This window comes from Pipra filicauda, unplaced genomic scaffold (genome assembly GCF_003945595.2).
Source record: "Pipra filicauda isolate LSUMZ 115617 unplaced genomic scaffold, ASM394559v2 scaffold129_size2064235_pilon, whole genome shotgun sequence".
NCBI classification, from domain to species: Eukaryota; Metazoa; Chordata; class Aves; order Passeriformes; family Pipridae; genus Pipra; species Pipra filicauda.
In genome coordinates, this window is record NW_024103762.1 from 162,299 (window position 1) to 233,794 (window position 71,496).

General features: G+C 47.6%; 2 long non-coding RNA genes across 2 annotated transcripts; both read left to right on the forward strand.

Moving 5' to 3' along the window:
- Window positions 1-5,803: 5,803 nt before the first annotated feature.
- On the forward strand, window positions 5,804-32,167 carry LOC120325315. Its single transcript, XR_005567249.1, has 8 exons — window positions 5,804-6,102; window positions 9,265-9,437; window positions 16,880-16,914; window positions 17,964-18,167; window positions 18,593-18,676; window positions 19,181-19,355; window positions 23,047-23,118; window positions 32,100-32,167. It is a non-coding gene; the product is annotated as an uncharacterized LOC120325315 (long non-coding RNA).
- Window positions 32,168-36,249: 4,082 nt separating this feature from the next.
- LOC120325317 lies at window positions 36,250-40,658 on the forward strand. The gene is made up of 3 exons (XR_005567251.1): window positions 36,250-36,519; window positions 36,916-37,143; window positions 40,620-40,658. It is a non-coding gene; the product is annotated as an uncharacterized LOC120325317 (long non-coding RNA).
- The last annotated feature ends 30,838 nt before the right edge of the window (window positions 40,659-71,496 follow it).

Genomic DNA, 71,496 nt, shown 5'->3' on the forward strand with positions numbered 1-71,496 from the left:
GGGCATCTCCTAGATATGAGGAGTATAACGAGCAGGCCACAGTGGCAGGGTGGTGGTGACAGGGAGTTGGGGGGCTTGGAAGGAAAGATCAGAGGATCTAGTTTAGCAATGGAAAGTGCATAGATGCAGCAAATCCTGAAAGGCAGGATCAGATGGTGAGCTGTGACTGGTGTCGCTGGCATTAAGACGTTAGCTAATCCGGTTTAAGGGGATAAGCCCAAGAAAAACTGTGGAGACCTAAATTGGAGCTTGTCACTCTCCCGTGGAAAGCAGAACTGTGGAGGAGGAGGACGATTTGCTGAGAGAGGCCCTGGATGGTTGGTCAGAAACGGAGGGTGAATGGAGGATGGCTGTGAAGATGAAAGGTCAGGAGGTATCAGGTGGGAAGGAATGACAGGAGTCACTGAAAGCTGCATGGAGCAGAGAAACCCAGGAGCCTTCTGGGATGCATTGTCTCTCCATTAATAACTGACCTGTAGCCCACCCTGTGGGTGTAACTGGTAAGGTAGCAGTGAATCTGCAGAAACCCAGTGATTGTGGTCTGGGAAGCTTATACGATGCATATCAAAGCCAGGATGTGAATTGCGTAAGTGTGATGTAGGTCTGGCACTAAAGTGATAAGAGTCATATCAAGGGAATAACTTAATTAACTGGTCTTGATCAAAGAACTGTATGAATTCAATAGCCCAGTTTTCAGCGCTAAATGATGAAGTTTAGAAAAACTGTACTTGACGCAATTATCAATTTTCCTGTCCGAGGAGCTTTGAAGTGGCATTAAGAAGGGACACCCTATTGTTCTGTTTAGGACAACTTTCTCCCTCCCTTCAGTGATCAGGAGGAAGAGGGGCTCCTTCTCCTTTTCAAGTGCTCATTTGAAATGGTCTGAAGCATAATAAACACTGGATGCCAAGGGGAATGGGATCGTGGCTTTCACAAGTTAATTGTTTCAGATGATGTAAATCAGGAAAAAAGCACTTTCCCTACCAGCCAGAAAAAAAATTCTTTATTTCCCTATAGCTTTCATTTTGCTTAGGATTTTGGAGGGGAAGTGGTCCCATTGAACTTCTAGCAGTCCTGGACCATTTGGTCCCCCTGGCAGATCGTGCTGTTCAAACAAATGCTGGCTATGAACAAGGAAGGAGTCAAGCTGTAGAAAGGCTTCTGAAAGTCTTCAAAATACCAATTCCATGTGTGTTTATCCAATTTGGATGTGTCTATATGTAACACAGCCTTGTTATCTATCCCACAAGTTGGGTTTCTGTGCTGAACAACTCTTTGGGCCAAAGGGGGAGGGAAGTGTGTGGCCAGCATGAACCACAGTGGTCCAGACTTGGATGTCTTGTCCAGCTGAACATCTCCTTTGGGATGAGCTCCTCAGCTGCTGACTCACACAGGTACTGGAGTTGGGTTTGCACCTTGATTAACCAGTGCCTATAAAGCATTGTTGTGACATCTGGGGGATATACACAGAGGGGTTCTGCCACAACTCACTCAAGGAGGCGGATTTGCAGAGGACTGATGAACCCAAGTCTGGCTGCAGGGAAGGCACAAGAGCACAAGTGCTCTGCAGAGTCCCTTACACTGAATTCTGTCATAACCAGTAATGAAGTCCATGCTGAAATGTTGAGTCAAAGAGTGGATGTCCTCTGCTAAAGGCTCATCAACCCATGTCACACAGATCAAGGGAAAAATGATCCCCGAGCATAGAGTTATATTAAGTTCAGTGTTTCTTTTTTTTGTCAATGTTTGTAAAAAAAATAAAAATTGAAAACCAAGAAGTTAAATGCTGAACCATCATGAGGAAGGAGAGTGAAATGCCTGTTCTGCAGAGAGGTAGGATTCAAATGAGCAAAATCTGGCCTGTGTGTTTGGTCCAGGACTAAAACTGATGTCAGGGGTAGTTAATGAGAGATTGGGCTGATAAAATCCTCCCCATTATGGAATCTGAGGTTTAACCTGCACAACTTCACAGCTATTTTGAGGGAGATAGGGTGCAGGCAGCCTTCACTGCCCCCCAGCATTGCATGTTTGCTGATGGCTTCTCTCCACTCTCTCAGGTCCATCTGTTGTCCTGGAGACTCCCCCTTCTGCTTAGGTGTAGTGAAGGAGTTGGGTCTTTTCTCTGCTGTTATCCTGGCAGACCTTAACCAGAGATTCCAGAGAGGCATCCATGCATTTGGACATGCCTCCTGGAAAAGGATGCCTAAACCTCGTTATCCATCAGTGGCAGTGATGGAAGCAAAGCCCTACTACTTCCAGATACTGCTACCTATGGACAGACTTCCCTGCTCTCCTCCATCCTCTGGGCACATGTCCTTCCCACTGGTGAGTACCTCATTCCCAAGGCAGAGAGGACTGGGAATGTATCTTGCCTGTCCAGTACGGTGTGAGGCTGCTGTGAAAAGCTGAGAAGCCTCAGAAAGTCCCTTGGGAAATCGAGGATTAATTCAATTTCTTTACGGCTCCAGGACTTCCCACTGCAGAACACAGATGGACTTCAGTTTCGCTCTCTGAAATGAAGTGATTCCTCCTCCTGGGCAGAAAGAGGGAATGATTTCCAGAGGCAGCAAGCCCAAGGTCCTCTTGCTTGGGTCTTCCCCAGAATAAGGCGAGCAATGGAGGTGGGATGATTCACACTCCGAGCCACACCGCTGGTTTTTCTCCAGGAGGTGGAAGGAAGCTGGGTGCTGGTAGCCGGGAGGCAAAGCTGCAGCTGGCCATGCCGGCTCTGAGCAGCCAGGGCAATTAGAGATCAGAAGAGCTGGGGTGGCTTCGTCACATTTCCCTGCTGCTGTTCTGGAGGTGATAATATAATTCATATCAGAAGAGTTAGTGGGCTGAAAATGAATTGGAGAAATCAATCCAGAGGGTATAAATGAATTAGCATGTAAATGAGGACACTTGCTCTACATAGTTTAATATTGCCTGCAGCTGTAAATAATTCCAGGGATGGAATCAAAAGCCGCAAACAACTTCATTTTTGTGCTCCTCCCCCGTCCGGGAGCACCTGCAGCTACGACCAACCCACCCTTGCAGAATCATCGCATTGCAAGGGAATTAAAGGAGATGAGATGTATATACTTTTTTTTTTCCCCCCTGATTGGCCATTATTTACAAGGCTGCTGCTCCTGGTTCTGTGCACCAAGTCCCTGTTTGTGCATGCACATGGCAGTCCAACGTCGGGGAGGGGGAGGCCGGGAACCGGCCAGCAGAGAGATCTCGTGCAGCGTTATCTCAAGCCATCCCAGTCACTCTGTGGTGGGCTGATGTGTGTGTGAAATAGCAATTTCTCACCAAGAGCTGCAGTATGAAAGGTCTGTATTAGGGTGGAGGACTTACCCCTCATGGGATGCCTAAGGGTGGGAGAGGTGAGTGCTTGGAGAGCAGGAGCTGGCTGGAGTAGCACCTTGGTTCTTGGAGCTATCTGGCGAGATGGCATTTCCTGGAGAGGTGGGAAGCCATTTGCACTAGAAGTACAGTGGGACTTTGGATGGTGTGTGCAGTCTGGAAAACAGAAAGAGGTGCAGAGCCAGGTCATTAGAGTGGGGAAAGTGTCAGGAAGCCCCTTTATGAGAGGTGACTAAACGAGCACAGCTTATTTAGCCTAACGAAAGGAAGGTTGAGAGATGTGATTGCACAGGTAGATAAGCACAAGGGAGGGGGAGGAGCTGGTTAAACTAAAGGCCAATGTTGATACCAGAACATGCAGATACAAACTAGTCATGAATAAATTTCAGAGAGAAATGGTATGGAAGTGTCTAAGCACCAGAGCAGAGACTGTGGTCGAGCACTGGAGAGTCCACACAACCAGGCTGCTCTTACACTGGCGTTTGACTGTAAAATAGGATTATAGGAGCAGGTCTCTCGAGATCAGGCAACTACATTTTGTGATCTGGGAAGTTCTGCTTGTTGCCAAAAGCCCCTTTATTATTCTGGTAGGGGAAGGATGCAGATCTACGGAGGGCATATGTCTCGTTGAGTGACTCCAAGAGCAGTTGTTGAGAGCTTTTGGAGTGGTGCTGATGACAGGAGGTTAAAGATGATCCTCAACAGTCTTTTATCAGTGCTTCCCTCTTGTTTTTGACACTGACGGATCACTGAGTTCCCTCTTTCATCAGGTTGGAGTTTCAGGTTCTGCTCTAACTAGATCTCCCAGGTGGACTGGAAACACTGATTAAGATGGATAGAGTGAAAGCAAGTCCATTAAATTGTTAATAAAGAATATTACACACATACCTTAATCTGCAGCTAGCCTGACACTTTATAAAAGTACATTAGGATATAATCCAATTGAAGCCACAATATCGAGAACATCTTATCTCATCACAAATTGAAATTATATCATATTCCTCATTTCTTAAATTAAAAAGCTAAAACCTTTTAGTTTGCTCTCATATGCTTGTGTAAAACTTAATCAGTGGTTTTAACAACATTATTTTTCAATATGGGCCATTTCTGCTCTCATTTATTTACAAGAGAGAACTTCCTGCTAGGAGAAGTGATTCAATTTGCGGGAGGATACATCAAGCACTTAAGGATTTTGTAGGGATTGATTGATTATTTATCGTGTTATCTTGCCTGGAGACGTCTGATATGCCTGTGCTTTTGCTATCTCTCATTCCACCTAATGCTCTTCCTCGGCGTCTCGCTCCCGTCCACTGCTAAGGGCGCTTCTTCCTGCGTGCGTGTGTCTGCAGGAGCACGTTGGAGGGAAAGGGGGTCAGGGAAGGCAAGGCTGAGGCTGCCTCTGCTGGGACTATGGTGCTGGAGTGGGCAGATAGGAGAGGTTCATTTCACTAGAAGATAGCACAGAGGTAAGCGAGGTTAAAGGGTAGTTTGAAGTTCTGCTGGATTTTAACCGCAGGCTGCAGCACTGCTCAGCTGTACATCTCCGAGTGCATCAAACATGTCCTTCCTCACAAGAGGAAGGAGATGGGCCACAAAGAGGCTGTATCATTTGCTGGAAATGCCCCCAGGAGCAGAAAACAGCCCTGAAGGGCTATCAGCCCTGGCTGGTATCTGGTCAGGCCACACTTCCCAGGGTAGCCATAAACACCTTCACGTTGCCCAGCAAAGCGCTGGATGATGTCCCAGCACCTCTGTGGGTGAATGCTTCCTGCTCAGATGAGCTGCCCCAGTGATGCACTGCCAATGGTTTCTCCAGGGATCTTTGCAAAAACATCATTGTCCCTACACTAATCTGGTGACCCAATAAAGCCAGGATTGGGGTGCAGAGAGGAAGGGGCCGCCCCTTCATGCTTAAAGGAAACTGCTCTCATAGCAATAGCTGATCATCTCCCACAGCTTCACTTTGGCAGCTTCACTAGTGATGGGTTGTGGGGTCATCCTCCATGGAGGTGCCAAGCCCAAGGCCAAAAAGGTGATATGAAAGGTTTCCATTTGAGGGGGGATGATCCTCAGGAGCCCTGAGGGCTGTAGCTCAAACTTTGTCATGAATGTTGGCCACTCTTTGGCACTGGAGCATGAGTGGGAGAAGGAAGGACTCTGCCCATGGGGGCTCTTGGCCTCCCAAACCTGGTGGGGCTTTGGTGCATTGATATAGCAAGAAAGAAAACTTTTTTTGATTTTATTTAAGAAAATAATGACAGTAGAAACTCCAACTAAATGTTCAACTATTTGGACTGTGTTTGTCTGTCTGGCAGAGGAGGCACTGGGAACAAGGACAATTGAGGTTTATTCTTTTCACTGCTGCAGATTTTGGCAAATTGCTCTCTCTGCCATAGTTTTCCCTGAGCAGTTTGAGATCAGCTGGGTTTATTCTTTTATGAGTATTGTAGTGCAGGAATTGCTGTCTTCTGGTGAAAATAAATACAGAAATCCTGAAGCACGACTCCAAAGAGAGATGAGCCTGCAAAACAGCACCACGCTGGAAAGGGAGTATGTTTGGTTTGTCTTATTTTTCTTTTGCTTTCTGGGATTTTAGGATTCCTGTTGTAGGGATTGCACCAAGATGACAAACTAGAGAGGTTTGAAAAATGGAAACACAATCCCTTGACTCCAGGAGCTCAGACTTAAATATCAACAAATACCTCAGGATGCAGTGTGAGTGCTGATGGAGCAGCTGACTCGGCGAGCGTGGAGGTGAGCAACTCCAGAGCCCCACAGAGCCCCACAGTCCTGATTTGCTGAACCCAGTGAAATGAATTCCTGTATTGGATGATCCATGTGTATGGGCCTCCACGGGATCAGGGCCAACGTTTGCGAAGTGCTGTGAGATGCTTGGATGAAAGGGACTACAGAAGCGCAAAGTATTACTTTTTCATGATTGCTGCAATTGCTATCCTTGGGGCTGTCCAAATGTTGTTGTTCCAAGTGAAAATATAAAATCCTTTTGGCACGTTTCTTTTTTTGTGTTGTGATAAATAGAAATGCAAGAGGGGAAAAAAAAATCTCTTCCTAACAGTGAGAGAAGGAAAGCAGTCCCTGTGCAATTTGTTAGACATCTCATATGTCTCTGACTGTGAGCTGTTGAGATATTTAGAGGGAGTATTTAGCCAACCCAGTGCACAGCCTCTGGAGTACTGGATTCTGCTTTGGTCCATGCTTGGTTGAACCTTTACAGCAGCTTTATGTGTTTTTGACACAGCATTTCAGGAAAAGCTTTGATTCTGGAGGATGCCAACTGCGCCGAGTGGGGCTAAGATGATTAATCAAATTATTTGAAGGGTGTTCGCCAGAACTGGGTAGTGACCAGTCTCCATCCTAATCTCTGGATTGAGATGTCAAGCCGGCCTCCAGCTTGGAGCACTGAGCTAGCCAGGAGGCAGAGGGTGGAAAGAAATCTCCGGCAGCAAACAGCCTGGCAGTGCTGCCCGTGGTGGGGAGGGATGTTCCCAGGATGGGGACGGATGATGTCCATCAGAGGCCATGGGATGGTGCTGCTCAGTGGGCTGGGAGAGGCTGGAGGTGCTTTGCACATCAGGAAGGCCAGACAAAGCTTCTCTAGCTGTCATAGAGCAGGAATAAGCTGATAGTTGTGCCTCAAGCTGCCTTCCTCCCACCGGGGTGCAGAGAGGAAGGGGGAATGGTTGGGACATGCTGCACTCCTGTAGCTTCTGACTGGCCACAGGGTGAGGGCTCCTCTGCTCCCACATGATTCTAGGTTGTTATTGAATAGGATGGAGGAACAAGTAGCCTGAGACAGAAGAGACAGAGGCACCAACTGAGTAATTTTGAACTTGGTGGCAGTGTCAGTTGCTTAGAGGAGCTGGGGCTTTGGTTGGAGTCTTATTTAGGTGGTTTAGGGTGGTTGGTATGGGACAGTGCTGACAACGATGGCAGAGGGTTCCAGGAGATGAGAAACACAGTGGGGAGCAGGGACTTGGCTCCTATGATGAGCTTTTCTCTTCAGGGATCAGCTGGGTTTGTCACTCATCTGCTTTTGCCCTCAGTAAGTGTTTGGATGTATCCATAGCTAAAGATAAAGCCAGAGCACCTGAGAAGGAGAAGGCATGTGCTGTGGCAGCACAGCACAGGGCAGCCAGGGATGGGTTGAATGCTGTGGGATTAAGGGGGAAGTCACTCTCATGGGGATGAGGGACCCCCTGCTGCCCTCCTTACTCTCCTGCCCTGGGGATTGCAGGCAGATGGGCTTTCCCCTGTGCCAGGGCAAGCACTTGGCACTGCTGCATCGGGAATTGCAGGACTCGACTCTGCTCTCCAGCTCTCTGGGTGGCCGGTGTTTCTGCTTCTACGTGAGCCCCAAAGCATGCTGAGATCCCTTTTGCTGCACGAGGTGACACCACCTGGAGCATTTCACGGACCGATGCCCCGAGCATCCTCGCTCTCTGTCCTCCCCAGCACCCCGGCTGCTGCTCTCCTGTCCACCACCCAGTTCTTCTTCGGAAAACGCCTCTTGCCATCTCTCCACACCTCTTCCAGCCCCAATCTGGGGGGCTCTCACCCTCGGCCAGAGCAGCGCCGGGGCCGTGCATTCGCGGAGCCCCGCTCGCCATCTGCGCCGGCGGACTCTGGCTCCCGGCCAGGCCGCGGCGGGTCGAGCCGCCGGCAGCTCTCGGCAGCTCTCGGCCGCTCCACCGGGCACACGGAGCCCACGGCACCGCCGTCACGTGCGGCCATCAGCTGATGGGGAGGATGACTCAGCCGGCAGCTGTCGGGCCCCTAAAATAATGACAAAAACAATTAGCAGTCCAAGCAGTAGCCTCTCCTTAATTATCTCCTCCGAGTTTAATTAACTAGCTAAATTATCAGCAGTAATGTAGGCATTAATTATGTCAAATTACAGTGTAAAAATCACAAAGTGTGGAAAATGTCAATTCAGCTGTGCTCACCTGCCGGGCTGAGACAGTGCCGGTGACAGAGGCTCAGCCTGGCACAGGGGAAGGGATGCTCCCCCTCCCCGGGGGATCGGGATCCTGCCACGGCAGCCTCGACGGGACCACAGGGAACACCGACAGCGATGCCGACAGGAGCTGGTGGCATGGTTTTGGTTGGGAGCTGGTGGGGGCTGCCCGGATGGGTGCAGGAGCAGGGAGGCAGGAGCATTTTGGCTCTGGCAGAGGGAGGGGAAGGAGCGTGGCTCCCCAAACCAGATGGCTTGGATGCTGAATTATTAAATTATGAATATTAATACAAATCAGACACGGAAGAGGTAATAATTTTGCTGCCCTACAGAAATAATTAACATAATTTTGATAAATTACATGATAAGAGAATCTCAAAATTGAGGTAGATTTATCTTAATTAATATCTTGGACTTGCTCCGAAAGGTAAATTGTTCCACTGGGAACTGGGAAAGGGTAAAGAAGGGGCCCCTGACTCGGTGAGCCGGACATTTCCCAGGGTTAGTGGGTGTGGGGGAATGGGTCAGTCCCTCCAGGCTGCACCCTGGCCCTGACTCAGCTGCACTGTGGGGGTGATGTCGGGGTTATTCCCACCCCCACGGGAACACCAAGTGACTTATTTCAGGTTGCGTGGGGTGGTCTGAGAGCAGAGGTTTGAGCTGGTGTCTCTAAACTCCTGTGGACACAGTGCCACCCTCCACTGGGCTCTGACGGGCATTTTGGTGTGTCTCTCTGGCACAGTGCTGGGTGAACACTGATGTCTGAGCCTCTGGGATAAATGCCTTCAGCAGAAACTGCTGCCCAAGTGCCCCATGACTTTGTTTCGGGTGCCCCTTCTTGGGCATATGTCCATTGTGACACATGTGCCTGTTATATTCATCTGTGCTCACGGAGACACATCAGGCAGGTACAGCAGGTACAGGGTGTTTGTTTTTTGCAGGTGAACTACCAAGGGCTGTGTGGCTGAACCACTGCCGGTGGTGACATCCCAGACTGGAAGTTATGCTGGAAGGCATTCAGCTATTGAGTGATTTGCTTCACCATCCCTCACTGTGGTGTTGGACTGCCTTGCCACGGTTCCACATGGTTTTCCTTTGGCTTGCAAGACTCCAGGTAAGTCCATGTCCCTCTCCAAGTGTGTGTGTGATGACAGGCAGTGCTCTTCCCTTTACCGAGCCATAGTTATTGCCCAGGTCTTTGTCTTGGTGCTGCTGCTGCTCATCAGCTCAGCCTGCAAAGGTGCAAATCTGCCCAAAGAGGATGTACAGATGAGGTGTGCAGATTGCTTTATGTTGTGTAAAATTTTATACTTAAATCCCAGAGTCATCCAGGAGAGCATAACTTCCCAGAGTTAACTCCCAAAGCAGAGGACATCCCCCAGGCACAGGTAATGCTGGTACAGATGTATGTATGGAGATCATCCATAGCTTGTGGCATCAAACCTGCAACTCAAATTACAGGGCTAATTGCAAAATTAAAGTAAATTATGCTTTACTATGACATTTTTGCAATACCAGACCAGGCAATCTAGGAAAAGACATTATCTGCACATCCGTAGTGTCCATTTAAATGTCCGGAGTGGTGGCTCCGCTGCAGTTCTGTGCGTAGCCTGGTTATGTTTCAAGTATGTGTCTGCTGAAAGGGCTTAGAGCTTGGTTACTTGATACTTTTCTGACATGGGTGAGTAGGAGAAGAGCAAGGAGCAGCCAGGAGAGGCTGTTCTCAGGAGTCTTCAGTCTTGGTCTCGAGCTCAAGAGGTTTTTAGATTCACATCCATGCGTTTGCCAGCTTAATTGGCAAAAGCTTTAATTTTTCAGAAGGGTTAGAAATCTTGTTGATCTGTTCCCACTGGCAGGATTTAAAGCCTGAAACACTTCACTTTTTCAAAGAGCTGTACAAATGTTAACTAATACAGCCCCAGTTAAGCATAATCTCTATATGGGGGAAACAGAGTCATGCTACATGAGTCCCTTAGCCTGGACAGGGCAGTTGCTGGGTCCCCATCCAGAAGGTACTGTTGTCTCTTCCAAGCCTTCCCCACTCTATCTGATCCCCTGGCCTTGCCACTGTAGAACCAAGCTGTATTTCATAGTTTTTGGCTGTGCAGAAAATAACAAGAAGGAAAAACCCAAAGCCACTGATTGTCATGATGCCAAGGCACAGGCTGGAAGCAGAGACTTGTCACCATGTGGCAGCATTGGTGCATCCAGGTGAGACCAGGGATGGTACCCAGAATAATAAGGGATATTCCTGGAGCACAAGGAGCAGTAGGAACTAGTATTGGGAATATCATTCATGGAAAATGCACTACAGGACAGCCTTTGCCTTACTGGGAGCTCTTTGTGTGAATCAAGTGCTGCAGCCATAAATTAAGCTTTTTTAAGGAAAGTCACTGCTGTTACAGAGCACATGGACCAGCACCCCCCACGGTCACCCTGACACCCCTGCTGCTGCCCACCCAGCTTTTGTGGTGGCAGAAGAGGGAAGTTTACTTCAGGGTTCCCTCTTCTGTGGACCCCATCCAACAGTCCCCGTGGCTGGAGCTGTCGGCAGCCCCAGCAGCAAAGAGGGATGTGAAGCCACGTGTCTGGACAGTGCTGGAAATCCTGTTAAAACAAGGGCACCCTGCTGAGGGATGCTGAACGTGGCTCTGTGCCACCCATCACCTTGGCTGGGTCTTGCTGGGGCTCGTCCAGGTTCAGTGACTGGCTGGGCAGCCCTTCCTTGCACCAATGTTGATGGACACCCAGCTCCAGTACGGGACAGGGGCACTTTTGGGCTCCTACAGTCACCTATCTATGTATTTTCCTTGTAACAGCAGGTAGAGCCCAGGCTCTGGTGTTGCAGGAATACCCCGTGTGCCTCACTCCGCACAGCCCCGGGGGAGTTTTTCGGCCGGTGAGCCTCATGCTGTGTGTAAATATATTCATGCACACACACACACAGAGGGATGGACTGGCACAAACACCCGCTGCATCCAAGGATTCAATCTGAGTCCAGCCTTAACCCCTTCACCACTGCAGGAGGCATGTCCTGAGGCTCAGTCCTGTCAGGAGTGGGGGACATGCTGCTGGTGGCACTTCAGCGGAGCCATTGAGATGGGAAGGATGTGGCTGGCCCTGAGGGGACCAGATTGTTCAGTTGTGTCTGAGATAGGGGGTGGAGAAAGGAAACTGAACCTCAGTGTAATGTAGGACACAAAGGAGGGAATTTAGGAGGTCTGGGTGGAAGGAGGGTTGAATGGAGAATGGGGCTGGAAGGACCCCCCCTTTCAGACACCAACCCTGAACTTTAGGAGGAGGGTGTGGAAGGTGGGGGAAACTGGGGCAGCAGGAGAGCACAGGAGCCACCCCTACACATGCACACACATGGGTGCAAGCAAGGCGTTCCCACCTGGGAGAACACATCTGTGTTGTGGAGCTGGTGGAAACCTCATCCTTCCCCTCCTCTCACAACCTCCCCACTGCTGGGGCTGAATGTGGGGAGACTGGCGCTGCTTCTGCCTTTTGTGGTTGCTGTTTCCACTTTGTTTCAGGCTTCTCCTCTGTTGGGACTTTGGGCCTTCCCGTTCCCCAGTAATTATATAATTACTTCACAACATGCTGCAGGAATAGTCAGGGAGACGGCTACAGCTACCACAACAATGGTGACAAGTAAAACATTAATTTCTGGAGTTCTTTTAATTAATTCATCAGGAATCGTGCTGTGCGGGATGATTACGTTAAAGTGTTTAATTACAAATTTATATGTAATGATGCACTTTAATTACTTTGGACTGGTACAATATTATTGGGCCCTTTTCCCAAGATTCCTGGCACTGGGTTTGGGCTGCACATAAGCAGTGCCATGGATGCTTGTGCCTCTAAATTATTTACATGGCATGGGAGAAATCCGGTCCTGATTGATGAGAGCAAATTCTCCCCTTAGCTGAACGGGAGCAAGGGCCTTGGGGAATCCAGAGAAGGAAGGTCAGTGTGGCGTGTGTGTGTCAGGCAGAACACCAGGGCATTTTTTGTTGGAAGAATCGAGGTTAATCTGGTGGAAACTGAAGTGATAGAGAGCCAGGCACGATAAATATTTATCAAAGGGAACTGGTGTCAGGACTCTGGTTCATTGATGCAGATATGTCCCGGATGGATCTCACGAAGCAGCATGAGATGCTGCTGCAAACAGCCTTTGCCAAGCACTCCAGCTCCCCTCCTTTTGCTTGTCCCCTCTTTCCTTTGTCTTGCCTGTCGTTGTATGCACGTGTGTGTGCATGCACACTCATTTTCTTTCCCTTTAGGCTCCCATTCTCCCCTCATCCCATCTTTATTTGCCTCCGTGCACAGGGAGCATCTGTCATTCTTCTTTCTCCTTTGTCAGCATCCTCCCAGGCTAGATGGACCCCAGAGAGGTGGCCACGCTGTTACAGAGGCCTGCGAGCTAAAGGGCTTCAAGTAAGTTTGAGGTCAGCCTGTCTTTAAGCTGCACTACATGCAAAATAACCCCTTATGTAGTACATATATAGATAGATAGATTATATAAATACATAGAGACATATCTGCACTACACAAAGTAGTCTGCAGGACAGGCAGTGCCTTGCTGTTGTGGGTTCCCAACCTCTGGCACACAAGGGTCTGGCAAAATTTGATTTTTGTTTGAGTTTGGAGAGCAGGATCTGGCATGGAAGAAAACAAACGATTTCCTCTTCAAGAATAAGGGAAAGAGAGATCAGCTTTGGGTTTGTTACACTGACAGATCCCGGCAGATGCACTGGTGAGGTTTGGTGTAGTGTCGCTGACACTTGTCTTGCAGTGGGTTTGTGTCAGTACAACTGCAATCGGAATTTGCTGGCAAATAGCAGCAAATGGACCCTGTGAGATGCTCTCTCCCTTGTAGCCAGGACTTTGTGTGCTTGTTTCTTGTGCAGCTGCACAAATGGTGCATGGCTTAGCCCAGGACCGAGAGTCCTGAGGTCTGAGTGACTTAGCTGTGTTACCTGGCTTTGAACACACACAAAAAAAGTCACTTGCAGGTGCTGATGTAACACTGTCTCTCTCTGTGGGTGCAAGTTGCTTTTATGGGTGAGCTGGTTTCTGGTGGACCTGCCTAGGAAGAAATGGGAGTTTTTTTGTGAGTTGGGAGAAGTGCCAGGGCAGAGGTAGGTGAGGATTGCCTTTATGGCCAGCACCTGTTGCCTGCTCTCCAGAGCACCAGAGTTCAGTGACTGCTTTGCTACAGTTGAATTGAGCTTCAGACTCCCGTGGCGAGCACTGCAGCCCAGAAGATGTAACACAGGGCACATGAGATAAAGTCTTGCAGTGCAGGATGCCCACCCTGGACAAGCAGACTGGCAGCTGCCAAGCCAGAGAGGTCCTGGTGAAGCGAGGCCATTCACGTGGGTAAGTTGGAAACAGTCCCACTGGGAGCCAAAATACACATTGCCCTGCTGACTCAACTGCTGCTGCTCCTGGTGATGCTATAGCTGAGGTGATGGAGGAAAACCCTTTTTGCCATAGGAAGACAGGATATTTGCAAGCACAGAAAGTTTTGTCTCCCCCCCCCATGATGGTCAGGCTTTGCAGAGGCTGTCCCAGCATGTGGGAATGGCCCCTCACCGCACATGGAAGGGAGTGAAGCACTTTTGCCTGCAGGCTTCCCATGCCCCTTTCCTTTGCAAACATGTTCATAAGATGTAACCACATTTTGGCAAAGAGTGGGAGCTCCGGACAGCTCAGCAAGAGCAGAAGCACTTCTTGTCACAGCTCAGGGATTTCCAGGCCAAAAGCTGGTCCCAGCGTTTGGCATTGCGCAGGTGAGGTCATGCCAGCCTTTTCCTGGCAATATCTTCCTCAGTGGGAAGGGTTTTGGGAGCAATGGCAGGAGCAGGGCTTTCCTGGGGGGGGGGTGGGGGTGGGAGATGGGGGTCTGCGGGAGATGGGGATCTGCAATCAAGGTTTAGGCAAAATGTGTGAGCATCATAAAGAGCAAACCAAATGGGTTCATGTTCATCCTGAAGTCCAGAGTGGGACATATTCTGCCCAGGTTTGTTGTAGCCATAGACTGAGTGAGGGAGTTTGTCAGGCTGCCATGCAGGCTTCAGGTGCCCTTTTTTATTTATTTTTATTTTTTTTATTCACTTTGACCTTACTCCAGACATCCAGAAATGGTTTTAGCACCGGTACTTACTGTGAGAAGAGGTGATGGGGTGCTGCACACATCTCCACCTCTCCCAGGTGCGCCGTGCCAGTCAGAGGCACAGGGCAGCTTTCCAGGAAGGTCTCACCAGGCAGAGAGATTCATTTTGCCGTAAATAATTCCCATTCGTGGCTTTTCTCCTGCCTGCACTGAGCAGGTTCAGGTGCTGGAAGCAGAGGCTGCTGCCTCGCCAGGATGTGTTGGAGCCCCAGGGAGGGCTCCCAGCCATGCCGAGGAGCCTCATGGTGCCACCTCCCCATCGCCTGATGCTGGAGGGGCTTGGGGGCTATGGAGATGATGCCTGAGCTGCTTTAATGCAGCTGAGGGTTGCCAAGGGCTCCTCTTCGCATGGGGTCAGGCTCCTGGCGGGAAACCCCCCCCTTATCCCGCAGTCCCTTCTCCGAGCGCTGTCCCCAGCGGCGCGGTGGCACCTTGGCCGTGCCGAGCGCGGCTGGCACCGCGCGTCCGCCCGGGCTGGCGGCTCGGGGAAAGGCTCCTCGGGCTCGGGCCTGCCAAGGCCAGATGGTGTTTGCGAGCGGCGCCAGGTCCCAGCTGAGCGCGGCCCGGAGAGACGCGCAGAAGCTGCCGCCGCAGCCGGCGCTGCCAAACCCGCGGCATATGCTGCGCTCTGCCCTACACCTGCCGATGGGCAGGCTCCGCGCGTGGCACCGGCGCGGAGGAGGCAGGAGAAGAGGCAGCCCCATCTGGAAGGAATTTAGCGGATAAATAAGGGCCGGCGAAACTCAAAAATGGGAAAAAAAAAAAAAAAGAATGAAGAGATGGTGGTGCATGGGGGAGAGGCAGCCGCGCCGGTGAGGTCGCGGGGAGCACCGGGCGAGGGCTGAGCAGCTCCCAGGGGCGGTGGTGTGTGGTCATGTTCCCTTTCACGCAGACCTCCATTTCCACCAGGATCCTTGTTTCCCTGTGCAGAGCCCAGGGCCAGCTGCCCTGCCACGTCCCCACCAAACCCAGCAAAAGGTTCCAGGAAACTGCTGGAGAATGTTTAACTTCTTCTCAGGAGCAAAACCCAAACGATCGTGAGCAAAATTGATGGGAGAATATACTTTCTGCCTATTTTGAATTTACTTTGGTAAACTGTATGCACTCAGGGCTCAGTCTATAATTTATTGAAAAGAACCAGACTGGAAACCAGCTTCATACTGTGAGTAATTTCTAGCATCGTGTAATCTATCACCGGGAGACAGGGCACTTTGTTTCTCTGAAAAATTATTTTTTATAGTTGGCTTAGTAACAACAACAATTATTATTATTAATATTAATAACTACTTGTGTAAGGCCTTTCATGCGTGGTTTAGAAAGCGTTTTGCACATGGGTCAGAAGGTGTTAGCTGCACCTCACAGGAAGGGAAACTGAGGCACAGATTTGGCCTCACTCAGGCTCACCCTGGTGTGCAGCATCCTACTCCCAAAATGCAGCTTGGACCACTGGATGCCCTTTGTGTATTTCAAAAACGTTTGAGGGTTAAATGATGAAGGAGATCAGGGAATTATTTTCTTTAAAATTTGTGTCTACTTAGGCTCAAAAAATTATTAAGAAAAGTCCAGAAAGAAATAGCCCTTGCCATGCCCTAGTGGCTAGAGCTCATTCCCTGGGAGAGTGCAGAAACAAGCACAGCATCTCAGCTTGGAAATAGCGACTCAAACGTTCCCTTCACTTAGTTTTAATGTAGAAAATGTTAGAAGCCTTTGATTTCCCCCAAGCTGGCTCCCTGGTGACTGGCCTGTGGCCAGTGAAGCCCCAACACTGTCGTCTCGAGCACGGGGACATCTGCCTGGATGTGAAACGCAGGACCCATCCTCACCACAGCAGTGCCAGGGCTGAGATCTGTGGGATGCCCATCCTTCACTCCGTGCTGCCAAGCTCACCAGCCTGGCTTATTAAATAATGTGGTGACACTTCACAGGGATCTCCTCAATCTCACTTTCCAGAGTGGAAAAATGCCATTTCTGGGTAGAGAGCAGCAAAGAGCTGCTCCTGCAAACACACCAGGCACTGAGGACATGGGGAGAACCCCCAGCTCAGCTCCTGGGGCGAACAGATGTGGATGGAGACACTTCAACATCACCCTCTATTGTCCTCTCTGCTGCTTAGGCCACCTGCAAACTAAACATGGTTGGTCTGGACACAAGACTTAATTTAGAGAGCGAAACTACTCCAGGTGATAATTGCACTCTTGTGTGGAAATGGTGTAACTTTTTCTCCATACGTCACTAAAGACACTATTTTATCAGTAACGAGAGAGCTTCTTTAGCTGAACTCTATCCCTGTATCTTTCCGCTTCTTGCTTTGTAACAAGAATAATAATATTTAGCATTTATTATTAACACCTTACATCTTCAAATTCCATTTACAGGATGAAGGCCTGGGTTTCTCCCACGAGGCTGAGAGGTATGGCAAGTGTTATCTTCTGCATTTGCAGGTGGAAAATTCAAGGCAGGAGAGGAGGTAGGGCAAGATCAGGAATGGATATTGGGCTTCCTGCCTGGCCCCAGGCAACAGCCCTCAGTGTCTCACTGTGGACCACCATCTCTGGATTTGCTTACAAAATATTCTTATCTAGTAAGAAAAGTGGTTAAAAAAAAAAGCGAAAAGTCCTTTTCCCTCTGCTCACTCATTAGGAATTTTAGCTTTCTTTTGGTGTTTTTTCCTTTATTCCTTTAATGCAATGAAAAATGTTCAGAGCAGAGACATGTTCCTTAATCCTGTACAGTGGTAATATAATCTGCATTTGTTCAGACTCATTCAACCTGAATCATCCCTGAGCACTGAAGCTGATGTGCCAGCAATTCATGGCCATAAATCTACCCACCACCTCAGTGTAAGTGCTTCCAGTTGAAACACAGCAAGGCAGCCCAGGTACAGGATGAGGACACTCATTCCTACACCCAGGAACATGTTGGACAGAAGCCTTTCCAGGAAATGTCCAATTCTGCTTGGTTTGCTGTGCCAAAGTCAGATGTGTAGGGTTTACTGTGTAGGTACCTGAGCCCCACACACATGTTGCCTGTTCTGTCCGTTTGTCCAGGCTTTCTGGACATCAGCTGTTCCAGCAGGGTCATGCCACATCTGTACATCTCTGATAAATTCCCCTTTTCCTCCTGGAAAAAGACTCCAGGAAGGTGTGGTGGAGGAGACACGGCCCATGGTGGTGGTGGTAGTTAATTATCCAGTATACCAGAGGGACTGAGCTGTCACCATCACTGTTAAGGCTGGAGGAGCAGAGCCACAAGGAGAGCAGCAGCACAGCCCTGCTCACACACAATGCCAGGTATCAGATGGAAAAGCAAAGTGTTTCCACTGCCAGACCCATCATTTCTGCCTGCAGAAGTTAGCAAGCAGGGCAGGCAGCAGTCTGGGGAAAGCCGGGGTGCACATGACATTTTTTCCCTGGTTTTCTCCCGTTTCTCAGAACTTTCCAGGATTCTGCTCCTTTGCAGGGTGAGGAAGCCAACAGATGGCACTGTGCTGTTTCTGGAGGAGCCCAGCCTTGCTGGAGGCCAGAGACGGGATGCCTGAATGCTGGGGAAAGCCTTGCACTTCAGGGAAGTTTCTCCTCATGCAGAGGCACAAGCAAAGTCTCACCATGGGGAAGGATCCTTGGCACTTCGTCCACCCTTGGCCCAAAGCACCGTGCAAAGCAGGTAAGTTTGCACACAGCCTTGGGACATCATCTGTTAACAGGAAGAAGGATGCAAAACAGGTCAGTGTTATAAAGGTTCAGATTCCCATCAAGAACATTTTTCTCCCTGCACCCTCTGTGGCAGGTGCAGGCAGACCAGACCCCTCGGTGACGTGCCAGTGCCCAGCTGAGGAAATCAGTTGTGGGGAGCTGATGATTTTGGCAGGAGGCACAGGGCTCCCCAGGAGTGCAGCTGGGTCAGCTGATGGCCTTCATCTGCAGCTTGACTTTAGTCCCAGGGGCTCCTGCTGTTCGGCACCAGCAGAGCAGAGCTGAGGGATGGGGTGAGGCTGGGGTTGGTTCCTGGCAGTAAAACCCTACCAGGGTTTACTTTCTTTTTAGAAAGCTTCCCCTGTGCAAGAGTGCCCTCTATTTCACTTCCCGCAGGTCTGTGCCTGCTGCTCCAGGAGCAGAGACACGTTCCTGGCTCCAGCCATCGGTTTGTGCCTCGTAGCAGCACTGTGATTTAGGGTGAGTTATACCCACCACTCACTCTGCCTGTTTCCCAAGCTGAATCTCTAACTTGTTTTCAGGCCAATATTGTGGGGTCCTGTGGAGCCATTCTCCAGTGTTCCCAGTCCTACCTGCTAGGTATCACCATCATCATTGATATGCTGGTCTCTCTTGTTTCCAGCTCCCTATTGAGCTCTAAGCCCTGAGATATGTTCCCTGTATTGATATTGTATCCCCCATTGAACAGTACCTGGGATGGGGATGGGGAAAGCTGGGCCCCAAACCCAGAATCGGGAGTTGCTCTTACCCAGCAGATACATCTGAACAGGTGTCAAGATGGGATAAGCTCAGAAACACGACCCAATTTTCTTGCCTTAAGCCACAAGACCTTTCCTAGCGAGCAGGGGCAGCAGTGAGTGCCCACCACAGCTCCACATGCCGCCGTGCCGTCTCTCTGCCTCTCGCTCCTACAATTTGCCGTTCTCTTTTTCCCTCCCTCCCACTTCTGAAACACCTCTCAAGGTCCAATCCAGCAGAGGTTTGCAGCGTTTGCCGCCAGGATCCTGAGCATCCCTGCGGAGCCACTGCACACCCTCCCAGGACGTGCTCGGCATCGCCGCTGCCCCCACCCACCCCCCGCATGCTTGACCCCACTGCCATCCAGTGCCACCTTTCAAATCACTGAAGCCAAATTAGGGTAAGTAGTTATATTAGGCTGACCTCTGCCTTGTCAATCTTTACATCATTCAAAGGCAATTTAGCCTGTTCATTCATAAGGAGAGGCTATTGATTGAATAATCTCTGTTATTAGTGTATGGGTAGAACTTGCTCTTTGTTTTATTTTATTATTGTGTGTGCTGGTTGCTTAAACCTGCTTCTGTTGTGCCCTGCTGTAACTGCCTCTGCAGTTACAGTAAAGAGTACGAGCAGATACTTGATTAAGCCTTGCAGAGATTATTACAAAGCAAGGCCTCGTTCTGAATGCACATATTTCAGAAGAAATATCATAAAGAAGCATGCGTGTGTGAATTCCTAGAATCTGCAAGCACAATTTATCCTTGCAGGTCAATAGCTCATATTGTCTGCTCTGCCAAATTGTTCAAACATATACAATGCTCTCAAAACATTGCTTAATTAGATTCTAGAGAACATTGACACACAGACAAAAGATATTAATATCAAGGATTTCAGCATCAAATGTAGTTTACACAGATCAAAGAACATTTTTGGTGCAAAGAGGTTATGAATGTGACAGGTTGTTACTCCACAAGTGAAGAATATGACAAGAGGGGGAAGCAGTGATCAGAGAGTGGAGCACAAAGAGGAATAAGTACAGACTCGTGAGGGACGTGGGAAGATAAGGCTGCAGAAACAGAGGTAAAAGGAAGATTACTGGAGAGGCAGGGAAAACAGAAAACAGTGACAATATGCCCTAAAATGGACACAGAGCTTTGGGAAAGTATAGGGTTGTGAATAGCTGAGGTGGGGTAGGATGAGACTTGTCCTCTTTCATCTTAAGAGCAAGATTCAAAACTTGAAAATGTCTATAGGCAAAACCTTCCTTGAAATTAATGGCTCAGGTCTGAGCAGAGACTTGGTCCTTAGCTGGGAGCTTTTTGTGACTCAGTTGTTTGATGTGGTCTGTGTTGCTCGAAATTACAATGAGGCAGTGAAGGGATAAAGAAAGGGGATGTAGAGATGAGCTAAGAGAGCAGGGACAGGTTGGAGTCAGAGGTGAGTTGCCAAATGTGCAGCCCTAGCCAGGCCTTGGATCTTGGGAGCAATCAGATAGGGAGGGGGACAAATATAGTTAAGAATTGTCTGTCCTGAGTTTCACAAATGCTACTGAGAACAAGTGACATATCTGCCTATACCCAGCATGGGGAAAATTGATGGTTTGCTTGGGATGTGGATGGCCTGTCCCCATCACCTTGGAATAGCTACAGTGTCTGGGAGCACCTTGATGCAGCCTTGGTGACCCTGGGACCAGCAGAACTGCCCCAAATCTGCAGCCTGGGCTGGAAAAATGTTCAGTCTGGTCAACAGATCCTAATTCAGCTCATCCACAGCGCCTGGAACAGGAAATTACTCTCTGGTGGCTACCTGGAACAGAAGCAAGGAGATGGAAAGAAAACATGGGGATGTACGGGTAGGCACAAAGTAGCAGGCCAGGAAAACAAGCAAACAGCTAAAAGAGCAAGCCAAGGGGAAGTCAATAAAATTGACTTAAAATACATATGAATGAAAAAAATTAATAAGCCAAAGCTGTATTTAATGTCAATATTGTTGTAGTAGTCTGAGAAATCATGAATAAATAAAAGCAGATGGGGGATTGATCATCCAACACCAAGAAAGGCACTTGCAAAGAATATTTTCTTCTCAAGGCACACAGACTCATATGCGTGTGTCTCATTTGCTTTAATGGAAGTCATGTTTGTAAACTCCTGTGTATTAAGAAACAGGTAAACCTCAGTGGTTAAGGCTTGTTTTGACACAATTATTTCCTTTTTCTCCTAGAAAGTATTAACTTCTGCTTCAAAAGTGTTCCACCTGCATATTACATTATATATCACAGCAACCTGCCAAATACACTGTAAATTATTCAAAAATAGGCTGACAAATCAAGGACTAGCATTTTAAAGCATGGGTAATTTGCAGCATTATTAAAGAGCACCTTCTCCCTTCAACTTTTCCCAACAAGCACTAAAAGCAAACTGTCCCTGTTGCTTCTGACAAGGGAAGGATTGCCCTTATTCAAATTCTGGCCAAGACTCTGGGACCTGCACCTTGTTCCTGAGAGACACTGGGGGCTCTCAGAGCCAATCACATCGAGGAAGCTCAGCTCCTTGCCCAGCTTTGCATCTATTGATTTCTCCTTGTGGATAGTGCATTGTAATATCCTATTTAAAAAATTGGGAAGAAGGGAAACTGCATCACAATGAGCTACATATTCCTGGCACAGAGCGCTTGCTATTAGGCCCTGTTCCAGAAGATTGTTTAAGCATGCACTTTCTGAAAAATCTTATTTTTATTAGGCTCTTTCATTAGGTAGGTCCTTAGTTACACTGCAGGTGCAGAGACCAAGCAATTTGTCTGTCTGTCTATCACTAGTTCTCATTGCCATGGCATATAGCCCTCAGAGACTGAAACAGCATCCTTAATGTCCCCGTGAAAATGCATTATTTGTCTTAAAAATGACAATTACTCTCCTACATGAGAGTAATAAAGAAGTGGCCAGGTACAAAATAGTCAGAGCATGCTCAATGATGTACCATTTTTATCCCAACTTTAGCTCTCCCCATCAACAGGAAAAACAACTTTTTAATTGGGATCTGAATGGACAGTTGTGCCCGAGCATGGCATGGATGGTGCGTCCCACTGTTGCTTTGGAAGGGAGGAGGATGTGGAGGCAGAGACATGAGAAGAGCAGAGAGGTGTCTCTGTTTTCTGGTGACTCAGTTTATGGTCACTTTGGGCCACTGAGCAGGCATGGTGTGAGCTGGAGGGGGCTGGTGCCCAGCTCAGGAGCAGGGCTGCTTCAAGCACACACTTGCTGTCTGCTTGTAGCATGTTGTACCATGTACTGAGCATGTTTCTCTGTGCCTTAAGCAATTCATGTTTAGGAAACCTCTGCTGTAGCCTTCAAGATGGGTTGTTTAGCCTTTTGATCCCTTTCTGAAGCCATGGAGCTGCCAGAAACATTTTGTCTGCTTAAAGTGAGTTGTTTTAGAGCCTCTGTATATGGGATGGCCATCACGTACTTTGAGAGATGTTGAACTGCCTGATGAATATGATCTGATCCTGTAGCCTTGCTCCTTGGTCCCCAAGACAGTGCAGAGAAAGCCAAGAGCTTCTTTGTTTATCACTGTCACAATCTGCATCTTCTTTCAAACCTGTTTTTTTAGCCTGGGTGTTCTTCTGTTTGTACTGTGCCTATTACTGCAAGATGCAATTTATGACTTGTGCTGTTCAAGTGTTTGACAGTTCTGGTTTATCTGACCCAGGAGTTTTGTTTTTTCCCTGGAAATTATTAGATGGTTGTGATTTGACTTGAGGAGCTATCAGGAGGAATAGGCAAGAGGAACATTAATGGTCTGTAGGAAACTCAGGAGACCTATATCAACAGGTATTTCAGAAAGGCATTAGGGGAGTTATTGTTACAGAAAACAACTTGTAGAGCTATCAACTTGATTGCCACAGGACTCTAACCCAGCTGATAAAGTTATGTATGACCCAGGTGTGTGCTCATGCCCACAGGAACTGCATGGCTGGGCAGCCCATGGCCTCTCAGTCTGTGCAAAATGCTGCTAAGCGTTGGCTACTCATGGCTGTGAGCACCCTGAACACCAGCAGCATAGGGATGGGAGACCCTTGTGTTCAATCAACAGGTATGGAGATCCAGTCTTCCAGTGGAAAAGATGGACCGGTCCCTCACGACAAGATGCAAACCCACAACACGGGTAAGGAATGGTGCTGCCTGCCAGGCAGAGGTGGAAAAGGCTGAGGGGAGATTTGGCTTATGGTTAGGAAATCTTGAAGGCAGTGGATAATCTGAATGCAGAATGGTCATTCACCAAATCCTGTAATACAAGAACAAGGGGCACTCAATTGAAAACAGTAAGAGATTAGGTTTGAGAAAGAAAAAAGAAAGCTCTTCTGGACACGGCAGGTAGTGAACTTTGGGAACTTGCTGCCACGGGAGGAAAAGGGGATTAGACAAACTCATGGAACCAGCTTGATAAGTAGCAGCTAAAATCCCTGGTCAGGGACGCGCTTTCCAGCATCTCTGCCAAGGCAGCTCAGCGAGCCGGGCAGCCCGAGGGATGTGGAAAGCAGCTGGGGTAGCACCCTTTCCTGAAACACCATCTCCTGCTGTGTCCATCAGAGACAGCGTGCCAGGCTGGACATCCCACTGGATGGAGCAAGCCAGGGCATCCTGTTCACTGAGCCCTCTGGCACAAGCATTCCTGCTGCAGTGTGCACGTGCCGGCTTGCACGGGGGGCTGCCACGCGTCCCACGCCAGGCGTGCAAAGGCCATCGCCCTGCAGCTTCTTCTGCACCACAGGGCAAGCAGCACAGCTGCTGGGGTGGTGTTGGCACCCCATCCTCGGGGCAGGAGCTCTGCTGTCCCCCTGCCCTCCATCCTTCCCATGCTGTTCCAAGCCCCAGTGATGGCAGCTGCCCGGAGAGTACCTCGCCGCTACAGCATAAGACGCATGGATCAATTAACTCAGTTGCTGGGTTTCACTTTTGAATCAATTAAGTGGAACTGAAATTAACTAAAAATATCCTTTGCTTATTAACAGACTGAACTAATTGCAATAAAAGGTGGGAAAAAAAAAAAAAAGGAGAAACACAGAGATGCTATTTGTCACAGTGCATCTCTGCCCTCATCTTCATTGCAAATATTCCTCATTTACTGGGCGGCCTAATGACTCCACAGCCTCCAAATTGGTAGTGTCATCCCATGATGAGGCAGCTGTGTTTTCCACCATCACCAGCACATCCCAGATCTGCAGGGCTGGGATGGGGCCTGTCCAAGACCCACTCTTGTATCCACCAAGCCTCCTGCCCCGGCTGCTCCACAGGGCCTGGCAGCATGCTGCACTCTTTGTCTCGCCTTCCTTCCCTTTGTTTCTGCCTTCAGTTCTTTGTTTGCCTGGTTTTCCCCTTTTTTTTGTTGTTTGCATCCATAATTTCTCTGTTGGTCTCTTCATTTTCTTTCCTGCATGCATGCCCCCACTGTCTCCCAGGGATTTCCACCCATCCTCCCCAGCCCTTTCTTTCTCCCCATTTTCACCATCCTCTACCCCTTCCCTCTGTCCACAGCACTATCCCGCTCCTTCCCTCTGTCTTCCCAGCTGCAATTAGAGCTAATCAGATACCTGAGCAGCTCTGCAAAGCTATTAGTGGATTCCCGCTCATCCCGGGGGAGGTGAGCAAAGCTGGACAATTAGGCTTTTCCATGCAGCCCCCAGTCTGATAAACACAATAACCAACGTGGGGCAATGGGCACATCTCTGTCACCAGCGGGACTGCGCTGGCCATGGCCTGGCAAACATCCCTGGCCACGCTGGGGCTCCCATGGTGGCATCCAGCACGTAGGGTGCTCCTGGGGAGCACACCTGGCCACCCTCCTCCTTCCCCTGTGCCTGCCCTTGCTCTGGATCACCCCATTTTGGGAGCCTGGGGGTTGCTTTAGGTGGGGGCACAGCCTCTCTGGCAGGGCCAATGCGCAGGGTTTGTTGCAGAGAATTTCCCCGCTCGCTCTGCAGCCCAGCGCACCCCTCCTGCTGCTGGATCTATGAGCTGTGTGTGTGTTTTGTAATTAAGCAGTTAATTGCACTGGAGTTCTTGATTAGCTTTGGGGGATGGTAATGTTCTAGCAGGATGAGATGTTGTGTACAGTTCAGAATCATTTACAGAAATTGGAGCTAATTTTGCTGTCTGTGCTTATTACTGCATTAATTTAATTTGGGTTGCTTTTAGCTCATTAACACATCTAATTAATTCGTTGACATCACTATTAAGATGTCTCTTTGAAATTGGCGTCTCCAGATAATCAGGATGGAAGAGGCTGACAGATCAGGCGCGAAGCTGACTGGGAAAATGGGGAAGAAAAAAAAAAAGGGACGACTAATGAATTTTCCATCAGAATCGCATGGTTTGTCAGAGTTGGTATCAGAGAGGCAGAGACAGAGCTGGTGAGACAGAGAAAGGGCACGAGAGAGACAGCAGTGGTAAAGGGAGACCAGTTCCTTCAAAAATATGATATTTGTTAGGAGAGCAAGCAAGACGCGTGAGAGGACAATAAATATTCTTTAGTGAATCGACATCAAGGCTGCATATTTCTTAGTTAATTTTCCTCTCTCCCTGGTTTTCCATTGTGGCCTTTTGGCTTTTTTCATTTTTTTTTTTCCACACTGCAAATGATTTTGTTCTCCCAGTGCTGGGGGCTTTGATGGCCCGACTGGGCTGAGGATTGTGCATTGCCCCTCCTGCCACCACGGGTCCTGCTCTGCCAGGGATGGGGAGCAGGCTGCAGGGATGGGAGACCCTCTGTGCCCTGTGCTGCAGAGAGTACAGGGTTCAGGGCATGGATGGACAATTGCAAGCAATTAAATTACAGTGGTTAAATGAGTTTGCACATATCAGCAGAGCCTCACTGTCTGGCTTTATGGTGGCCCAGCTGCATTTGTGAAATGAAACAGCTTAGCTTAAGCCTGCCTTCACTGTGGTTGTAGCAAAAGGGAAATGCACTATGGGTTTGGAGGGGCGGTTGTGGCTCATGGGACTGGGAGAAAGTCACAGCAAGACTTTACCAGGAGCTGCTGGTCTTGTCAGTGGGAAGAAGCCCCAGAGCAGAGGTGGCTCTGGGGCACCCAGGGCAGCCCATCTGAAGGTAAAAACACCCTTTTTGACATTCACAGGTGACACTGAACTGGGAGCCTGGGACACCACTGAAGCCTGGGAAATCATCTGCAGAGGGGCAAATGTGAGCAAACCCAGAAAAGGGGGGTTGGTAGCAAGGAGGCAAAGAAGGCCTTCCCCAGGCAAGACACAAGTTTTCTGCAAATTGCAGAAAACACCACCTCTTTCTGTTCCACATTCCCTCTGACAGGTGGGATAGAAACAGTAGAAACAGCCCAAAACCCACTTCACCCATGGTTTTAGCCTTTTTGAAGTCACAGAACACACAGGTTTTCATGGTGCATGTGCAGACCCCTCCATACACTTACAATTTGTGCTGACTGACAGCAAACCAGCTTCTCTCAGTTACCTTCCACAACTCCTGATGGTTCCCTCTGGAGTCTGTGGGCAAACACATTGAAACCACCAATCCAGTTAACTCAGCACAGTTCCAACCACATACTGAATGCTCCAGTCAGCATGCTTGTTTCTGGAAGCATTGTCAGTGGAGTTAGTAACATAAGTACATAACATATCTACAAACATAATGTTTCCTTCCCACCATTCCTGTGCCCCTCTCCAGGGAGATGCAATGTGGATGGAGGCAGTAGAAGGAGCATTTTCACCGGGAATAGCTATCCTGCAGAAAGACTTTTGTAAAATGGCTTCAAACTAACTGATTTTATAGGAGAAGAAAATCTCAAGTTCCAGTACAAAGGCTGTTGTGGAGGGAGAGAATGATTTTGAAGGGTCTGTGCATGGCAGCTGATTCCATGGGTGGACCTTGAGGGCTCTGAGATCAATGTGCTGCCCTGTTCACTGAACCCAGGCAGACCAGCCCTGTGCCCCTTGCTCCAGGGACATCCCTGTCCTCATCAGATTCATTGTCTGTGTGCCCTCTCAGGCTGGAAAAGCCAAATGGAGAAAGCAATTTTTGCCTCACAGCAATTAAAAGCTTTGCTGAGAGTGAGAGGCCGGGGGGGTATCACAGGCAGGAGGGATGGACCCTGTGAGAGGAGGCTCCAGGGTGCCCCCAGGTAGGATCTAGGTGATGGTGAGGGGTTGCAGAGATGAAATCTCCTTCATTACTTTCTTTGCTTTGCTCAAACCTCACTTGGGAGAAGCCAGTGGTGGTGGACAGAGATGGAACAGGGCCCAGAGCTTCTCACTGCAGGGTAAAGGTAGCTGAGCTCTCTGTTGTGCACGGTGGGATGGGCGTGGGGAGGCTCTGCATTCTCACCAGGGTTGTCAGCCTTGGAAACACATATTGTGTGTAGGAATCTACCTGGTTTTCAAAGATATCAAACCAGGCTGGGGCCAAACTATAAATGGAGGAGACTGGTTTTAAGAGTCTCTTTTCTGGCAGTCTTGTTTACCCCACTGCCATCAAGCTGAAACACCTGGGCTGGTACCACCACTGGTGCTGTCTTCTGTTCTTTTTCTCAAATGGAGATCAAATCCTCCTTTCAGCCCACCCTAAAAGAGAGAAGGCCAGTATCACACTGAAAAGCACAGGAGTGAATTGAATTGGCTTCCTCAGTTTCCTTGTTTAGCAGTGCTAAAATGGAGCCTGTTTGTAGGTTTCTTCTTCTACCTGTGATTTGGGAAAAAAAAACCACCCCAGAAGTATCCCCAGTGTCAGTCTAACAAATGAAGACAAACAAGTCTTTCTCCCCTGCATCACAGGGCTTCCTGTGAGGGGCACAGAGTGATTTACTCCAATTCTGAGCTGCAGTTTCCACCTGGGGAGGAGAAGTTTGCTTAAATTCCTATTCAATTTCATTCAAGGGAAGAATATTAGAAACTCTACTCTTTAGCACTTCATTAAACACTTTAGTTTAATAGCATCCTCCAGGGAATCCCAATCTGGACCACGTGAACCAGGAGTAAACAGCTGCATCAATTAACCCCATAATCTCAAGGGTGCTATTAGAAGGTGAGATACCCTTAGAAAGTGCATATGCCTGCAATTAGGCTTAAAATACTTATGTGTCAATAGCCTTAGTTATTTGTGCTCTCTGCTATTGATCTTGCTTATGTTTTCCACATTAAACAGTCTTTCTTACTTCATCAATAAATTAAGTGCTCTTTAGATTTATTCACTTTTTCTATTAAATGGTGCAAACTCCTGAGCTCCTGGCCTGGCTGTATCTGAGATCAGGGGCTTTAACCCTCTTCACTGGCAGCTCCATCTTGCTTTTGTTTCAGGAGCTGGGGGAAGCAGCAGTGGGAAAGGAAATGCGGGAGCTGCTGGCTTGGGTTGACCATTAGCAGAGCTCAGGCAGGGAAAAGGAGGCATTTGGGCTGGGTTTGCTGGATATGCCATTTTATGTGTTTGTTTTTCCTGCCTAGATCAGATTTGGAGAAGATCTTAGAGAGGGCCAGCTTTCCACACCATCAACGTAACAGAAATGTTTCTGCCACAGAGGAATTTGAGGAGGAGACACGATCTACAAGACCATGTAGAAGATGCTCTTCCTGGCTTTTTTTCACAGTAAAAGGCTTCAGGAAGAGCTTTAAATCTTCTGAAATGGCAACCAGCCAGGCAGGGAGCCTGCTCTTTTTCCTCCTCTTTTTTTCCATCAGCTTCATTACTGATTGCAGCCCCTCCCTTCAGATCATTTGGCCCCAAAACAGGTGTGTGCACAGAATGTGACTGTGCTGTGTTGCTGGCTGGAAGCTGGGACCGCTCCGGGACATTCAGGTGCTCCAGAAAGGTGTGAAACAGTGGAGAGACCTTTCCTGCAAAGCAGGTTGAGAAGAGGGCTTGAGGAGGGGGAAAGTTTTGTACTGTTTATTTTTTGTAGCTAGAGTTTTAAGTCCTAATTCTTACTCGTATGGGAATGGACCAAGGGTGGGGCCCTGCTGCAGGGTAAGTGCTGTGCTGAGGGTTGAGCACGCTGAATGAAGCAGCAGCACTTGCCAAGGGCTGGTGGCCTCATATGCTGAAAGTATCTACTGTCCTTTTCATTCTTTAACTTTTTCAAGTGGCTTTTCTTGTTTTCAACACCTCCCTTGGAGACCTGATGCCTTTCTATAAGGAAATTGTCCAGGATGTGGCACTTAGGGACATGGTTTAGTTGTGGAGTTGGCATTGCTGGGTTAACAGTTGGATTCAATGATCTTTTCCAACCTAAAGGATTATGTGTTTATTTTCATGGAAGCAATTCTGGAAGCAATTTTTTTTCCCTCTGGTCATCCTGACTTTTTTTGTGTTATGCTCAATGAATGTTGTGGTGTTTCATTAGAAAACATGCCTGAAAAAACGGAAAACTTGGGGCATTTAAAAGAATAGTCTGTCAGATAGTTTGCATTGTTAAGTTTGCTGTTCCCTGCCCGTCTGGTGTGTATCAGTGCATGCAGGATTTTATTTTTACCCAGGCATTCCTGACCGGAGGGAGGCCGGCAGGCCCTTGTTGTTGCAATTAAACCATGTGCTACTTTCCATAACTCATTAGCCCTTTAGTTTCTGGATTAATTCAATGTGCAAATAATGTCACAAATTGAATATTAGTAGACTTCTATTGAGGATTAAGCGGCAGTAAAAGCATATCAGTGTGTCTTCATTTTGCTTTGCACGACTGTGGTTTGTCCGGCGTAGCAAGTGGTTAGTTAACTACCCGATAGCTCACCACCTCCTTTCCTCTCCTGGCTTGTCATGTAATAGCCCAGAAACTAGAAGATAAAAACAACAACTGTGCATGTGAAAGTGGAGGTACAACAAAAGAATCACTGCACAGTGTCCTAACTCCTTTTTCAGAGGAGAGCTTTGCATGAGGATGGCCCCAGCTCTTTTACAGTTGCTCCCACAAGCACCCAGCAGCACCCAACAGCCCACAGTCAGCTAATGGGCTGTACTTGCTCCAAGTTAAACATTTCACCTGTGTCATAGCATGGATTTTGCAATGGATTTTATCACCCCCAATTCTTTTCAGATACACAGTTGGGGTGGGATTGCTAAAACCAGTCTGAGCATTCCTACTGTTGCTCAGAGATGAAGAAGAAAAGCAGGTTTTGGAGGGGTTGCAATGTCCCATCCCTGTCAAAGATCTCTGTGAGGACCCCCAGCACCTACCCCCGAGGGTCTAGTTGTGGGTTTGGGACCCACGGTGGGTAGTGCCAGGCCAACATGAGCCCAAAGCTTTTAACTTCAGACAAGTTGATGTGGGGAGGATGGCCCCCTGACATGAGAACTTTTAGGGCACTGCAGAGCAAAATGGGTGCAGCTTTCTTTTAATGCACTGAAGTGGAGGCAAATTTCAATCTAATAATGTAAAGCAGCAATAACCATTATAATTAATTTATATAAAACACATTATAAAATTACACTTGATGCATTAAAATCCCATCCAGGAGCAGTGCTCGTTTTCCAGTTAAGCTATGGGCTGTGCTAAGGCAGACGGGGAAAGAGGTATTTCAATATGTCTTATAATTTTATATTCTTTCTAATATCTCTCATGCTAATTTCATTATGCAACACAGTCAGCACAGTGATGTAATTATTGAAAAGTAATTTTGCAATAAATGGATTTAAATGTGTTCAAGTCCATTGTAAATTCAATCTCTTGGTAAAGGTGGATTGAACAGGCAGGAAAAAGGGAGCAGGGACGTCGCTGGGTGAAAACTGAGAAGTCTTGAGCATCCCATGTCAAGCATCTGCTTACACCAACTAATAACATCCACTTCAGATGGAGACCAGTCTCAGAGCCAGCTTCCCTCCCTTTGAGTCCCCAAAGCTGCTCCTTGCAAAGGGCACTTCCAGCCTTCACTGTGGGGGAAATTTCGTGTCAGTCAAGTCTCCTCCCAGAGCAAGGCACTGCCATTGCTGGGTCTGTGCTGCTCTCAGCAAAGTGGGTCCTGTGTGGGTGTCTTAGTCTGGATTAAGGGCTCAGTTACTGGGCAGGGACATAAAGATATTCTTCTGCATAAGACATGGGAGATGGGATTTCTATTCCTGGCTCTGTCAGAAACTTCCTATGTGATACTGGGCAAGCAGTATATCATCTCTGTGCTTCCATTTCCTCATGTGCACAATAGGGATAAAGAGTGCTTCCCCAGCTCATCGGTGAAATTAATGTAACATATGTAAAGTGCATGTATATCCCCAGATGAAAGGTGCCATTGTAATAATATTCAAATTATTATGGAAAATAGATAAAACGACCAACCCCAGCTAAATGATCGTCTAGCTTTTCACCAGATTCATGAGATCCACGCTAAATGTGATAAGAAAATTTCAGATGTCAAGTGGTTTAGAGTCAGCCTGTGCTCATGAAACAGAGCTGGCTGTGCCTTTTAAGTGGAGGATGAGACAGCAAAGAATTTGGGGCTGGGAAAGTTGTTGCTGTGGTTAAGCTGCCCCGGTTTGTTGGATACTAGCACTGCTGAAAGGTGTGTTTGTACAGGACCAAGACTCTGCTATGTCTTGGTCCCATGTTCTTGGCACTAGGGTTGTGTCTGGGCAAGGCTGGTAGCATGCAGACATTTGTGTGTTGTTTCGGAAACAAATGTATGTCCTGGAGTTCCCTTTCACTGGGAAGGAGGTGCTGGCTTGGCCTCTGAAAGAGACACGTTTGGGATCACTGAAAATCCAAGCTCACGGCACATTTGACTCCACAACTGATGCACCCGGGCTCTTCTGGCACCATTGTATAGTTGCCCAGCACCAAATGCTCAATTATAGACAAAATTGAATTTACAATTTGCTTTTGGGCAATGTGTAAATTGGCCCTTCATTGATTATTAATGAAGTGCTAATTGCTCTTTGCAACCAATTTTTATGCAAATGCTATTAGTGCTATTTGCACAATTCTGCAATTTACAGTTTTACATTTGCAATGGCCTGGTGAAAAGATGTGAAAAGATGACAGCTTGTCCTAAAAGAAAACAAGAAAGGGAGGGGGGAGGATATCGCAAAACTTGCAAAACTTGGAGTAGCAAAATAACACAATTAGGAATGAGAAAACATAAAAAAACCCAAACCAACAAAACATGAACAAACAAACTCTCTCTCTTTATTGATTGTTACAGATTCAGCGTTGACAGGGGTTGTTCTGAATGTAACAGGATCCCATGGCAGATGTAAACCAGACTCCAGGCATTTGCTGCGTGTTTCACCGAGGAGGTCAGTGTATGAATTTGCCTGTGAAAACATTGATGAGAGGCTGCCAGCATTACCCATTCAAGAACCTGGAGCTTTTCTTGGTGACAAATGACGTTGTGTTAGTTTGTGAATCGAGCGTGGGCAGCTGCTGAGCTGTTTTGGCGCAGAGCTCCCCTCCGAGGTAACACCTCTCCCCTTCGTGGGGCCAGGAGCTGAGTGCTCTGCATCATCTGCCCGTGGCTGATGTGAACCCACAGCCTTCCTGCCCTCCTTTACCATCACAATGGGCTCCTTTAGACCTCCCTTTGTTTCTGCATTAGAGTAATACCTTGTAGATCATGCAGGGAGTTATATTTTGGCTGAATCCTGCAAGATGGGAGTGCTGTGGGTCTCACTTTGCTAGTGGGGAATGAGAGTTTCCAGTAAGGACTTGTTTGCAGCTCCCGTTTCCTTAGAGGCTCTAGGTGTTGCTACCTGCTCTGAGGCTTCACAGGAAGCCTTTGGTGGAGTATAAGATCAGATTCAGCTCCAAGCTGTTCCCTGATTGCTTCTCCTGTATCAGACAAACTTTTCAGTGAACTTCACTGCAAGGCGGGGCAGCAGAGTGGCCTCATCTGCTGCTGGGGGGGGGGGGGGGCAGATGTTGCTGGTGGCACAGGGTTTGCTGAGTCCCTAACAGACTGTTTCTTAATTTGGATAGGGGCAGGCAGTCATCACTAGGATCCAGAGGAGGAGGAAGCAAGTGAATCACTGCCCAAGTGTGTTACCCCCATCCAGATGTCCCTAAGGGCATAGAATCATAGAATGGCTTGGGTTGGCAGGGACCTTAAACATCACCTAGTTTCAACCCCTCTGCTATGGTTAGGGACACCTTCCACTATCCCAGGTTGCTCCAAGCCCCATCCAACCTGGCCCTGAACACTTCCAGGATTGGGGCAGCCACAGCTTCTCTGGGCAACCTGTGCCAGGTCCTCACCACCCTCGCAGGGAAGAATTTATTCTCAATATGCAATCTAAATCTGCCCTCTGTTAGTTTGAAACCATTTCCCCATGTTTTATCACTACCTCCCCTTGCTCGCAGTCCCTCTCTGGCTCTCTTGCAGACTCTCTTTTGGTACCGGGGGCAGGAGCAGTGGGTCCATACGCCGGGCTCATGGCAGAGCATTTGATGCAAGCAAAGGTCTCTCTGCTGCCCCATTGCCATGAGCAGCTGCCCCTGGCAGGGCTTTCCCGTGGTGCTGTCTGGAAAACCGCTCTCTGTCTCCTCTCTTTCCTCTGGCAGCAGCACAGGAATTCTGCTACAGCCGCAGGGATCGCTGCCCGCTGCCTCGCTCTTGCCGGCAGCACAGAAGGATTTCCTCTTGCTTTGACTGCAGCACGGGTTGTTTCTCGGTGGGATGCTGCTCCTGGCTGTCCCTGACGTGGTTACCGAGGGTGCTGTGGAAGCCGCAGGCACGGAGGACAGCTGGAGCCAGCGGCTGTTTTCCCCGTGGAGCACCGTGCTGTGAGGCCCCGCACAGACACAGCGTGGCACTCTTTTCCAGAGCACCGTGCCTGATCCCGCGCCAGATCCCATCCCTGACCTCGCCAGCAGAGTGAGGCGGCCCCGGTGCTCTCCCAGCCCCACTTACCCCCGTGCATACCCCACTCCAGCCCCCCCGGACACTCCAGCCACTCTGGCTGATGACCCTCAAGCTTGAGGCTGGTGCTCTGCTCGACACCAGAGTCAGAGACCTGCAGCTGCCTGAGCCACCCCAGGGCTCAGCCCCAGGACTGTGTTCAGAGGATGCTCAGAGCATGATGTGTGTGCCTGCGCATCATGAATGTTTTGCAGAAAGACCAGCTAGGAAATAGTTTACAGGGGAGTATAATCTTCATTTTTAATCCTAGAAGAACTGTTTGCATGTGACTTGGAGGTACTGTTGGTTTCACTTGGTATTGGGGAATATAGTCTGCTTTTTCATGGTGGATGTTGCCCTAATCTGAGTGAGGATCCAGATGTGACAGCTGAGGCTTCAGGAGATGGAAATGCAACCAAACCAATCCAGAGGAAAGAGACACCCAGCCACCTCTCCCCCAAAAAAGCCCTGTTGGTGCCTGGGGTAAAATATGCATTGTGGCCAGGAAAGAGCTTTTTCAGCCTAGAAAAACCCAAGGAGCTGAACTTGGCCTTGGCCCAAGGTGGCTGGTGATGTTGGACAAGTCTCCTGGTACTTTATGGTGGGTGCAACAACACTCGTAGCCCTCCAGGAGCAATGTCCTGGGGGCAAACAGCTTCAGGCCCACCAGGACCACCCAAAAGAGAGGGACTAGCACTGCTCTCCCCACTCCAGGAGAATGATGGTTGCAGCTTCAATTTAAATAATTGTTACCAGGGTTTCAGCAGTGACTCATTGGTCTTCCCTTGTTAGAAGGGAACTATCTGGGGACACACCCTGCTCCGTGTTGCCAAGGCACTTCGACTAAAGGGACTTTCTGCACCTCCTTCTGCTCCTTCCTCTCGCCTTTTTTTTTTTCCAAAATAGCCCTGGCTTGGCAGAACATCTCAGCTCTGTGGGCACAGACAGGGTGCATGTGCACAGGGCTGACTGCACCTCAGACTCTGCCATGGCAGCTGGACTCTTGAATTTTTGCTCTTAGTTTTAACAGAGATGGGGAAGAGATCGTTTTGCTGGACCACTGAGCATCTTGTGGATCAATCCATACAGCTTTGTCACCAGGATGTCATCTGCATCCTGAGGTCCCAGCAAGGCAGATCAGTGTTTGGTTCACCTTGACCAGGTGGGCACCTTGAGGAAGGGCAAATATGGGATGGTGAGACAGGAGGGGAATTAACTCATTTAAGATGTTTTAATTTTCAGAATCCTTCCAGGCTTAAACCATGTTTTCATTTTCAGTATTTTCTTCTGTTTTCTTTCCAACAACTGGTTTGGAAGGCTGTTCTACCAATGAAATAGGAACAAAATTGTGTTTTCCCCCACTCCTTGACAGTGGCTGTCTGCCATCAGCAGTGGCAGTCTGGGCTAGGTTTGTTTAATTCATCCTTAGTCTCCAGGCAGCACAGGGAGGCTCAGGAGATGGAGGAGGAAACCTCTTCTCCTATATAAGAACATTTCCTTCCATGTGCTGCTGGATTTTGTTGTCCATAACAAAGTCCCTCCTCAGCATGGAAAACAAAACCCAAGAAGAAAATACGAACCTCATCTTTTGGGACCAGCGTCCTAGAAGGACCTCACTTTAAATCCCCTCCGAAATTTGAGGAACATGTATTTTACATACGATATTATAAAAACGTGGTAAATATTTAATTTTATTTTTATTAAATACTAAATTGATGATGGCTGACACTTTATTAAAGTGTCAAAGTGAGTGTTCCTACATTCTAATTACTTATTCTAACAAGGAGGCAGCCTCGTTGTGAGCCGCGTGTGCCGGCGCGCGCAGGCGAGGGGCGCTCCTGTTAAGTAACACCTATTAAACTATCATTTGCACCTAGAGGCATCTCATTAATATCTCAACTGGTGAGACTGCGCTGCCAGTGCCTACCTGACCCGGGGCGTTGACAGGAGAAATGGCTCCGGGAGGCCTTTCCTCGCTCCAGGCTTTCCTGTACAAATAATTCCTATAAAATTAATAACGACTATTCCACTTAATTGAATTCCTGATAAATGAAGATTCTTCCAGGCCCCTGTTAAAAGCATCCAAGATGCAGGAGAAGCGCTGCACCGCATTCTGGGGACAGTTTTGTTCTTTCCCTCTCTCCCATTCTTGCTTCCTTTGTCTCTCCAAGCCTCTTTCCACCCTATTCATGTTTCCCGCTACTGCCTCCTTATCACTCTTTCCCTTCATTTCCTGACCATGCCTTCTCTTTTCTGCAGCAGTTTCCTTTCTGATCTCCCATTTGATTCCCTTCCACTTCTCTGGCTCTGCCTGGATCTATATTTATGGCTACTTGATGACTAATTTTCCTTCTGGAGCCTTCTTCTTCTTTCCTCTCTTCTCCTTCCATCTTAATTTCCCTTACAACCCTCTTCCATCTGGCTCTTCATCTCACGAGTAAGACCTGTTTCTCATAGGGTTCCTTCCAGGCCCTGAAATGGTTGTCTTAGAGGAATCTCCTCGCTGATGTGAGATCCCTATTGGATGAGGTTGTGGCATTCAAGAGCTGTCCAGTCACCAAGATGATATGTCCTCCCCCAAAGTGGAGTCTGTCATCCTCAAAAATTTGTGGAACATGCATTCATCCCACCTTCCCCATGGATGGAGAGATACCTGTGTGGAGAGCAGATTGTCCTCAAGACAGAGTTCATATGGCCACGACTTGGATGCCAAATCATTACAACAGAGGTAAGGGGCCTCTGTGAGGGACATGTTGGAGATTTAGGGCTTTCTGTTGCATTGCAGGGCTGCTTTTAACATCATTTGTTCTGTTCCTGAAAGTAAAGGAGCTGCCTTGTTACTCTTATCTTGTGCAGCTGCACTACTGGCACTGGAGTTTGTTCATAAGTTACTGGGGTTTGCTTTTGTCATTCCTTCAATAAATATAAAAATAACCACTAAAAAATTCCATTCTATTTTTATTTTATTCCAATTAGAAAAACAAACTTGAAACTAGGCTTAATATTAAAAACACTGACTCGAGATTCAAAGCAAGCAACTTAAAAATAAATAAATACATAATGGAAAAAATATCATTAAATAACACATGAATAACAAGTAATGGGATTTTAATCTTCTTGCTAGGCGAGGCTACTCCTTCAGCACTAAAGGTGACTCACAAGCAGCACCACTCTAGGAAAGTTAAAAGTGATAATTCGACAAGACTAGAGGATTGTGTGGGACTCAAAGGGATGAAACAGCCTTGCAGGGGCTCTCCTTCCTCTGTCTCTTAGTGATGAATGAAAGTGGAAAGCCAGATCAATTCAGAGCTGCTGAAAAATAAAAGATGATCACGTCTTCATGAACACCCAGGTAGGCTGGAAATCACTGCCCCGCGATGCCGTGATGCTGAAAGCTGAGCAGAGTTCAAAAGGAGGCTCAGCATTTTTATGGGTAACTATATCCAGTCTTGTGGGAATTATTTTATATATACATATATAAATCAAATAAAATAACAACACCCGGTGAAGGGGCCTGGAGAACATCTCTGTCTGCCTGCACTGGGTCTCAACTAACCATCAAAGTCGATTACTCTCAAAACAGGGTTTCTTCCACCAACTTCTGCTGCCTCCAGTGGTGGAGCTGAGATGAAGCCTGAGACCTCTGGGGCACCCAGAATTGGGACTGTTGTGCTCAGAGTTTGCACTCGAGTAGTGTGTTTCTTATCACATACTTCTGTGGAGACATCCAGAACAGATTGAGATGAAGATGTGAAAGGAAGAGGATAAGTCAGGGATGGAAAAGATTGGTCTTATGGTGGTGGTGGGAAAGCCAGAAGGGAGGAAGGGGAATATTTGAAAGGAGAAGCAGGTGGAGAAGGAAAGGGATTTATTTTGGCAGGTAGTAGGAGGATGTCAGAGGCCAGTTCGGACAGATGAGAACCTCCCACTGAAATCCAATGGCAGTTACTTGGGGCAAGTCTTTATCAGCAAAGCAGAAAAACTGATTCTTTTGATTAGAGCAAATTGGTGTTGGTACTGTGCTGGTGGGTGAGCTAGGAAACCAGAAACTGGCAAATAGGAGCAGTGAAAAAGCAAGGCAGGAAATAAGAAAAATTTTATGTAAGCAAAGGAGAAGTGTGGAGAGCACTTGGACTGATCAAACTATATGTGTAGGGTGGTTTACACATTTTAGTCTAAAGGAGGTGACAACCCACAGTCGTGAAGACTGGAAGAGGAGGTACCTGCTGGTGAATTTGCTTCATGTGCAGAGAGGACAGGCAGGAGTGGCAGGAGCAGGGAACAGGCACCGTGTTGCCTTCCCCATCTCGCAGCTGGTCATTGTTGTGGGTATAATTTAAGGCAGAACTTGGGCCTTCTCACATATTTCATTCACTCCCTTGATTTTAATTGATCCTGTTATGGGCATTTCAACTATTTCATGAGCCTGTGGTGCCTGGTTTCCCAGGTCAGAGGGAGGTGAGTGCTGTTCCTCTGCCAGAGGGGAAGGCAGTGCTGCCTGTGGGATGGAGAGAGGGCTCTGAGTCCATGCTGAACATGTATGGACCTTGTAATATTTCTACAGCAGCTTTACCTGCCTTGGTTCACCCTTCATTTCTCTCTAACATCTCTCTTTCTTTTCTCTGTTTAGAAAGTTTATATACTCCTGGCTTTTGCAGGAGCACAGTCTGCTCTCATTTGCATTTAGCTCTGACACCATCTCAGCCAGGAGGCTAAGTGGGGCTTCAATGTGTTGCTTGGCTGAAGGGATGGGTTTGGGGTGGCTCAGAATGCTGGATCTCCCTGTCCCCATTGTGCAGGGTCCCCAGGGCTGGCACACACGGTTTGGGCAGCAGCACTGCAGCAGAGCACGGGGCAGAGTGCTGCAGTTTGAGGTGCAGGACTGGGGTGCCATGCCCCAGTGGGCAGTCAGGTGTGTGTCCCACTGCTTGCATGGCAGTGGATGGACCAGGCTGGTCAGAGGTACAGCTGCCCGGCCTCAGATCAGTGTTTATTTTTCAGGCTGAAAGGAAGCTTGTGATCCCAAAGCCCTCTGTGTTTAGCCAGACCTCTCATTCACTTGCAAAGGAAACCCATGTCAGCCGCTCCCCTTTGTCTCCCCTGAGCTATTGCTTTGAATCTGAAAGGATTGGGTGCAGATTTCAAGGGATGTTCAGACAAAGGCTGTTTGAACAGCACTTGTGTAAATAATCCATGAAAAACTCTTTGAATAACGTCAATGAAATTTTCTCTGAATTTGCTATTCTTTTTCTCCAGTGGCAGAAAGAAGTGAAAGTCAGGAAAGGGAGGAGAGTCGGAGGAAGGGAGGGAGAAAGGGAGGAAAGGGGTGGGAGAAGGACTGACACTTTTTTCTCTCTGCCAACTTCTCTCATTGCCAAGTAGCTTGGCTTAGAAAAAAAAAAATCTCTTTGTTATCTTCACAGCTTTAGGAATAATTTCATAAGGGGCCTCTGTGTCCTCAAACTTCTCCGTACATTAAATGTAAGGGGACACCCTAGTATTTTGCCCAGCAAGAGTAATGTCGAGCCAGTTAATTATTAGCCGTATGGTTTAATGTTCACTTGCTGTACATATGCACGAAACAATTCCCCTTTAGCACGTCGTTTAGTTTGCATTAAAATGGAGATAATTGTTTTGATGCCAAATGTTCCCGTCCCACCTCCCCCATCCCTCTTCATACAATTTATACAAATTATAGCCTCAAACAAGAGGGACAAAAAGTCTTTGATTTGGTTCCTTTTGAAGATATCCAAATTGAATCGCGTGCTGTGTTTGGGGACACCTTAGACAGGGCTGGGCGAGGAGGGGGACGGGGGGATCTGCGGTGCCTCCCCCGGAGCGACCTGGGGTGGGACGGGGAGGCTGCGCCAGCTCGGGGAAGGGGCTGTGGGGGCTCTCGGCTTCTTCGGGAGCCGGTTCAGTGGATGTCCAGGAGATGGAGCAGTGTTTCTGTGGCCTCTGCCGCCGGTGCCCCTAACGAGCCAGTCTGTCTGAACTCGGAATGAATTTTGTTCCCTTTTCATCACTCTCTGATGTCCAGCTGCTCCTGTCAACACCTTCTTATAGCATGTAATTCATCGCTCAGAGTGACAGCTGGGGCCGTGGGGCTGGGACCAGCTCCTCCTGCCATCGGCTGCACCCAGAGAGGGTCCCTGGCCAGAGCAGGGGCTTCCCTCGCCCCCTCCCCGCACCTGGGGCTCACAACTCTCCAAAGGATTCCCCAGACAAACCCGGGAGCAGCCCGGCTCGCCCTGAACCCCTCCTGCTCTAACTGGGGAACCTCTGGTGGGGGCTTTGTGGGGAGCATCTTCCAGCCCCCCTCCCCAGTGGGTGCTGCGGGGCTGGGGGAGGCTGAGGAGAAGGGAACGAGGCAGTGCTGCGAGGAGGGAGGATGGCCGAGGCTATGCCGGCAGCTCCTGCAGGATGCAAAGCCACGTGGGCTGCGACCACCCAGTCCTTTTATTCCCGGGGTTTAACTTATTTTGATTGTACGTCAAAGCAGGAGCAACCTTGTCCTCAGATTTATGGGCTTGCACCCAAATTACGAATAGTGGCTGTCACCCCCTGCATCCCCGAGGCACATCTCACAGGGAGATGCTTTGCTAATGTGCACAAAAACGTGCAGCTTCCTTTTGTACCAATCCCCCTACCCAAATGTCCTCTTCCCTACCAACCAGTTTCTGATAATTATCCTTTAACTCAGCACTTCTGCCTTCGATTCTCCCCCCCAGCTTCCTGCCTTCCCATAATTTATTCTATATTTCACCCATTTCTTGTCCTCATTTATAATTCTTCTTTATTTTATTACTTTGCATAATTTCCTTTTAGGATTTGTCATAAAATAAATTCTGCCACCTCTGTCTTCTCACTTCTGCTCTCAAGTGTCAGTGAGCGCTCTCCAGAAGCCGTTTCCAATGCCTGTGCTGGAGTTACCCCAGTCTTGGAGGATCAGGAAACAACCTCAGTTTCAGAAAGGCCTTCCCAAATGTGTCAGCATCCTGAACAACATTTGGAAAGCAGACCCTGAGTGTAAATCCAGGGTGAACCTCCAGCCAGGTTCTTTTGCTGTGGTGAAATGCTGACATGGGCAGAATCATCATCATATGATTGAGCTAACCTGAGTCAAAAATACTGATGACTAAGTGAATGAGGAAGCTGAGGAGAAAAACTGCTGACATATTGATGTCCAATCTGTCCTGGAACGTATGAAAGCACGTGGGGAAACTGAGGCACGGAGATCTAATCCAAATTCTCCAAGGTGTGAGATGCTTGGCTCTCTTTAAAATTAAAGGGACAGAGACATCTGACATTTTTGACAGTTTGTGTCTGATTCACCAGTTCAAAGTCACACAGGACACTTGTAGAGAGGTAATAAAGAAAACTGAATGCAAATTTTCTGTGGTTTATCCCAGAATCTGAATCGTTTAGTTGAAATGTGACCCATCATGAGGAAGAACAGAAGGCTTGGATAAGCTGTTCTATGTTTCAGCGAACTCCATCTCATAGGAAAATAGAAACTATTTATGTGGAGTTAGAGTCCAAATGCTATTGTCTGCTGGTACATTTCCTGGAGAAGAAGGTGAACCTACCACATCCATTGATCAGCCCCAGATAAATGAATTTCCAGTTTCCTCTATGGAGTGGAAATATGAAATTTGCTCACCAGCTTCTGTGCAGGAGAACCATAGGAGGATTTGGGAGAACTATAGGAATACTGATTCATGAATCGTCCTTGCTGCCCAGATACAGGGAGCTTCCAGAACATGAGCTTGTGATGAGGCTCCCTCACCCTTGGAAAGTCCTTTTCAAGTGGTCTTGGATCCAGGAAGGACCAGTTCCATGACAGGCAGTAGAGCTTCAATGCAGAAATGAGATCTGGAGAAGGAGAAGAATACATTCAAAAACCAATCAAACCCCATCCCTGGTAATGTGGGCATCTCCTTGAAAGCACCTTTCCCCCTGCAGACACAAAGAGATCCCATTCCAGCACACCCTTGCAGCAAAGTTCATGGCTGTCCCTGGAGGTGGGTATTCAGGGAACCAGGAATCTGTGGTTCATTTCATTTTTAAGTGCGAGTGTCCTGACAGGAGACTATAGGAACAAATGAAAGCACTTGCTCTGTGCCCAAAATTTGCAGTAGTTTCTCCACTGCAGGTATCTTACCTGCCCTGAGAACTCTGAAGTTGTGATGTCATGTGCTAAGGTTCATGAACACTTTTGAAGGCTCTTTTTGAATGAACCCAGCCCCAAAGATGTCTCTGTGTGTGAGAACCACGTGGTCTCATTTGCCATCCCCTTGATTTCTAAGATTCTGTTGGATTTCAAGCTCAAAGTAAAACCCGTGAGAACAAAACCTTGGAGGGATCAAATGGAAAACATCCTCCTGGTTCTCTTGTGCTGGAGGAAAACCACTGGATTCATCGTTCTAGCGTGTTTTGTTTGGTTTTGTGTGTGCTTTTTTTTCCCTAGTATGGAGAAATCCCTGTGTGGTTTGGGTTTGCGAGAAGGATTTTCCCTTCATGCGCTGCCACAACCACTGAGATCAGCTGAGGCACTCGAGTGAACGGATCCTGGATGTAATTGTCTGAGGGCTGGTGCCAGGTTTTTTCAGAAGAGGGACTGACTGGCTGCGTTTCAGTTCCACCTCTGCCTTGACAGAGCCTGTCTCCTTTAATCATTAGAGTTCAGTGCACGGCTCTCGCCTGGCACGAGTTGGAATTTCATTTGTTTTGGAGGAAGGTTGCTTCTTTTGTTAGTTTAGGTCTTTTGGTTTCAGTTGTGTAAACTGGGACAGGCCAATCCCATTGGCTCTGAGGAGCTGACAGCCAGGAGAAGGCTGGTCTGCTATTCAGTTTTGGGGCTTGGTTTTAAATCTTTAGAACGTTCTGGTTTCTATAATGAGGCATGTTTTACGAACTCTGAACTGTATAAATGTGTGCTTTTCCAAACTCAGGGCAGTCAACACAAACTCAGCGCCATAAACTGAGTTTTCTTGAGCAAACCGAGTTTTGAATTTATTCAAATGGAAGAAAATGGTGTGTTATCACAGCCATGCAAAACTCTAGTTAATTTATGGTAGTATAAAATCCATTTTTTAATGACTGTGACACTGCCAAAATCTTTGCAGATGCAGAAACAGCTTCACAGGAGGATTTCAATCTAACATCAACAGGAGATTTGGAAGATGAATTGTGCAAGGATCTCCTTCCTCCAAAGATGCTGCTTTGTTTTGCTTTTTAGCATTTGGTTTGGCTCTAATATTGTCTGGTTTATGATGTTTTAATTATTGCTGTTTATTTATTATAATCATATTTTAATTGTTTGTGTAGTGCCTTGAGTGCCTTGGCAGGGGGGCATATTATAAATTAAATTATTATTAAAATGTTGTTATTATGTGTACCTACTCCAAACTGAGCTAGAGGAGGGAACACACTCAACTGCCTGGAATTAATTCCTCCCTTTTCCTTTGTCTCTACTCAGGAGCATAGTTCAAAGGGTTGGAGAGAGAAAATGATGTTTCATTGTCTTCTTCTGGGACAAGGCAAGATGAGGGGAGCTCTGATCTGGGCTCCCTTGGAGACCTGGTGCTACTTCTCTTGGGTCCCAGGGATGGAGTTAGGGAAAGGATGTGCTCTGTGAGTCAGGGGGAGGTTGGAGTTATTTTTTAAGGAGGCTGGTTTATGTTTACTGCAGTACAACAGGATTTGCTAGTTCTTAAATTAAAAGGGAGACTGTCACGTGCACTTGTTGTGTGCTTGGAGGGCTTGGCCCTGTCTGAATCCCACTTCCCATCTCCTGACCTTTCTGGTTTGCTGCAGACATCACTGTGGACCCCAGCAGGGTCCCTGCCAGCCCAGAGAAATCCCACCTGGGGAGCCCACAGCTCTGGAAATCACAGCCAAGGTTCCAACCCTCTGGCCCCATCACTGGTGCACAGGGTAGATGCCAGGGCTCCACTTCTGACTTGGCTTCTTTGGGGTTTCCATGTGCCCTGAGGCAGAGACCAGTGGGCATCTCATGACCAAAGCAAAACATCCTCACCCCCAGCTCATCCCAAGATCAAATAGGATCAAATAGGACAAAGCTGGTGGAGAGACACATTCTTTCAATCTTCCTTTATTTCCCTGCAGGTTTTCTCAGATGCCTCTGTCCCAAGACATTCGGGCTGTTGGTGTTGCAGCACGAGCACAGTTAACCCTCCCCTGGGACAACCATGTTCCATGGGATTGAGATCCAGCTTGAAGGCCAACAAACACTCAGACCAATCGATACCATCAAGACTCTTCCCCCAGCACAGAAAAGAAGCATTTCCCCCTCCTTTAGACCTCCTCATAACTTGCTCAGAGGCTGAGGTATGGATTATTTGGGTTCTCCAATCATCTTGCTCTTGCAGGGGTGCCAGAGGTACCCATTTGTTACTGTGATGGGAGCCACACGAGCACCATTGATGGGTTGGTGATAATGTGAAGGTCTCTGTTACATTAGCTGTCAGTTTGCTAATGAATATTAAGAGACAGTTGTCATATGAGCATCTCTACACTTTGGAGCTGGTGGCAAACTTCACACCTTCAGCTCTCCTAATAAGACAGTATTTCATCCCGCTCAAATGCTTATTATAGCTAGTCTGATAGGTACTGTAAGATCTCATTATTTATCTATATGCTTTATTTTGGATAGATAATAGAAAAAATTGCCTAGAAGGGCAGCAATTTATTCCTACCATTTAGGAATAAAACTGTGACTTTAACTTATTCCAGTCTGTGGATTTCTGAATGAAGGCTTCTAGTGGAAGTATAGATCTCTTTGTGTCTTGCTTTGGATCATAAAAGATATTGCTTTTTTTTTGTGGCCTGCTACAGACCTCAGTTCACAACCCATGGGAGACTGGAGGCCATGAGGACAGGAGAGGGAACTGGGCTTGGTGTCTCTGTAGGACCCCTAATGCCTCAATAAACCCGCAGGGTTTCACTAAGCACTCTCCCGTGGTGGCATCAGAGAGGGTCAGCAAAAATAGCTGTTGCTGCAGACATTTGGTGTCAGTCTGAAGAGAAGCCATTTTTTCTGTCTCCTCTCTTCCTTCTATTTAACACAGATCCACATGCCAGGCACCTTCTCCCTCCCTGATATGCATCCATTTACTGGTCCTGCTTTGGGCACTGCAGTTCAGCCTCTGCTTTACCCACTCCTCACTGGCACATCCCCGTGGATCTCCAGATGGGGCTCAGCTGCTGACTTTCCCCACATGCCCTTGCCTCTTCCTCAGGCCCTTTCTGCCCGTCTGTGATGGAAAGGGAGCTGCAATTCCCTGTGCTGCCCCATCCTTCAGCAAAGCCCTGGTAATCCTGCACCCAGGGGCCATTTAGTCCTGTCTGCATGGTTTGTGGCTCTGCCACTGAAGGGTCCTAATTTGGTGTCATGTCAAGAGAGGACCAGAAGGCAGGGCAGGGCTCCCAAGGGCTCCTGATTTTACAACCATGCAAAGGGTGAGCTTGGGAAAGGGTATTAGTTAAAACCAAGCACCCACCAGCTGTGTTGTTACTCTACCTCTGTTTTCCTCCTTCTGGTGCCCTGGCTTAAGGTTTTAATTTTATTGTGTTCATTGATGATCATTACTAAACTGAGGATATTTTGGCATAAAGACTTTGAGCTCCTCTGACTTTCTGAGCCTGTAATAGGGCAAGTAACCCTGTGCTTGGATCAGGAGGGCATAAGGAGGCAGACACACATGCCTCCCTCACATGCTGGTTATAGTGGATGTAGCCATAGGATAAGTGTAATATAATTACATTGCCCTGTGATAAACCACGCCTAACTCAGCTCCGTTCTTCCCACTAATCCACCTCCAGTGGGACTTTTCCTAATGCCACAGACCCCGCTTGCTTCTAAGAGTAGTCTTTTTGAAAGCAACACCAAAGCAGCAACCCCCCTCCACCTGTCTGGGGGTTGTGCTTTCCCCCAGAAACAAGCACTTGCCACTGTGGTTCATTCCTCTGCCCACAGCCCAGCACACACTACTCACCCTCGTGCCCCTCTACTGAGCCCTGCCACTCTGGGGAGTCCAGCTCCCACATGCATCACGACTCAGACCTGCAGATTTACACCCCCAGCCTTTTTGCAGGAGTTCTCTGGATTTACAAGAGGGCAGGATGTGACCTGCAGAATTCAACAATGGTTGTTAACCTCAACTGTAATCAAATTAGGCTGGAGCACAAGCCGGCTGTTGTATCGGGAGCTCAGTTGCAACCTGCCTAGAAAATAACATTTATTCCTTTTCTTGCATTAACATATTTTTTTCCAATTATTCAGGATATGTTCTGGCTGTGTCTGTGCTGGGGAGGGATCAGCAGGACAATAGGAATTTCTGACCCAGATGGGCTCCATCCTTTTCTATTACCTAGCTGGAGCCAGAGGAGCTTTTAACTGGGAACAAATGTTTTTAGGCCCTCTCCATGCTGCCACTCTTCAGATATATTTGAAAATGTTATCCCCAATGCCTGATGTGCTTGTAACGTGTTTTAATGTCAATGTGACTAAATGCTGGGCTCTTGCAGGTCTGCAGCATGGCTTCTCATTTGCCTGGCTGAAAATCAAATCTATATGTGTATTTGCATACCAGAGCTGGGCTACAATCCCACCAGCCAGCCAGTTCATTCCCTGTGTAGACAGGTTCAGGTTCTTAGTGTATCTCTTTCCAGACAAGAAAGGCCTTGTGATTGAGATGCTGAAAATAACAAATGTGCCTTCATGCCTTGAGTAACGTGGGCCATGGCTGGGCACAGCCTGGCTTTTAAAGGGTTAAGGAGGCTGTGTCCTTGGTGACATGCAATTTATGATCTTGTGAATCCTTTTTTAATTATTTTGCTGTGACAGAGGTGGAAATATCCAACTTCAAACGACTGGCTTTATTGATATGCTGCTATTTGTGCCTCTGTGGAGGAACAATCCCATAAAAGCAATAAATTAGAAAAACCCCTTTTCTCATCAGAGAGAGAGATACTTTCTGGCTGGGAGCAAGAGACCTGGTGCAAAGGCATTTCAGCTCCACGAAGGGGCTCCCTGTGATCTGTGGTGAAAAGCCCTTTCTTACTAACCAGGCACATTTATGGTGCACCCAACTGCATATTACCCTCCAAGTCGGGCCAGGCTCATTGCAGAGGGCTGGAGTTTGGAAACACAGGAGGAATTTTTGTCTGCATTCATGGATGTTGGCTGAACATCTGTAAAATGTTTATGGCTTTGTGGCTGTTCACATTGGTTAGTTATTTACCATATTTGCACTGAGAGGATGATCAGAAAGCACATTTTAGGACAGAAAAAGGGATTTCAAAGTACAATTAACTGATGCTGTTGGAGATGAACTGATTAAGGCCAAAATGGCTGTGTTTATTTGCAGACACGAATGACCGGTTTTCGCCACAGAGAATGTAACAAAGTCCATCTCATGAATCCAGATGAGAGCAAATGTGACATTGTATTTTTTATTTTTTTTTAGTGTAACAGAGATGTACAGGCCTGGCCACAGGAGTACCCAGGCACAGCCACACAAACACCAGCAGTTATGAAATGATTTGTGCTTCCAGCTGCATTTGGCAGGTGCCAGAGCTGAGCTGGGCTCTGCCAGCATGTGTGGAGTGAGCACTGCCCACGGTCTGACCAGTCAGTGGTACGTGAGCAAGCACGTTCCCCTCTCTTTAGACAGGCACAGTCAGATGTGAAGCAAAAAGTACATGGAGACTGACCCTGCAGGCCCAGGAACACCCACCAACCCAACCCCTGCTAGGACAAAAGCCCCTCAGCCTTGCATGGAGACTGCAATGGGGTCTCAGTCCTGCGGCCGTTCCATTAATGACCCACCCACGTGACAAGGACTGAGCATCTTGGCTGCTTCTTTTTGCCACCTGGTCTAAAATGCTCTGAGGTGCTCAAGGGACTGGGGTCTAGCACACCTGTATATCATGGGGGCAGGTTGTAAGGTCCAGTTCTGGTCCATCCTGGGGGCTTTTGTGCCAGTTCAGGAGTGGATGGGGCAGCACTAGCAAGGAAGTGATGATGGCTGGAGTCGGTGTCCAACACAAAGCTATCAGTGTGCTCGCTGTATGCTCATGGTGAAAAGTCATGTAAATTATCCTAAATCTTTAATGGATATAGTCCTGAGGAGGGTGAACAGGTCTGGAAGGTGAAGGCTTCTTGGATTCAGCACAGGCTTTGGCCTTGAAGGAGAGGGAGACTTCACCAGGGCTGAGCTCCACTCATTTCTAACAAAAGTCAAGCACCAGCCCCAGGTCTTGTCTTTACCAAAGAGGAGACAGTAATGTACCCTCAGCTGTAATCTCTAATTTATTGTTGTTAAGAGGATGTGTGAAATATCTGCTGTTCTTGTGCCAGTGGAAAATTTTATCATATTCTAGAAGCCCACTTGTTTCAGAAACTGGCCCTTGGCAATAACTTTTTCTGGCACCCAACCTGGCCTGGGTCTGAATTGATGACCTCAAGGTAAAATTGCTCTAAATGCCATCATTATGCCCTGGAAGCACTCAAAAAGCAGAAGTCATGGCCTGATTCTCTTTTGCATAAATCTGGATGCCTCCACTGAAGTCCCAGGCACTTCACACACTCTAGAAGTGGAACAAGAGAAAGATGATTTAGTCTGAGTTTTTACCTGACGTTGATCTAATCCTGAGATGCTGCAGTAAATGGGATATTGTTTTTTACTTACACAGATGCTGGATCAAGCCTACAGCAATTAACATTCAACACCTGTGCTTCAATCAAGCTACTTTTCTGTAGTAACATCATTTATGTTGAAACTTCTTCTCCTTCAGTCACTGATCTTTAGGCTTATCTACCTTAGCCTGGTGTAAATACAGGGTAACCCTGGTATTACTGGAGTTATTCCTGATCATCACTGATCACTGGTTTAAATAAAATCTGAATGTGACCCACAGATGACATGTTTTCAGGGCCCTGTAAAGACCAGAGCTACAACAAAAGTTCCCCAGTATTGATCACCTCATCCCTGCCGATGAGAACAAACAAAGCAACGTGGCTGAGATACTATTGTGTTTTCATTCCTTGACATGGTAAAATTTATTGTGCAGCAGGATCTTCTACATTCTCTGTTTATAGGCATTGTTTCCATGGGTATGGAACCACCTACCCCTGTGCTGGCCCATCCTCAGGGTTTCTCCTCCAAATCCATAAAACTTCCAGGCTTGACACGTGCTGCACTGAGAGAGATTGACTGGAGCCAGTCTGAGGGATGGAGAACATTTCCCATCCAGAGAGAGAGGGACCAGGCAGGAAAACAATCCTGGTCTTTGGAAACCCTATCTGTTGACAGACAGAGTTGGTCATCCATGTGGATAGCCCATCTTCGAGATAAGGGGATTTTCCCACGACACCCAGAAAACCCCCTTCATGATCTGCAGCTCAACTTTATCCCAGGTTCACACTCCATCAGAACCAGTGCTTTCAGGTTGCACTGGACACCCAACCCAGTGGGGTATCTGCCAGCCCAGAGCCCACCCAGGCTGGATTTTCAGAGCCTGTTTCCAACAGCACCTTGCCATGCCCATGGGAATGATGAAGCACTACCGGTGATGAACAGCACGGGACCAAACCTGCTGCACTGCTGCAGAGCAAACTGGACCCTTGTCCAAAATGATCTTTTGCTGCTGCTTGGTCACATCTTGAAGGTCACTGGTGAGGCCAAACAAGGAGAAACCAATGTCTGACACCTCACTGAGCCTCCTGGGCATCTTCACACCTCCAGCCTCACCACCCCTCAGGAAATCATCCCACTAGAGGGCACTGGGAGTCGATTTTCCATCCCCTTCTCCTAGTTTCTGCTCTTTATTTGAGTTTCTCCTTGCTTAGCGTTCTCCCCACCTCTCCCTCCTCTTTGCTGGCCAGCTCAGACTGTTTAAATTGGAAATTATTTGTATTACTGTCTGTAAATAATAGATGAGGGAGTGAAGTGGAGTTGGTGTCCCTTCCATAAACTCCTCCTCACTTTAATTAGTGCGAAACAGCCTGGTGAGAATGCGAGCTGCCTTGATGCTGGTAATTAAAATTGAAACCACTGAAAAGCTGCTCTATTTTTTATCGGAGCTGCTGTTCGGAGCCGGGAGCCTGCGGACGGCTCTGCAGTAAAGAGTGATAATGAAGGTGTGAATTCCCGGAGGGAGGAGGGGCAGCTGTAGTGATGGCTGAACTTACACCAGATGAAAATGCAGGAGCAATTAGAGGTGGCTGTGTACAAGCTGGGCATCAGAGATTAGTTGGCACCTTGGGAACATGGCAGGGAGGGACAGGGAAGGGGGAGGGATTTTTTTTTTCCATTTTGAAAAAATTTAATAACAAAAAAAAAAAAAAGGGTGAGGGAAATGGTTGGTAAACTTAAAATAAAGACAAACGTGCAGTGTCCCTGTCTGGCTCTGCTGGCCTGCCTGAGAGAGACATGGCAGGGATGGTGGAAGACAGGGCTGCAGCACAGAGGAAGTGGGCAGGGAGACAATGGGGTACCTTGCATTGGGAAACAGCTGCACTGGCCATGTTGGGCTTTCTAGCAGCTCCATACCTGCTCTTGCAGCAAAGGCTGTCCCCAGGTGTGCTAATCCTCTGTGTGTCTTCTGCATGCCCATGGAACTGATCCAAAGCTAAGTGGTGACCACTGAAGACTTCTTCTCATCTTCTATTAGGCTTTGGATTAGACTCTGTCTCTGAAAAATAGTAACTGTTAACTTGGGTATCCAAGAGTGCTGGTGGCAGTGACGGGACATGGAAGAGCACAAGCAGAGACCTTTGTTGATGTTGATGTTTCTAGAAAGCCTAAGAGGAGTTTGGGAAGAGTAGCTATAAGTAATCATATGTTAATTGCTTCCTGCCCTGGCAGGTTTATCCTGGTGTGGGCTCCACCAAACAGTTAACAGTCTCTACTTGGCAGCAGAAAATATGTCAGATAAATATAATGTACTTGGTCAGAGCAGCGAGCCTGCAAAATCTTCTTCTGGCTACAGCCACTTGGCAAGGAAAACACTCTCTGAAAAAAAACCCCATGTGAGACAGCAGTGCTTTGGGGGAAGAGGAGCTCCTCCGTTCTCAGAGAGCCGATGGGAGCCTCTGCCCAAAGGGCACCTCATTCCACCCTGGCTCATTAGCTGCCTAGACACTGGGGAACACCTGAAGGCGTCAAATTGTCTTAATTTAGGTTGAAGAGAAGTTCTGTATAAAGGGAGTTAAAGAAGCTGCAAATAACCTGCGCTGAATCTGTTGTGGTTTCAGAGGGTTGGTTGGTGGGTGCTTCTTGGATCATGAACTGCTTATGGAGGATGCAGCTCCACGGCAGCTTGTAATGCCATTCCCACTGTGAATTTGGGTTTTGAAGCAGGAGAAGCTCAGACATTCTGTAGGAAGTTCCAATATTGGAACGAAAAGGTGAAATTTAAAAACTGACTATGAAAGGACCAAACTTAGTATATCCGGTAATATCATGATCTTGGAAGAGGTTTAAAATTGCCTGTGCACTAGTGTTCTTGTGCACTAAGAAAGCAAAAAACACCTGCTTAATTTGAAACATACACTTGGACTTTACCAGCATTAAGGATCCTGATAAGTTTTCATTGAAATGTTCAGCACACTTGGATGCCTAACAAACCCCATGTCTTTGTAAGAATGAGCATTTTCTGGTGAAAACCTGCTCAGCTTTTTTTCTTTGTCATTGAGTCACAGTAACAAAATAGTTTTACACTTGAAATTTATCACCTGATCTCCTGATGGAAGAATCTGAGAGAGGGCAAAGGAAGGAGAGCTGAGATGCCCATGGTTGGTGTTTTGTTTGTTTTCAGTTAATACGATATTCTCAGGAATATGCTGATCCAGGTATAAAGGACTGTCCACATTGCTGACTAGTGCCTTAGCATATTAGTGAGATCTCAGTGATTCATATTTATTTCCTGTTTCTCCTCTCTATGACATCTTCTCTGCCTCTGAGTTTCTAAGGTTTCTCTGTGACTTCATCTGTAAGGTACATGCATCCTCAGAGAGACTTTGCTAAACTCTCCAGAGTTTAGAAACTGGCAGTTTAGAAACCTTGGAGATGGGTAAGTTTAGAATCATTTGAGGCTTAGAGACTCTGAAGAGTTGTATTTTCACTTGTTTTCAGTTTGTTGTAATGAGACTGTTTTATTTTATTATAAAACAGGCAGGCCTTGCAGTTGAATTAAGCATTTGTTCACTATTGTATACTTTGTTTGACATTATTTTCTCAGTTAATAAGCTGTATTTTCTCACCTGCTAAGCATGATACAAAAATGTGATCAAGAAGACTTCAAAACTAAGAGGGTGTTTTCTCAAGCCGATGGGAGATGTTTGTTTATCAACTTGTTTCACACACTGGTCAGTTGATTTTGTTATTTAAACCAAAGAGAAGGAAGAACAGAAATGCATCTGAGCCATCTTGTGTACAAATAGTTAGAACTCTGAAAGTATCTTTTTGTCTTTTTCAAGACAACTCAGCTGTCAATTTGTTAGAAGGAAAAAAATGACTCTTTAGAAATGCTTATTTCCTTTACTGAATGTTAGGAAATTCCCAGGGAAAAAAAAAACTTATTAGGATAGAACTAAGTTAGAAGATAAATTGAAATTCTTTGATTGAAAGTAATGTTATTAAAAAGTTTTAATTATTGAGAGGAAAATGTAGGAAAGGCACTCAGAGCTAACATAAAAATGATTGGAAACTGGTAATTAAAACAAAATGCTTGAAAATTAAACATCACAAAATATGAAAGTGCTCTGATTCATTGCAACACTTAAAACCTGGGATTGCTATTAAGTTGTAGATGGTTGGTTTGAATTCTGCGGGTCTATGTTGATGCTGAAAGTTGGGCAGACACTGCAGGACTTTGTTGGCTGAGGCCACCAGGGTCCACACCCCATGCTTATTTTCTCCCATCCATCTCTCACCATCCTCCATTTAGATTTCTACTCTAAAGCAAAACTTGTTGCTCTTTCAGAGAGTACCTGGATGGTCCCTTCCCTAGGTGTTTTTAAAGTTTGCCCATTTGACACTTTCAAATACCTAAAGCTTTATTTTGCAATCTCAATACAATTACCTAAGTTAAGAGCTGTGTCTCTCTGTAGAGCACCAATTTCTGCTCAGGAAATGTTGCTTTTCTCAGGTGGCCTCCTGTGGATTTCTACACATCTACAGAACATCCTTGGGGGCTTCCAGAACTGGGTCTCTGTTTCCTCAGGAACACTTCATGAGGCAGTTTGCACCACACAGTTGGTTCCCATTGTCAATGAGCTGGTTTGGGAGGCTGCATCACCAAAATATAACAAGGATCCCTTATATAAGCAAGAGGTAGGAAGTACCTCTGTTGACACTTTCTGTACCAGAAAAGCCACCACTCCTCTGACAGTCACAGCCAGACAAGACCCATCCAGCTGTCTTCTCCTAGTAACATACTGAGGTTTTCTATATGATCAGAGCAGTGAATGTCACCCTGTTGCCTTCCTGTGATGGAAAGACTGCCTCATTGCCCCTCCACTGGGACATCTAGGAAAAATGTCTGAGCCCCACGCAGGACAGATGTGACTCCTGCCACCCTCTTTGCCCACAGTGCTCCTTCCCAGAAGGGACTGAGAGAGAGCAATCTTAGACTTGGAAGAAGGTAATTTGAATTGGATGTGAAGTTGTTACTAATTTAATGTTTATCCAATAACAAGGACTTTGCAAAACCCCTTACCTTTTCATGAGCCTCAGGTAACACTGTCAATTCATAATTGCTATGATTCCTTTATCCTGTGGTTTAATAAATAATTTACCTAAATTATTAAAATGAAAATTTCAACATTATTAAAAATTAACCAGGTTAAATGAGCAAACAGTAAATAGAGCTGGGATTGTCCTGCGTGACAAGAGTCCGCAGCTTTTATTGTCTTTTTCCCAGGCGCGGAGGGGACGTTCCTCCCTCCCCCTCTCCCTCCTCCCTCCCTCCACTTCCACTGTTCTACTCTTGTCTTTCACAAACTCCTCTCCTTGATATTAGTTTCGTCTCTGTGTCCTGTTCTCCACTGCTGGTTTACTCTTCCTTCCCACGAACCCTCTCCGTCCCTGCCATCTCCTCTCTGCACACTGCATTCTGCACACATATGTAGCACAAGATGCCTGGTGGGTCTTTTTGTGTTTCTTTCTCTTTCATCCGTGGCTGGCGATCCCATCTGATGCCAGAAAGACATAGATCCAGGAGAACATATGATCTCCAAAGAGCAGAGAGCTTGTCAGGTCTTCAGGATATGGGCTGCTTCCATTCATGAAAAATTTATTAAATTCTGACTGCTCTTAAAGGATCGCAGCTCTGTCATTTTTAATTGAAACATTCAGTTTGCCCAAAATGAAGTGCTCCATCTTTCAGGCTGTATCTCTTGCCAGATTTTTTTTTTCTTCTCTGTAATTCCTGCTGAACTGCTCCTTCTGCTATTTTCTGGCAGAATTCCTCACTGACTTAAAAGGGTTCCCCCCCCCCGGCTTCATCCCATCCATTTTCCCTTTCAGCACATGGGAGTCCTGGAAATGGCCTTTCCTCCTGCCTGGCATTTTTCACACAGAACAGTTGCACCAGTGCAGACCTTGAGGCACTCAGCTGATCTTCTCCTGCAGTCCTGGGAGAATTAGGCACCCAGCTCTGTTGAGTTTTGATAGGAGCTTAGGGCCTGTCCATCCCTTCTCCAGGATGCCCACAACACTATTCCACGTTCCCTGCAAACACCTGGGCACTGACAGGCAGATGTGGACTTCTTAATGTGCTCTAATCACACTCTTTTTCTTTTGCTGCTAAGAGACCACAAAGTGAGTCCAGCAACATTTGCCACCAAAATTTAGCTTTGTAGACAGGCCCCTTTCTATCCCTTTCTCAGCAGCCCTTGTGTAGTTCCCAGCATTGCTACAGTCCTATTTAGGATGGAAAGCAAAGGAAAAAAATCCCACCTCCATGCAGAAGCGGAGGTAGTGTGAGCCAGCAGGATAACTCAGCTGGAATGTGTCCAGGGGACTGTACCTGGAGTGCCTGCTTCTACAATCCACCCCCAGGGGTGAAGCCCAGAGGGTACAGTCAAAGTGAAGGCAAATGGATGTACTAAGGCAGTGGTGAGACCCAGAGCCTATAAAACATGGGAGCTGTGTCTGTGGGGAACGTGGCAGTTATTGACTGCACTGTCACATGGCATGGCCCTTTCCTTCCACAGTCAAGGCTGGTATCTGAATTACTTTGGATTTTAACCACAATTAAAGAGCTAATCAAGGTCAACAGCTCCTTTCAAATACAGTTTAGTGCAAAATCCTAATGCAGGAATTACACAAATTGATATTGTCAATATAATAGATTCCAACCAATTGTGCTAAACAAGGTTGTATCAAGTCTGCACTCTGTATTAGGTGAGGGCTAATTCTGTCTAGCAGCAGTAGAGGCGAACAGAAAAACAGATACATCAAGCCTTCACAGTCTGGATTTATTACTGAGGTGGTTTTCACTCCCCTCAAAGAATTCATTAGTCTAAGAAAACAGTGCAGTTCTGAGGATTTGGTTCCATTCAGAAGGCAGAACACACAAAATTGAATGAATGCAATCTATTGGTCTAATATATAGGAGATAGAAGGAAGGGCTGGTCAAGAGAAATGATGAACCTGGAGAATAAATCTAAGCAGCAACCCTTGGTGAAAAAGAAGGTGACAAAAGACTCTGCTCAGGTACCCAAATGGATTGCACTACTTGAGACATCCTGAAGTATCCAAGACACCTGGCATGGCTGGAAGATGTGACAAGAGACCTGCAGAAAACCCCTTTTCTTCCAGCATGGCAGATACTCTAGAGTGTCTCAAATGAACCCTAAGAGATCTAACCCTCTCACATCAGGTGACTTCCTGGCCTCTTTTTGCTTTTCCTCTGAGGTTCCTAAAGGTTTCACCAATGTCAAACACTTTGATATTCAGGTAGTCCCTCTCCAGTAGGTGTGAATGTAACTGCTTGCCGTCAGGCGTGTGGATTTAGAGACATATCTCAGATCACTCAGTGAATCAGTGATGCTTCTTTTTCCTGTGTTGTTTCTCACCTGGATTCCAACAGTTCTGCTGTGAAGGGGTATCTCGTTGGGTTTTGGGTTTTGGTTGTTTGGGTTTTTTTTTAATTGAAGATAATGGTATCCCCAAAGAGGCAAGACCCAAGAAGAGAGGAGAATTTCCTCCAGGGAATGGGGGACACTCTGCCCTGCAGGGCACTGCTGCTCAGAAGTGGAGAGCTGCAGTTGATGGAAATGCTGGAGATGGGTCTGTCCATCCATCTGTCAGAGGAGCCCATGGGGCCAACCCTCATGGTGCCTTTTCCTCTTGGCAGCTCAAAAGCAGCCCAACACCACAAGGAAAGGGGACAGACCACACTGTATTTGTTGCTCTACATGGGGAAAATATAATCCCTGTCCAATGAGCTACTGGTGTGAAGGACATATGGCTAAGGGTTTGTCCTGGGAAAATGGCACCTGGAAAGAATCAGCCTAGTTCAAGTGTTGAAGGTGGTGCCTTTATCCCTACAGGTAATGGGCCATTAGATCACATTGAAAAGTTTCTTCTGAGCTTTGTAGACATGAGCTAACTCTTCCTCTTCATCTTAGCATCCATTTTTTGACTGCTCTCCTCAGAGGAAATGTGTGGAGTGACCCCAGCCCTCGCTCCCATCCTCCAAACTGCTTTGAATGGTGGGAGACAGTCAACCTTTCCGGGGTCCGTGTGAAAGAAGCTAAATGGGAACATGAAGGTGGTAATAGAGTGGAAGCAGAGCAAGGAAAGCCTTGCTGATGGATTATTAGGCACTGTCAGAGTTTCAGCAGAGTGGAAAACTTGGAGGCTGGAGTGAGTAGTAACCCATGAAAAATCACCTCTTCCTTTTCCTGTTCGTGGCAGGGCAGCGTGTCCAGATCAAAGCCACCCGTCACCGCTCAGCCTCAGTCGCACGATTTACGAGGCACTGGGGCACCAGCCCATTAACAGCCCTGGTAATTCATTGCAAGGGCAACAGGAGGTGTAAATCCCCCTCTCCTCCAAACTTACACGTTTACCTAATTGCCCCCCCAATTATTGGACCTGGACATCAGAGGGGTTGATGCTATGAATGAGAAGGGCCACAAGAGGTGCAACCGGGAAGGAGAGGAGACTGAGGAGAGTCTGGGGTGGTCAGCATGGGTGGAGAGGCATGACCCAAGAGGTAGACCCACTTTCCTTTGCACCCATTAAGTAGCAAAAAATCTCATTGGTTTTAATTGCATCTTGACCTTCCGGAGCTCCTCTCGGCCGTTTCCCTCGGGATCGGCGTTGGAGAAGGAGCATGCGTCATGCACATGGGCAGCTGGGAGGCCTCTGCATTTTTTCAAGGTTTGTGAGACATTGTGCTCTACACACGTGGCAGTTCCTGCTGCCAGCAGCTGGCTCAAGGCTCAACAACACCAAAATCATTGATAGCAGCAGGTAACACAGGCTAAGGGGAGATGTGAGACCCCGACATGCTTTAGAACCTGAAGACCTAGCAACTCCAAGGTGGAGAACATTGATCTAGCATTCCATCACTTTACTGGTAACACTCAGACCCTGTCTTCCCTTACAGTCTTCTGCAACATGCCTACATTCAAAAATAGCTTTGCAGAAAGCAAATTCTTTGTTGCTTTCCAAAGATAGCAAATATCAGATTTATTCTTTGTTGTCTTGTGTCTGGCTAATCCATCCATTTGCTCTCTCTGTCTTTCTCTCTGTCTTTACCCCTCCTTAGTCTGCCATGTCCCATTTTGTATTTCCCATTACTGTTTCTCATACCATACTCCATTTTCCTTGCACTAGTATCTTTCTGCTCCTTCATGCTTGGCTCCAACTGTTTCTGGCTTTCAGAAAGTCCCCTTCAGTTTGCTCCTCCCTGACTTTTTTCATTTTTCTGCTGCTCCCTGTATAAATGCCCAACTCTGTATTGTTAGCTAATATTTGATGTCAGAAAACTTGTCTCACCTACATGTCCAGGTTTAAAACACCTAGCCATTCACAAGAAAACTATGCATGTGAGTTTTCCTCTTCAACAATCTGTGCACTAGAACTAAATCCTCATCAGAGGTGCTTGCCTTTAAGAGCAGCAGTGGAGATAAATAGGCTCTGAAGCAGAAATGGAAGGCTCACCAGTAGTATTCAGTAAGTGAGATAAGATGGCCAGATCAGTGGAGTGTTTTCTTGCAAAAATCTTTCAAAGTTCTCTTTAAAAAGGGCCTTTTTAAAATTAATTCCACTGCAGTTTCTTTTGTGTCGTTTTTAAGTTACCACTTATCATTTCTTTTTGAAGCAAAACTAGAAAGAGATTTCCATCAGTTTCCCTCAGAAACTCATTTTCTTTTTCATACTCTAAAGTTCACAAGAAACATGGCTAATTTCCCAACCACTGGTTGCTGTGCACTTGACCCCGTGGTCAGAGGAACAGGCAGATGTGCCTGCAAGACAGGAGAGCACTGGTTTACTGGTTTGGCTCAGCGTGGGACAGGGAAATGAGCAGCTAACTGGGGATGGAAGAGGTCTGATTGTTTCCTGTTCCTCCTCACAGAGCAAACACTGGACCTCAAACCATGACCAAGAATGAGAATCAGGCAATGATCTTTGGTTAAAAGATAACCAGAAAGGGGTTAAATGGAGAGAAAGTGCAAATGAGAAGATACTGGTCTAGCTGGGAGAAAAGGGCATTGTTAGGGTAAAATTTGGAAGGAAAATCTATGAGATTTGGGTTCATAAATGCCTGCTTCTTGAAAATGTGATTTAGGCACTTCAGTGCTTTTTAGGTGCAAGAAATGCAGGTCTGGTTAAGCAGAAGGAACAATTCCATGTGGCAGAGGAAAGGAAAGTTGGGACACTTTGCCAGTCATGACTTGCTGGGAAGCAGATCTCAGCCTCACATGCAGCTTCTCCAGGGTCCATAACCCTGGGAAGACACAAAAAAGAGAAAAGGAAAGGTTTTGATGACTTGTCTGTGTTATTTTCTCAGAAAGGAGCCTCGTAAATGTTTGTGGATGTTGCCATGGGATTTACAGCCATTTCAGAGCTCAGGGTTATGGTTCGCTCCCACTTCGAAAGGCAGACGGCTCATCTTCTCCAGTGAGAAGACAAGGGATGAGATGAAGCCCTTCAACAGAGAGGGAGAAATGAAGCAGGGCCATGAGATAACAAACCTTTGATACTGCACAGAAGAGAAGTCCAGGATGTGAAAGGGCAGAGTCTCCACCAGGCCTTGCAACACATGTGAAACCCATCAGGGTCACCGTTCCCGTGGTATTCTGTTGTCTGAGCCATAATACGACACCCTACAGGGAGGGAAAGGCATCCTGTGGGCAGGGGGAAGAGCTATCTGTGCTTTTAAGAGGTTGGCTGGGAATTAAGAGAATACTTTATGGTGGTTACACTCTGAATTTATAGTTTCCTCCTCTTGCTTTTTAATGTTCTCCTGCCAAATTACCTACAGTTTGTCCCATAACTTCAAGCTGCCCTGTGGTCTGACATGTCCCAGCACCACCTGGGACACATGAAAGAATACAAAACAATCTGTCAAAGAAGAGAAAGGCTGCACTGCAGAATGTAAATTCTTTTCTAGACCTAAACCCTAATTATACAGACACTTGGGTCAGGATTTAATAGATTCGCTCTCATGTGACAGGACAATGGTGACATTTAGATACAGAGCAAAATTTTCTTATTCCAAAAGTGTGACTTGGGCAACCCATTTTCAAGAAGGCTTTTGGCTGTGAAGTTCAACAAACATCTACTACCTATTAACTAACCTCTCTGTCTTACTGCTTAGAGGTTTGAGCTACTCTGCACACATCTGTTCTCAAGAGAAAGAAGTTCATCATCAGCATCTCCCAGAGCTTCAGAGCACACAGTAGGACACCTGCTCAGAAAAGACTTCCTGATACTTCCCATTGTTTTCCTGGAGAAGCTAAAATCAGGTCACATCTAACTGCTGTTAAAACTTCTGCTGAGAGCCTGCTGGACATTCATTACTTGAAGGTGAATCATTGCCTCAAAGCGTTTGGGAACCTATGTAAAATATTTTTGGAAACCTGACATCATTCTGTGGATGCCTGGCCTTCAAAGCAGACCTTCAAAATTAAGGCTGTGTAGTCCCTAGTGAGAAAGTCTACTGATAGTAGAGAAAATAAAGCCTTCTCCACGGGTGGCATTGTTAACATGAACTTTGTTTCAGAGAGTTAGTCAGGGTTTACAGCTGCCTGTCTGTGTGTCCTGGGGTCTGCCTGTGTCTTTATCTTCATTAGGGTCTTTTCTTGTCTCGCAGGCTGTGTCCTCCTGTGTCCCTCTGCAGCTGAACTCATTTCTCCTTCGATCCCTGTCTCTTCCCAGTGGGGAACTCAGGAGCTGAGGCTGCCATGTGTGGACTTCCAGCAGAGCAGTTCCCTGCCACATGTGCCCCCACCAGGAGCAGAAGTGCAAGCCTAGCAGTGGGAATGAGCTGCCTTTTCCCACAGCTGCCCTGCCCAATGCCGTGTTCCAGAGGTTCACCTCAGTGGCTCTAAAATAATTAGGAGGTTTGAAGTTTCACATGCCCCGGCAGATAGAGACAGGACAACTCATCTGTTATTGCAACCCCAGTGCACAACGCTTTGTAATGATGTGGGGAATCCTGAACTTGGCAACCTCTCCTTGACCTTTGCCTGAGAGTAGGGTCATCCCCAATATCCGGGGTGGATGCTGGTTGAGCTCATGTACCAGTCTCTCAGCTGCAGAGCAGGGAATCCAAGCGTCCCGACACAGAGCATCACCTGCCAACTCAAGCATTAAACATTAATCCCGGTAGGACTTTCACTCCTCTGTCTCTGAGGGGAAAGCAGATTAGGAATTTGATCTCCCAAGATTACTATGTGAAAGTCACCCTTGAATAGGCTCCCTGTAGCTTGTCCCATCTCTTGTCCATCTCTTCGGGGTTTTGCTGCTGCCCTTTGGACTCTATTTTTTTTTTAGGTTTTTTTCTATTAGCTCCTGGGGATTACAGAGGGACCTGGAGCATATTCAAGTACCTGTATCCTGCAAATTTGGGGAATCTCCAGTGACTGTGAGACCTCCCTCAAAAGCATGGTGCTTACACTGTGGGGCTCCATTGCCAAAGGAGAGCTCCAGGTCTTGCTGGGACTGTGAGTAGGCCATAGTTGCATGAGAGAAAAAAATCCTGTGTGTGCAGCAGTGGCTATTTTGCCCTGTGGGCAGGGTGAAGGAATAACCAGTGTGGTATAACAGGGCTTAACTGAGGCGGGCACAGGGCCAGATCTGGCAAAGGAGGGTGTGTGGTAACAAGGGGGCATGGAGAGCAAGGTCCTTTCTCAGCTCTGTAGCCATGGGGATTCTGCTGTTAGGGGAGGTGGTGTCTCCTCAGAGGGGAGCCCATGGTGTGGCAATCAAGAGTGTCTGTCCTTGGGCTGCTTGTCCCTCGCTGCTGCCTGCCAGGGCTGGGCAGAAGCAGCCACAGCATCTGAGGTTTGGAAAAGGCAGCGAGCTGAGCCTGTGTTGAAATGAAAAAGGGGGAAAATTAAAAAGAGGAATTCTTTCCAAGATCTGTTTTCCTTGGGACGAGCAGACTGATGATTTAGCAAGATTGCCTGGTTATTTTTCCATGTCATTGCCTTTGGCCCCTTTTTTGGATCAGCTGAGCCAGAGAGATGGGAAGGCAGCAAAGTCTGAGGAGCAGAGCCAGGGCTGGGGCTGGCATTCATAGCGCAGGCATGTATCTGCAAAATCCACCAGAAAGAGCAGGAGACCACAGGAACACCCTCCAGCGGATTTTTTGTCCTCTGACCCTTGGACTGAGCATCTGCCAGGCTCAACATCAGCATGCACAGCATCCTACAGCACCTTTTGCTCCATCCCAGAGTGCAGAAGGAACAACCAGCCCAGGGGAATGGTGTCCCAGACAGAGCTCTTCCCCCATCAAAATTCCTGTTTTTGCAAGCTCCCTGCAATCCCAGACTTTCACTGTGGCTGTTACCCTACAGAGGTGCTGCAGACCGGTGGGAGGAAAGCCCTTCCCTACCTGACCACCATTTCATGCTCAACACTATCATATTACAACAAAGCAGCTCCATAAACCCTCCAACCTGCCTCCAGCGCCTTGGGTTGGCCCTGCCACACTGGAGGGAGTCAGCCTCTACCCAAAAAAGCTCTTACAAAGTCAGGTCAGGTCCCCCGTGGGTCCCCAGCTCCTCCCACTGCAATGGGTTGCTGTATGTGTGGAGAACCCACTGGTCCCCTTCCCGGCTGTGCCTGGCAGGGAGGTGGCAGTGCCAAGCGTGATGCTGTTTAATTCGCGTTGCCGTTCTCCACCGACAGCACCTCTCACAGGGATTGCAGAGTAGCCAGCACGCCGTGGTTGGATTGAGCAGGCAGATTTAATTAAGTTGCGATTTAATTACCTATCAGCATCCCTATTTAATAAAGCTCAGGAGGATTTTAATTTTGAAAAAATAATAATAATAAATGATATGGCCTGTCACAGAGCGGCAGTAAGGGCACATGGTCCAGGCAGGACGGCGTTGCAGGCAGTGTCCTTGCCCTGTGGGATGAGGCAGGATGTGGTCAGGCTTGGGCAGAGCATGCAAGAGCTGGCACAGGATGCAAGGAGAGGAGCGTGACCCTTGGCAACCAGTGTGACAGGCTTGGGGCTCACCTCTGGGCACTCCTGGCTCTGCTTGTTCGTTTTGCCTCTTCATACAGAGATTCAAAGGGACTCAGGAGCCCACACCCTGCAACAGCCCCATATTTTCTTGAAAAAGATTTGCCATTTTTCCTATCTTCTGAAGCTTCCTAACTCCGATGGCAGGTTGGCTCTTGTGGTGGTTGGCATCTCTCTGGTGTCCTCTCTAGACAGCAAATCCAGGGTGTGGATGCTGCTTGGGGTTTTCTGATGAGGTTTTGAACACGCCAGGAGAGACCTAGTGGGTTATTTTAAAATGATGTTTAGTTTTGATTTACTAAACCAAAGTCAAAGCTGCGTGTGATGCTAAGGGCCATCAGGATATGGGGAGGTTTGGAGAAGGCACTTTGTCTCCTCTCTGACCAGTAAGTTAAGATGTCAACTAGTGGCTGTGCCCAGCATCTGGGAGAACTTCCACCAAAGATATTCATCCATTTCAGCACTTCAGCCATTATCCCCTTCCAAGCTCCTCCCAGCCTCGCTAACCTGTACACAACATTCATCTAACTGTTTTGCTGGAGATGTTTCCTAAGGGTTTAATTGTGCTTGAGGTTTTATTTCTTTTGGGCCAGACCCAGGCCCGTGACAAGCAGACGTGGTCGTTATCCCAGGGTGAGACTCACCAGCTTTACGTGAGCTCAGATGCCGGACGAGGACCTTCTGCTCTTTGCTGCCGGTGGGGATGGGCTTCTTGTTCTGCCATCTGTGTTCATTCTGCTTTCTGTTTTAGAGCTTTTCTTTAATGGAGACTCACCCGGGACCTGTGTGTCTTGCAGGGCCCCACTGCGTGTCCCCACTGATGAGGATATGTCAACACCAAGTTTAGCACGTCTTAAACTATGATAACTGTAAACACAACATAAAGGAAGCAGTTTTTTAAGCAAGAAAAATGAAGGAAAGCCCAAATCCTTCCCTAGTCACCAGCATCACACCAGATGAGATCCAGCCTGAGTTCTAAAATACCTCCAAGGGGATAATATATCCCTATGTGCTTCCCACCTGCACCTGGGACAGCACATATGGCTTCCTTAGCTTTTGCTCTGGCCTCTAAAAGACATCTAGATTTGTGATACTCACTTTTAGACACCCCTCAGTTAGACATAGTGGGTTCCCTCCCTTTGTTCCCCCCAAAAAGCCACTTTTCAACAGGGAAAACAGCTGAGACAGAGAGAAACAGACCTTGATATTTCTATTGTTTCACAGTAACAGCGCCTGTCCTGAGACCCCAGGCCTGACAGATTGACATAACAGGTTAATAAGTGCTTTCCACTTCTCCTAAAGGCTAATTAAATATTAATCCACTTGGTGAGGTCAGCAAAAATAACAAACAATTGGCAGAGTGAAATTCGTTTAATTAATTCTCCTGTGGAGGTTTTTTAAGCATCTTCCTCCCCTGACACACCACTGACTCGGCTGCAGTAACCTACAGTGAAATCAGAACTTATTGGTTCTGGGCCTGCTTTTCTCAGATATTTAATTTTGTTTCTTTTGGTTTGCTTGTTTTTTAGTTTCTGAATGCTTGTTGGGTATTGCCCAAGGCTCTAAGCACAGAGATGAGAGAAGATAAAGATGGGAATGCAGAAGTGGGGTGGGAAGATGAGGAAGAAGAGGTGGAAAAAGTCTTCTTAGAAGGCTCCAACCTTCAGCTGCCAAAGACATAAGATGCATTTGGTCCTTACAAAATGAAACTCAGGCTCAGTTTTTTGAGGTTAACCACTCTTTCAGTTAAGAATTTTTTTGCTAATATCCAACCAGAACCTCCCCTGGCACAACTTGAGGCCGTTTTCCCTTGTTCTATCATCTATCTAATGATCCCTATTCCAATAGTCCTACAGCAAGACCCCATTTGCTTTGGTTATAGCTCCATTAAAGCACATCCCTGCATGGCAGGAGATGACAAGGGTTGCTCTGGAGACAGGGCTCTTGCTGTCTTCTGTGCACACCATCCTTAACATGAGTGTGTCACTGGCTTACTCAGTATTATTCTACTCCCAAAGTGCTGCCTGTTGGTGTCCAGCTCCATTTGGAACATGGCTGGATGCTGCACTCCAGCAAAGAACACTGCATTTGTGTTCATCCCTCCACACCACAACTGACGGAGATGCAGCAGCTGGAAACAGGAAAGGAAGACTGGGAATTTCTCCTGTCTCTGCTAGAGGACAGGCCCATTACAGAAGTAATTTCTCAAGTAACCACAGTCTCCTCTGTTGCAGCCTTTGTGCTGCAGTGTGCCCAGAATGCTGAGCAGGACCACAGGGCTTGGGGCATCTGTCACTGCAGAAATCACACAGCAGGTGCCCCTCAGCCTTGGTGGGGGTGGGGTGAGGTACAAGGGGGGCAAGTCATCCCAGCCAGACTTTAGGTAAGTCTTTGAGTGCCTTCTTACAGCCATAATCTTGGGAATGAGAGAGAAAGGGGAAATGCAGAAGACAGCACAACTTGGGATCAGTGAACAACTCCAAGAAGGAAAAAACTGGAGCTTCCTTGCCTTCAAAATGCGCTCTTAGTAACAAATAGTAGAAAATTCCAAAGGAAAGGGATTCAGAGAAAAAGAATTCTTCATACACAGCAGCTGCACAGACTCTGTCTCCAGATATTTCTCCAATCATCTGCATATCTGGAGTAGGGTGTCCCCATGGACACTCCATGGCTGATTTCCCTGTACTATAAACTGCAACCCACGCTCACCTTTCAGCATAACAGGGGAAAACAACTCTGGGCATGGAGCCTTCGAGGCATCAGCCCAGACTTAGAGAGAACTGAGAGAAGTGGGGAAACTTTCTCTGGGTTACTGCTTTAGTTCCATGTTAATTTTTTATTTATCTGAAAGTGTCACTGGAAGGGTTTTCAAAGTGAGTCTAAAGTAATTAGGCACTCCTGCTGATGGATTGCACTGGAGAGACATGTGGATTATTTATTACAAAGTCACTTGCTGGAAAGGTTAGAGGCTGAGAAGTAATTATTTTTTCCTTTCCTTCCTTTTTTTTTTCCTTCTTTTTTTTTTCTAAGTGAAGGAATCGGCAGGGGAGAGCAGCTGAAGTTCCTTTGCGAAATACTCCATCCTGACTAAGTGCCCCCTTTTTCCCTTCTTCCATGGTAGCAAATGGGACAGGTCCCCCAAGGAGGAGCTCATGAAGCCTGCTGGAAGTGTGTCTTGGATTGAAGCCCAGCACCCACCCTTTGCACTAGGGACACTTAGGGATTCCCCACTCTCTGACCTCATGCCTGCAACCAGGGTCAGTTTTGAGGCTGCCCAGCTCACCTAGCCAAGCCCACAAAGGCTGGGAGGGTGGATGGTTCGCCTGGCATGTCTGGCACACGTCTGGTGAGTGTTCTGAGCAATACCAGGAGGATTCGGCGCTTTCAGCAACCTCAGCTGCCTCCTCCTCTCCTGCCTAGGTTGGGAATTGAATCCAAAGAAATGCAATCCTCGACCTTGAAAAACAAAGCCAGGCTTGGCTGCAGTCTACAGATGAATATGCAACAGCCTTAATCAGGAATCCTTTGTCAGAAAGGGGATAATTGTGGCTAACAACATGTTAGTGTAGTGCTGGATCTTCAGGCTTCTAACAGCTTATAAAATCAGGATCCCTTTTGGTGGGAAAAGCTGCGTGAACAAAGACATGCTCAAGCAATTAGTCACTGGAGAGTTCAGCTCCTGCCCAGTGTTAGTGTTTCGTAAACTGCACCAAGTCTCGTGACATTCAGAGCAAGAGCCTGGGGTGGAGTCAGGAATTAGGGGATGGTCTTGGGGGAGCCGTGTTGACACAGGGAAGTTGGGAGCATCCAGCATTAACAGCTCTGCTCTGTTTGTGTTCTTTAAATAGTGCCCATTGCCATGGTGTCTGGGCAGGTATTATCTCAGCTTTGCAGGTCCTTGCCGAAAAAAAAAGAAATGGCTGAATAACCCTTGTCCACTTGCAGGGGTCAGTTTATTTTTAGGTGAAAAATAATATAAGCTGCTCAAGAGCAGTGAGGAGCAGGATTCTGCACTGGAATGGATTGTGAGGACCCCCTAGTCCTGTGCTCCCATTGCCCGGCTGCATTTCCAGCTGTCTCAGGCCATGCATCAGCACATCCCAGGGAAGACCCTGCCTGTGGTGTCACCACCTTTGGCTACTCCTTCCAGACTTCCCTGGGGTGCCTGGCTAGGGACACAGCCTGCATTCCCGGGGCCTGTTGTGCGTGGCTGGCCCCCAGGCCACCCAGGCAGAGCTCTCCTTTGACAGCAGCAACCCCTGGCTCGTGGTATTTATAGATCCCATCCATGTCCTTGGCGAGGAAGGCATCCGTAATCTCTTACAGATGTTGGTGAGAACAAAGCCAGCCAGTGACTCGAAAGGACCGCCCAGCAGCGTAATGGATGGAGACCTATTTCTAAGTCACTTCTGACATTCCTCCCCCTGCACGCTCTTCCTCTTCCCCAGGAGACTCATTGGGGCCTGCCTGGTACTCCCTTCCTTGGGCAGGCACTCATCCCCATTCCTAGCAGAGGGAATCTCTAGAAACTGTCTTCCATCCCAAAAGAGATGGGATGTTCTCCTGAAAATCCCAAAGGATACATGAACAAAGGAGGAAGAGCACAGGAGGAAGATACCTCTGCACACTGAGCCTCCTGCCTGGTGGGCTGGTTGCTCTGACAGGTACAGCCACCCCAAGGTGCTCCCTGCCAGCTCTCTCAGGGCCTTGGGGTCAGGTAGCATCCATGCCACCCTGCTGTACCTGCACTTCTGGCTTTCCTGCACATCAGGGTGTTTTGCCTTCCCCTAAAACCTTATATTACCATCTCAAGTTTTCTCCCCTAGTTGTCAATATCTCCTGCAAAGGGACAAAAAGCTTCTCTGATCTCTTCAACATCCTTTGCCTTTTAACTCACCATCTCCAATTTTCTCTTCACCCCTGGGTCAAAGATCACTCCCAAATTCTTCTTTCTTTACCTTCACCTTTCTCTTGCTTTCCCTTTTCCATTGCTGGGTCTTATCTGTGCCTTCCTCCAATTCCTCTCTTGCTCTGCCCTAAATCCCGCCCTGCCTTCTGTGCAGGGAGGCTGGTACTTGGCAGTGCCAGTGCAGGGCCACCCAGCTGCCCTGGGGTCTGGCGGAGCATGTCCTGTCCTTGTTTTCAGGTCAATGTCCTGCCTGCCAGGAACCCAACTGTTCTCCTGGCAAAACCCAAGGTGCGAGATCTGATTAGGAATTTACACGCCTGGATGTTGTCATCTCCCCCTCTGCCGTTGCCCAGGACCTCACTCCCTTTTTTGAGTTGTCCTATGGAGGGTTTTTGGGAAGTGTCAGGAGCTGGTAAGGAGCAATAAACTCATGGGCTCACACCCTAAGCAAGTGAACTCAAAGTAGTACAGGCCAGGGGGATGATCCAGCTCAGCGGAAAATGAAGCACGTGGAGCTGCTGGACACAGACTTCTGGCAGCACTGAGGGAAGGAGGGGGTGTGTTGGCTGGAGAGGTTCGACTGGGAAAGCAGCGCCAGCTCCCGTCCCCTCTGCACTTAATTGCACAAGGATCTGCAGCCAAGCAGCCTTTTAACGAGGGTCCAATTCCTAACACATGCATTTTCCTTGAATCATTGCTAGAAATAACTTGGAGGTCATATATCGTGTCTGACCACCTGCTGAGCTGGGCATAGTATTTAGGGTCTCAGCTATTTCACATATTTAGGAACCATTTGGGAGCGCACTGAGCAGCTCCCTGGCCAGCAGTCCTGTCCAGCTACCCCATGCTGCAACTGCATCTCACTTGCTTTTAATCATATCTGCTGTGGACTTTATGCTGTCCAAAAAATCCACTACAGGGATCAAGGCAGCAGGTAGAGGGAAACCGGTTCCTCCTCATGCTTTGCTCAGATCTCAAATCTTTTGCCTCCCAAGGCCAGATGTGCTGATGCCTTCCTCCTTACTGCACTGCGGCCTCTACGATGGTCATGTAGGAATTTGCATTTGGAATTTCCTATAAGCTGAAGTTGCTGTTACATTCTGGTTAAAGCTTGACTGTGGAGAAGAGGAGCCCTTTGGAGACCTCCTTTGAGGCTTCAGCTCCTTACCAGTGCCAATCCCCTCCACAGGGAGGGAGGTGGGATGGACAGATGGACGGATGGGCAGGCAGTGTGTTGGCAGCCCTTGGCAGAACGGTGACTTTGCACTCAGGCAGAGCACGACCCTTTTAATAAGTTACTCTGGTCAGGGCAGCAAGCTGAGACATTCACATTGATGCTCGGGCTAATTGCAAAACCAGCTTCCAAACTTGTGGCGGCCAAGGGAGGGAGAGGGGTGGCCTCCTGCTCACAGGGGGAAACAGTGCCAAGCGCATGGGGAAGGGTAGGTCGGAGCAAGAGGTCAAACGGAGAAAAGGAGGCGTCTTGTGCCATTGCCAGTGTCCCCTGCATAGGGGATAGATCTCCAGATTTCACTGCCCTTTGCATTTGTTGGAGTTTTTCCCTTCCACCAGCCCCAGCCCCCTCCCCAGCCCCTCTGGCAGCTGTGTGGCTGGAGCAGTTTTTGTGGGGCACGGGGGCTCCCGGCCGTGCAGCCAAGGCAGCCCTTGGCGGGGCTTTGTCGGGAACCAAACACAGTAACTGTTTAACGATTTAACTGCACTAATGAATATTGGGCCAGATATTTTCAAGGCCTGTTCAGACTGATTACTTGGAGAGCTGAGTATGTCTACCAATTACCCAGGCAATTAGGCAACTAATTAAACACTTACCCTCAGCTTCATAAACAGAAGAGAGAGAGAGAGAAAAAAAAAGGAGGGAGGGAGAGAGCTGGCTCTGGTTTCTGTGAAATATTAGCTGTCAGAAATTGCTGCTTGCAAGGAAAGGAGCACAAAGGCAGATAGATCTGGGTGGACAGAAAGACTGACAGCACATGTACAGGGGAGTGCAGCCATCGGACCCTTTGCTTTGCCAGTGTCAATAGCATGGAAGGGTGTGGAGCCGCTGGATCTGCCCCGCCCAGGCAGGCAGGCTTCAGGATGTGTCCAAGCCATCATTCCCTGCCCTTTTCCTGCTTGCCTGTGACCTCTGAGGCTGCAGAGCCAGAGCTTATCAACACACCATCATCTGACACAGTGCTGGAAGAGAGGTGGCAGGGAGGATGCTCAATTCCAAGCACCCAGTAAGTTGTGAAAATATGTGTCAATTTTTAGGTGCATCATGTCTTCATGACATTTATTTGCCCACCCAGGTGCAAATCCAAAACCAGAACAGGATCAGAGAGATGTTCTATGATAGATTATTTCCACATTATAACCACCGGGCTCTCTTTCTGCCTAGGTGGGATCTTGCAAGGGGTACATTTTGTGTAGTTTTGGGATCTTCTAAGAGCTGAAAGGACAAGAGGAAAATCCTGAAGTCTCTCTGCACTGAGACACACTGACAGCATAGACCTATCTACTCTCTTTTGATACTGTTCATCTTGGTTCTGCCTTCTGAAGACCCTAACAAGATGGATCAGATTGCTTTGGGGTAATTCCACATATTTCAGAAAATAAAAATCAGCCTCATCATCAACGTGTACTATTACAGAAGACACCTTGACAAGCTACATATTGGTAGTGTGGGCAGATGGACTTCACCTTGCTCGTGAATATTCAGATAGAGACGTACCTTTGCTGAGCATGGTGATGGAGCTGGTAGGAATAACTGGATGTGACACGCGGTTGATAATGCACAGATGGCATTTAACAAGGTAAATGAGTGAGCTGATGGGCTTCACTGGAGCCTTCAGACAAGGCAGAGATGGAGTTTGCGTAGACCTGGAGTTTGAATGACCCAGAGGTTATTCACAGGAGAGCTCTCACTGTACCTTCTCAAATGGCACATCTGAGTCCAGGGCAGCTATAGATGCCTATTTCCTCTTTCCAAGCCCTCCGAGACTTTTTCACTCTGGCATTGTGGCCCTTCAAAAATATCTTCGCTATTACTATGTGCCCCAGGAGGGTTGGATGATCATTCACCAAGGGGTGTTTCATTTCTGGACTCCTATGTCATTGTTCAAGTCCCTCCACAACCTCCTTTCCCTGAGCTGCCTAGTCCTGGATGAGCATCCTGACTTTCTAAGACTACTGCTGCCTTGTTCTCTGATGCTTCTGCAGCTCACTTCTCCATGTCATTGAACTTCTCAGATGTACCTCACCCACCACGCTGGGCTAAACAACCCAACTTTGTGTAATGCCCACACAATGTAACAATTACCGGTTATATTCAGTAATTTCATTTACTAAATCAAATATCTCTTTTTCTCCTGGTGTTCATTAATTCATAAACCTTAAAAGTTTCCAATCTGCTTCTTACTCTTCCCCTCTCCAGCTTCCTGAGATGTAGCCCTGCAGAGCTGAAATTTCCAAGGCCTTAGGGACTCTGGTGTTGCCCTCTGGCTTGCAGATGTCCCAGTGACATGGACAAAAGGTCAGTCAGCTGACACCGTGGTGGTCTGCTGTCACAGATCGGCCTACAGCAGCACCGTTTGGTGATCCCAGCTTCTGCCTTGCATCTCATTGGGAGTCATGATGTCTCCACCTCTGTGTAGGTGGAGCCATGGCAGAACTTGTTTGAACTGGTTTTGTTTCCATACATAAAGGCAAAAATACCCTCCCGGTAACAGTGGTGTCTCTAATGTACCGTAGGGCTCTCTTGGACTCAGGCCTACTGGGAGCAGGGAGAGTTTTCTCACTGGCTCCAGGGATGCAGGATGGGACCCTTAACTTTTACTCCAAACAAAACAAGCTGTCCTGGTAATTGGGGTAGGCCTGCTCTCGCGCCAGAGAGTTGAAATGTTTATTGTGTAAAACATCAGAAAAGGGAAAGGAATCTGCTGGGAGCACTTGGATTGTTCCCGTAGAACATGCCCTGAGTTTCTGTTTGAATGCCGGGTCTGTGGCACGGAGACGGGAGCTTGTTTTGATAGTTTCTCTGCATTCAGA